The sequence below is a fragment of the Coregonus lavaretus genome (genome assembly GCF_964263955.1).
Source record: "Coregonus lavaretus genome assembly, chromosome: 27".
Lineage (NCBI taxonomy): Eukaryota > Metazoa > Chordata > Actinopteri > Salmoniformes > Salmonidae > Coregonus > Coregonus lavaretus.
This window is the reverse complement of record NC_140014.1, coordinates 30,264,983-30,335,759: the sequence shown is the minus strand read 5'-3', so window position 1 is coordinate 30,335,759 and position 70,777 is coordinate 30,264,983. Positions and strand designations below refer to the sequence as shown.

The window sequence follows — 70,777 nt, the reverse complement described above, 5'->3', positions numbered from 1 at the left end:
AATGAAACTCACCTGAGGCTCTCGGCTGTATAAAAATAGAACGCCATTAGAAGCCGTATGCAGAACCTGCCACGCGGGCGGGAGGCGCTCAGGAAAGAAAAACTGACGGCGCCACAGTCAGAACACCTTATCAGATGTTAACCTCAATACACTAGAGTCTCAGCTAGAGAAATATGGTGATGACTCAAAAAATTATGGTCACTTTCTTCGAGCAGCTGTGCTAATTTTCAGACCAAAAGGCGAAAGGCAGAAATAACAAAGTATAGGTATTATATCAAACACAATTTAAACTTTGAAACAAACAGAAAAAGTCTATATTCATGAGAGGTGCCATACTGTAAGAAAAACAATATAAAAGTTATGTAGAACTAACACTCACCTTGTAGCAATAAGATAACAGGGATTTGTTTGCCACTGACTGTTCTGATATGAGCAGGAAGTGTCTGATAGACTGCCAATAGACCAATAGCTGCTAAGAAAACCCTCCCATTCCTCAGAGGAGAGCTCAAAAACTTTATCTCTGGCCAACATTCCACAACAGCCCTCACCTCCACAGATTTAAATCCTCACAAAATAACCCTTTCCTCTCTCTACATTTAAAACATCTTGCCTCACTGAAGAGAAGCACCATATTTTTCACTTGAAAGCCTTAAACCCCTCAAATTAAGGTAATGTAACCTGGGGAGTATGGTTGCGTCCCAAATGGCACCCTATTCCCTATGGGCTCTGGTCAAAAGTAGTTCACTATATAGGGAATAGGGTGCCATTTGGACTCTTCATGCAGCCATCTGAGGATGCCTGACATGAGACAGGGACATGGTCACAGGATTCAGATTAGAACTGCACACATTGACAGTTCTCATCCTAATATTCATCGTGTAACTGGATGTGACACAGTACACGGTAGACCTGCAGTAGATTACCCAAGTGATCAACCCCCACTGCCACGACACATAATCCTCACCCAAAATTAGTTAAGGATCAAGAAACTTTTAAGAAAGCATTTAAAGAAAGCATTTAAAACTGGTAGATATTCTCTGTGACAAAACCCACAGACCCAACTAGACTTGATAAACTCTATTCCAAGGTGAAAAGAGCAATTGTTCTGGCAGCTCATCCTTTAACACGTTCTGTCTCTCCAGCTACATTTACATTTTAGTCATTTAGCAGACGCTCTTATCCAGAGTGACTTACAGTTAGTGAGTGCATACATTTTCAGCTACAGCATTGCGCACAGCGCAGCTGTCTCCATCACTCACTACAGGATATTCCTCTTTGGCTGATTATATAGATCCATCACACATTGTACATAGCCTAATGTATGGAATCATTTTGTTAATATTTGAAAAAACACAATGCAAACATGCAGATAGTGTTAAACATTTGTTGCTTTCCCAGTCCTCCTCATTTCACATTGAGCATAATTATTTACTTATTCATACAACTGTTATGTTTACACATGGTAATACCAATGCTTAACAATTGTGTCTAACTGCAAGAAAATAAAATGGTCATTGTTCTATGAAAAAGCTAGCAAATATGACATGGTCAACTAGAGCTGAAAAAAGCAGTGTAACAGCACAAAAGCACAAGTTTTTCATTCTGACATCCCTCCCTGATACTGTATATCAAACAGTGGCGGCTCCTGAAAAAATTCTCAGGAGGGGCAATTTTTCTGATGATTTAGGTGACCTACACACATTTTTAAAAAGATATGTCCAGCAACAACATGAAGACAGGGGCAGCATATAAGTCAATACCAGAAGCATTTATTGACTGATCTCAAAAGTGTTGGCTTACAAAAGCAAAATAAGTTATCACAGTAAAAATAATCAAGGGTGTTCTTTCACATTCCTCAACACTGCATAAACAATATGTATGGCTTTGTAAAAATGAACAACCATATTCTGGCCAATTGTATAGATTTGTAAATATGAACAACCATATTCTGGCCAATTGTATAGATTTGTAAAAATGAACATGAACAGATTTTTTATTTTTTTGAATGGCAGTACCTTTCAAACATGTCTGCTTGCAGTAAGGTAGCACTCACAAGGTGGCCAGAGAAAGAGAACCTTTCTTTGGTGTGATCCAGGATGGTGTTGCAGACCTCTTCAGACAGCCTCTGCTTCTCCTCTTCTCTCAAAGCTGTTCTGGGTCTTTTGGCTCCTGTTGCTTCTTGCAGCTGCTGTTGAGAGGAGTCCCTGAAGGCAAACAGACCAATGTGTTTGTTGGCTTTGTACAGTATTGTTGTCTATGTGATGCACAGGTATATGCAATGTATCCATGTATAGTACAAATACTTCAGTTCCACTTAAAATGGGCAGGGATGCATAAAGTCTTTAGTGTTTAAGTTAGCCTTTGTGTCTCACATAGCCTGGATGTTCAGCACAGTATACAGTGGTGCTCATAAGCTTATGATCCCATGCTAAAGTTGACTAAAAAGAGGAATAAAAAAGAAAAGAAAATTGGTGTCCTTAAAGGTTGGATTTTCCAACTTTTTTAATTAAGTCATTAAGATCAATTTCCAAAAGATGATTTTTTTATTTTTTTATTCCTCTTTTTAGTCAGCTTTAGAATGTGTTCATACACTTATGAGCACCACTGTACAGTACACATAGTATATAAAATAAGATAGATTACACCACTGGCCATATATAATGACAATAATGTAATTTCAAACACAAATGCAGTCTCCTTTCATGCATACATTTTCAAATAAAGCTCTGCTTTGAGAAAGATCGAATGATATTGTTTAATCTTTATCTTACCTTATGGCCTGCACACTGCTTGCGAAGCTGTCGAGGGCACGTTTGATAAAGACAGCATCGATGTCCTTATTCTGTAGCTTCTGGTACGGTGGGCTGGTCAAATGAACCCAATGAACCCGTCCGGATGGCTTCAAAACATTCTATGAGGTCGTCTCGATTCTCGTAGACAGTGTTCACGACTCTGCTGTTGCTAACCTCATCGTTGTGGCGGCGGACAGCTAGCCTGTATCCCTCATCCAGTTGAGTGGCAATATTCACTCTCACCAAAGCAGACAATCTCAAACAGCTATCAATGTGGGTCTTTGACAGCTCATTTTTCTTAATCTTTTCTGAAAGATGGTGCATGTCGGTTACACCAGTCGCTGTCCAAGCGTTGCTGTCTGCCGTTCATGGTTACGTTACGTTACGTATGACGAAAGCGCGTAAGTGCAAGCCCTCAGACACCCATAGAGAATGTATTGAAAGCTCAGAAATTTGAAAAAAAAATATTTTACATTAGAGGCTATGAGAGACTTCTGGGCGATTTTCAACCTGACTGAAATCGCCCCAAAACGGGCGGGGACATTTGACGACTTTAGCCTGATTGGACATTTAGTGGCTGGCAGATCAGACGTGAACACTGAACTACTGTTGCCATGATATAATTGATTAGAAAAAAAATCCCTTCCTTTTCCCGTTTGGCAGTGCGTCGCCCATATCGCCCTATTGAACACACCGCCCATGATATCAAATGGTAGCTCAGATTACCCCCACTTTGCTCTGCTATCCTACTGCTCACCCTTCCTGACTTGGTGTCTCAGCCCAAGTGGTCAGAGCAGAGGATAGGCTACAGTACCCCCGGATCCCATGGCTGAGCTACTGGCTTTGATTCCTATCCCACCCGACAGGCTCAGCCTCTGGGTTGTAGCAGTGTTTGTCTCCAAGCTGCTGGCTGCATGCGGGGGCCCGGCCAGGCCCAGGCTTTGTAGTGGGAACTGTCAGAAAGACAATGGGAACATGAGTAACTCCTACACTCTGCCTGGCTGGAGCTGCCCTTTGTGGAAGAGGGACAGTACTGCCAACCTACTTCAGCTGGCCAACACTACAAATGGAATTGGATATTCATGTCTCTCTTTCTCTCTCGGGTAATTGAAGGCCTGTGTGTATGCGTAATGCTAAGAGATAAGTAATAGACACAATTGAGAGTGGTGTGTGTGTGTGTGTGTGTTAGTGTGTGTGTGTGTGTGTGTATACACGCACGTGTTTCTGGATATAAGTTATGCATGGGGAAAATGCACACTTGGGAATGTTAATGGGTTATATAAATTCACTGCCAAAACAAGTGGGCCAGGAATCCATTTGACTAAACACAGATAGCTGCAGTGCTTCAATGCAGCACCACATGATGTGTGCACTTCACTGGAACGTTTGCTCAGTAAATAACATTATTTCTGGGGAACATTTTGATACTCACAGGCAACATAAGACCATAATAGCATTCCATACCTTACATCCACTAACATGTTGGTGCTGTAGCACTTTCCCGCTAACAGCTATAGGTGGAGCTGATCTGAGTGGCACGCAAGGGAAGGCGGTTGGGTACAGTAAGGATGGAAGATTATGGGTGGTACAAGTCGAGGAAATTCAACATACCGGTAGTCTTTCATAGTCACAATCCTGCTGTTGCCATGGCACTGTCTGCAGGTGATGTCTGCATCGTTCTGTAAGGACTCCAGGAGCGAGTAGTGCAAATCTGTTTTTATTCGTTTAACCAGGGAAGTCACATTGAGATTGATATATCCTTTTATGGTGAGCCCTAATTCGAAGTGTGACCTAACCCTATGGGCCCTGGTCAAAAGTAGCATGCTATAAAGGGAATAGGGTGCAATTTGGGACATAACAAAAATGAATGTGTGATGGATCCACCAATATCCCACCGGTCAGCATACAGTGGGGAAAAAAAGTATTTAGTCAGCCACCAATTGTGCAAGTTCTCCCACTTAAAAAGATGAGAGAGGCCTGTAATTTTCATCATAGGTACACGTCAACTATGACAGACAAAATGAGAAAAAAAATCCAGAAGATCACATTGTAGGATTTTTTAATGAATTTATTTGCAAATTATGGTGGAAAATAAGTATTTGGTCAATAACAAAAGTTTCTCAATACTTTGTTATATACCCTTTGTTGGCAATGACACAGGTCAAACGTTTTCTGTAAGTCTTCACAAGTTTTTCACACACTGTTGCTGGTATTTTGGCCCATTCCTCCATGCAGATCTCCTCTAGAGCAGTGATGGTCCTCTGTAGCTCAGCTGGTAGAGCACGGCGCTTGTAACGCCAAGGTAGTGGGTTCGATCCCCGGGACCACCCATACACAAAAATGTATGCACGCATGACTGTAAGTCGCTTTGGATAAAAGCGTCTGCTAAATGGCATATTATTATTATATAATGTTTTGGGGCTGTCGCTGGGCAACACAGACTTTCAACTCCCTCCAAAGATTTTCTATGGGCTTGAGATCTGGAGACTGGCTAGGCCACTCCAGGACCTTGAAATGCTTCTTACGAAGCCACTCCTTCGTTGCCCGGGCGGTGTGTTTGGGATCATTGTCATGCTGAAAGACCCAGACACGTTTCATCTTCAATGCCCTTGCTGATGGAAGGAGGTTTTCACTCAAAATCTCACGATACATGGCCCCATTCATTCTTTCCTTTACATGGATCAGTCGTCCTGGTCCCTTTGCAGAAAAACTGCCCCAAAGCATGATGTTTCCAACCCCATGCTTCACAGTAGGTATGGTGTTCTTTGGATGCAACTCAGCATTCTTTGTCCTCCAAACACGACGAGTTGAGTTTTTACCAAAAAGGTTATATTTTGGTTTCATCTGACCATATGACATTCTCCCAATCCTCTTCTGGATCATCCAAATGCACTCTAGCAAACTTCAGACGGGCCTGGACATGTACTGGCTTAAGCAGGGGGACACGTCTGGCACTGCAGGATTTGAGTCCCTGGCGGCGTAGTGTGTTATTGATGGTAGGCTTTGTTACTTTGGTCCCAGCTCTCTGCAGGTCATTCACTAGGTCCCGCCGTGTGGTTCTGGGATTTTTGCTCACCGTTCTTGTGATCATTTTGACCCCACGGGGTGAGATCTTGTGTGGAGCCCCAGATCGAGGGAGATTATCAGTGGTCTTGTATGTCTTCCATTTCCTAATAATTGCTCCCACAGTTGATTTCTTCAAACCAAGCTGCTTACCTATTGCAGATTCAGTCTTCCCAGCCTGGTGCAGATCTACAATTTTGTTTCTGGTGTCCTTTGACAGCTCTTTGGTCTTGGCCATAGTGGAGTTTGGAGTGTGACTGTTTGAGGTTGTGGACAGGTGTCTTTTATACTGATAACAAGTTCAAACAGGTGCCATTAATACAGGTAACGAGTGGAGGACAGAGGAGCCTCTTAAAGAAGTTGTTACAGGTCTGTGAGAGCCAGAAATCTTGCTTGTTTGTAGGTGACCAAATACTTATTTTCCACCATAATTTGCAAATAAATTCATTAAAAATCCTCCAATGTGATTTTCTGGAGAAAAAAAAATCTCAATTTGTCTGTCATAGTTGACGTGTACCTATGATGAAAATTACAGGCCTCTCTCATCTTTTTAAGTGGGAGAACTTGCACAATTGGTGGCTGACTAAATACTTTTTTTCCCCCACTGTATACAGTACCTCGCAAAAGTATTCATCCCCCTTGGCGTTTTTCTTATTTTGTTGCGTTACAACCTGTAATTTAAAATGATTTTGGACATGTAATGGACATGAAAAAAATAACTTGTTTAAAACAATTCTAAAAAATAAATAACGGAAAAGTGGTGCGTGCATATGCCCCTAAATAAGATCTGGTGCAACCAATTACCTTCAGAAGTCACATAATTTGTTAAATAAAGTCCACCTGTGTGCAATCTAAGTGTCACATGATCTCAGTATATATATACACCTGCAACACCACTAAGCAAGGGGTACCACCAAGCAAGCGGCACCATGAAGACCAAGGAGCTCTACAAACAGGTCAGGGACAACGTTGTGGAGAAGCACAGATCAGGGTTGGGTTATAAAAAAGTATCTGAAACTTTGAAAATCCCACGGAGCACCATTAAATCCATTATAAAAAAATTGAAAGAATATGGCACCACAACAAACCTGCCAAGAGAGGGCCGCCCACCAAAACTCACGGACCAGGCAAGGAGGGCATTAATCAGAGAGGCAACAGAGAGACCAAAGATAACCCTGAAGGAGCTGCAAAGCGGCAATTGGAGTATCGGTCCATAGGACCACTTTAAGCCGTACACTCCACAGAGCTGGGCTTTACAGAGGAGTGGCCAGAAAAAAAAACATTGCTTAAAGAAAAAAATAAGCAAACACGTTTGGAGTTCGCCAAAAGGCATGTGGGAGAGTCCCCAAACATATGGAAGAAGGTACTCAGATGAGACTAAAATTGAGCTTTTTGGCCATCAAGGAAAACACTACGTCTGGCGCAAACCCAACACCTCTCATCACCCCGAGCACACCATCCCCACAGTGAAGCATGGTGGTAGCAGCATCATGCTGTGGGGATGTTTTTCATCGGCAGGGACTGGGAAACTGGTCAGAATTGAAGGAATGATGGATGGCGCTAAATACAGGGAAATTCTTGAGGGAAACCTGTTTCAGTCTTCCAGAGACTGGGATGGAGGTTCACCTTCCAGTAGGACAATGACCCTAAGCATACTGCTAAAGCAACACTTGAGTGGTTTAAGAAGAAACATTTAAATGTCTTGGAATGGCCTAGTCAAAGCCCAGACCTCAATCCAATTGAGAATCTGTGGTATGACTTAAAGATTGCTGTACACCAGCGGAACCCATCCAACTTGAAGGAGCTGGAGCAGTTTTCCCTTGAAGAATGGGCAAAAATCCCAGTGGCTAGATGTGCCAAGCTTATAGAGACATACACCAAGAGACTTGCAGCTGTAATTGCTGCAAAAGGTGGCTCTACAAAGTATTGACTTTGGGGGGGTGAATAGTTATGCATGCTCAAGTTTTCAGTTTTTTTGTCTTATTTCTTGTTTGTTTCACAATAAAAAATATTTTGCATCTTCAAAGTGGTAGGCATGTTGTGTAAATCAAATGATACAAACCCCCCAAAAAATCTATTTTAATTCCAGGTTGTAAGGCAACAAAATAGGAAAAATGCCAAGGGGGGTGAATACTTTCGCAAGCCACTGTATAGCTAGCAGCATATCTAGTGTGTTCCAGCTTCTTTGGGTGGCTTTAAGGGACACACCTTCTAAAGAGCCCTGTGGTCTCATTAAGCCCAGCTCAACCCCCCTGGCTTTGAAGCTTGAAGGGAAGAATCTTGCTATTGATCTGAAAATCTGACCACTCTCCCTAGAACAGCGAAACCGCTGACCACTGAGAAAGTACTGCAGCAAAAATAACACCTGAGTGCAAGTCAGGAGGATTACATCATTCCGTTCCTCTGCATATGACGAAGGGCCAAGAAGAAAAGTATCATAACTTATTATTATTAACCCCTGAAATTACTGTTGACGTAATTTCTCCAATACGCAGTATACAGTCGTGATCAAAAGTTTTGAGAATGACACAAGTATTGGTCTTCACAAAGTTTGCTGCTTCAGTGTTTTTAGATATTTTTGTCAGATGTTACTATGGTATACTGAAGTATAATTACAAGCATTCCATAAGTGTCAAAGGCTTTTATTGACAATTACATAAAGTCTATGCAAAGAGTCAATATTTGCAGTGTTGACCCTTCTTTTTCAACATCTCTGCAATCCGCCCTGGCATGCTGTCAATTAACTTCTGGGCCACATCCTGACTGATGGCAGCCCATTCTTGCATAATCAATGCTTGGAGTTTGTCAGAATTTGTGGGTTTTTGTTTGTCCACCCGCCTCTTGAGGATTGACCACAAGTTCTCAATGGGATTAAGGTCTGGGGAGTTTCCTGGCCATGGACCCAAAATATTGATGTTTTGTTCCCCGAGCCACTTAGTTATTCCTTTTGCCTTATGGCAAGGTGCTCCATCATGCTGGGAAAGGCATTGTTCGTCACCAAACTGTTCTTGGATGGTTGGGAGAAGTTGCTCTCGGAGGATGTGTTGGTACCATTCTTTATTCATGGTTGTGTTCTTAGGCAAAATTGTGAGTGAGCCCACTCCCTTGGCTGAGAAGTAACCCCACACATGAATGGTCTCAGGATGCTTTACTGTTGGCATGACACAGGACTGATGGTAGCGCTCAACTTGTCTTCTCCGGACAAGCTTTTTTCCGGATGCCCCAAACAATCGGAAAGGGGATTCATCAGAGAAAATTTCTTTACCCCAGTCCTCAGCAGTCCAATCCCTGTACCAGAATGTCAGTCTGTCCCTGATGCTTTTCCTGGAGAGAAGTGGCTTCCTCGCTGCCCTTCTTGACACCAGGCCATCCTCCAAAAGTATTCGCCCCACTATACGTGTAGATGCACTCACACCTGCCTGCTGCCATTCCTGAGCAAGCTCTGCACTGGTGGTGCCCCGATCCCGCAGCTGAATCAACTTTAGGAGACGGGCCTGGCGCTTGCTGGACTTTCTTGGGTGCCCTGAAGCCTTCTTCACAACAATTGAACCTCTCTCCTTTAAGTTCTTGTTGATCCGATAAATGGTTGATTTAGGTGCAATCTTACTAGCAGCAATATCCTTGCCTGTGAAGCCCTTTTTGTGCAAAGCAATGATGACGGCATGTGTTTCTTTGCAGGTAAGCATGGTTAACAGAGGAAGAACAATGATTTCAAGCACCACCCTCCTTTTATAATAATAATATAATATATAATATGCCATTTTAAAGCTTCTAGTCTGTTATTCTAACTCAATCAGCATGACAGAGTGATCTCCAGCCTTGTCCTCGTCAACACTCTCACCTGTGTTAACGAGAGAATCACTGACATGATGTCAGCTGGTCCTTTTGTGGCAGGGCTGAAATGCAGTGGAAATGTTTTGAGGGGATTAAGTTCATTTTCATGGCAAAGAGGGACTTTGCAATTAATTGCAATTAATCTGATCACTCTTCATAACATTCTGGAGTATATGCAAATTGCGATCATAAAAACTGAGGCAGCAGACTTTGTGAAAATTAATATTTGTGTCATTCTCAAAACCTTTGACCACGACTGTAGTCCTTAGCTTACCTCTTTCACACAGTCACCTGAAGGTTTTGGCAAGTACTTGATTCTGTAGGAAGGCCGGGAACCAAATACATAAAGTTAGTCATCAAAAGAGTATGTCAAACATATACTGTATCTAATGTGGTAGAATGTATACATAGTTGGCATAAGTTGATGGTAACAGGCTGCTCCAGTCACTCACTGCCCCTAGTTTCAAACGCAGTGTACGCACATCCAATAACGTGCAGGTGCTTGGAACAAAAAACGATCACTGTCCCTCCCTCCCTTGCCCCAGCACCTCTCCGCCTCGATGGGCAGCCCTCCAAGAACTATCTGTAACCCACTCCTGTTTATCAGGATGGTCACTCACTGCTCCTCCCTCACCCAGCATTTCTCTGCCCCTCTTCCCCAACACCCATCTCCTCCAGTGGGCAGCGCTCCCAGAACAAACCCATCCCTTAGGCTACTCTACTCCTGTACTATTCAGACCTGGGTTCAACTACTACTTGAAATCTTTCAAAAACTTTGAGCGTTTGCTCTAGCCTGCCTGGAGTGGCGGGTGCAGTTATCTGACTATTCTATTGGTTCTATTGTGCCAGGCAAGCTCAATCAAGCTCAGATAAAGTATTTGAAACAATTTAAAAAAGTATTCTAACCCAGGTCTGGTAATGTTTATACAGCAGCTTTCCTCCCGTGGGTCAGTTGGTGGGCCGTTAGGTGGAGGGAGAGAGGGAGGATGAGGATCAATAAAAGGTCTTCCTCATCCGGCCTCATCATAGACGCAGGACGCTAATGAGCCGGGAGAAAGAACAGCTGACTACTCACTTTCCGTCCCATATACACCCCGGTCTGACCACAGGGGACTCGGACTTACACACACACACTGTACTGGGACAAAGTGAAAGCAGATTGCAGGGTGATATGCAAAGGAGTTGCTGCATGGCTCATTGACTCACATCAGGTCGGACCATGGAGGACGAACAAAAGACATCATGCAGCCACGTTCCTTTGTTTAACCTTTCACTACCCCACTTCACAATGTATAGCAGTAGCCTAGGAATACTATAAAGGTTTTAACACATTTAAAGGAACGAAGGCCTCTCAGTAAAATTAAAGTTATAAGACAGTGATAGTAAGAGTCTTGTTGAGATGCATTGTATTTTAGTCTCAACAGCCCAGCATATATGGTTTCAACAAGAACAGAGAACAGGGTTGGTTAAAGGGCAATATCTGCCTGACTACATGGGTTCAGGGGAGAGATCTTGAGGCCACATCGAGACCTCACTATCCACTAGTAGGCCCAGTAAACCACCTGTATCCTTGCACTGACCCCAAAGTATATTTATTTTCTATACTATTAAAGATAATGAACAATGTTGCAGTTGGTTATACAGTCTAGCCTATGAAAAATGTATGCACTCACTAACTGTAAGTCGCTCTGGATAAGAGTGTCTGCTAAATGTGTCTGCTAAATGACTAAAATGTAAATGATTCTAGCATCCACATTGTTTGTCCATGTGTGCTTCAGGAGCAACAGAAACACAGAGGGGGCTTTGGGTTTTTTACCCCTGGTGCACTACTGACACCAAGTGGACATTACAGCTAATGCACCTCTGGTATAATTAGAATGAAGGACTGCATTGAATCCTTAAACTCAACTCTGTTCCACTGCATTTTTTAATTGTTCCCCTCTAGTCAGGGGCTGATTTAGACCTGTGACACCAGGTCTGCAATTAATTATCAAGTAGAACAGAAAACCAACAGGCTCCGGACCTCATAGGTTAAGAGTTGAGTATCCCTGGCATAGAACGTCCATAAAATGTCTTTGCATTCTTGGATTTGACATAGGAGACACCCTGTGAACCCTTTCACATCCAATGTGATCAGTGATAAAGGTCAATTACTTTTGTATCCAGTCACTGTCAAACTGTCCTGTTTATATGCTTTATCAAGAGCTTCATTGTGAATCACCTGTATATTTAGTACCGGACTCATTCCAAGTCACTTGAGCTGAATAATATTATAATTAGCATTACCATTTGAGAAAGACATTGCTCTTAGCCTGCAGCATGTTCAAAACCTGACTACCTTCAATCAAGTCACTTTGCAGGACGCAGTATATGAGGGCTGGGAAGTATGGCAGTGAATGGGTCCTCAGATCCTCAAAAAATTATACAGCTGCACCATCGAGAGCATCCTGACTGGTTGCATCACCGCCTGGTATGGCAACTGCTTGGCCTCCGACCGCAAGGCACTACAGAGGGTAGTGCGTACGGCCCAGTACATCACTGGGGCCAAGCTTCCTGCCATCCAGGACCTCTATACCAGGCGGTGTCAGAGGAAGGCCCTCAAAATTGTCAAAGACTCCAGCCACCCTACTCATAGACTGTTCTCTCTGCTACCGCACGGCAAGCGGTACCGGAGTGCCAAGTCTAGGTCCAAAAGACTTCTCAACAGCTTCTACCCCCAAGCCATAAGACTCCTGAACAGCTAATCATGGCTACCCGGACTATTTGCACTGCCCCCTACCCCCACCCCCAGATTTTTACGCTGCTGCTACTCTGTTAATTATTTATGCATAGTCACTTTAACTCTACCCACATGTACATATTACTTCAACTACCTCAACTAGCCGGTGCCCCCGCACATTGACTCTGCACCGGTACCCCCCTGTATACAGTGAGGGATAAAAGTATTTGATCCCCTGCTGATTTTGTACGTTTGCCCACTGACAAAGAAATGATCTGTCTATAATTTTAACGGTAGGTTTACTTGAACAGTGAGACAGAATAACAACAAAAAATTCCAGAAAAACGCATGTCAAAGATTTTATAAATTGATTTCCATTTTAATGAGGGAAATAAGTATTTTACCCCCTCTCAATCAGAAAGATTTCTGGCTCCCAGGTGTCTTTTATACAGGTAACGAGCTGAGATTAGGAGCACACTCTTAAAGGGAGTGCTCCTAATCTCAGCTTGTTACTTGTATAAAAGACACCTGTCCACAGAAGCAATCAATCAATCCGATTCCAAACTCTCCACCATGGCCAAGACCAAAGAGCTCTCCAAGGATGTCAGGGACAAAATTGTAGACCTACACAAGGCTGGAATGGGCTACAAGACCATCACCAAGCAGCTTGGTGAGAAGGTGACAACAGTTGATGCGATTATTCGCAAATGGAAGAAACACAAAATAACTGTCAATCTCCCTCGGCCTGGGGCTCCATGCAAGATCTCACCTCGTGGAGTTGCAATGATCATGAGAACGGTGAGGAATCAGCCCAGAACTACACAGGAGGATCTTGTCAATGATCTCAAGGCAGCTGGGACCATAATCACCAAGAAAACAATTGGGAACACACTACACCGTGAAGAACTGAAATCCTGCAGCGCCTGCAAGGTCCCCCTGCTCAAGAAAGCACATATACAAGCCCGTCTGAAGTTTGCCAATGAACATCTGAATGATTGGGTGAAAGTGTTGTGGTCAGATGAGACCAAAATGGAGCTCTTTGGCATCAACTCAACTCGCCGTGTTTGGAGGAGGAATGCTGCCTATGACCCCAAGAACACCATCCCCACCGTCAAACATGGAGGTGGAAACATTATGCTTTGGGGGTGTTTTTCTGCTAAGGGGACAGGACAACTGCACCGCATCAAAGGGACGATGGACAGGGCCATGTACCGTCAAATCTTGGGTGAGAACCTCCTTCCCTCAGCCAGGGCATTGAAAAAGGGTCGTGGATGGGTATTCCAGCATGACAATGACCCAAAACACACGGCCAAGGCAACAAAGGAGTGTCTCAAGAAGAAGCACATTAAGGTCCTAGAGTGGCCTAGCCAGTCACCAGAGCTTAATCCCATAGAAAATCTGAGGGAGCTGAAGGTTCGAGTTGCCAAACGTCAGTCTCGAAACCTTAATGACTTGGAGAAGATCTGCAAAGAGGAGTGGAACAAAATCCCTCCTGAGATGTGTGCAAACCTGGTGGCCAACTACAAGAAACGTCTGACCTCTGTGATTGCCAACAAGGGTTTTGCCACCAAGTACTAAGTCATGTTTTGCAGAGGGGTCAAATACTTATTTCCCTCATTAAAATGCAAATCAATTTATAACATTTTTGACATGTGTTTTTCTGGATTTTGTTGTTGTTATTCTGTCTCTCACTGTTCAAATAAACCTACCATTAAAATTAGACTGATCATGTCTTTGTCATTGGGCAAATGTACAACATCAGCAGGGGATCAACTACTTTTTTCCCTCACTGTATATAGCCTCCCTAATGTTATTTTATTTGACTTCTGCTCTTTTTTTCCCCCCTCAACACTGTTTTATTTTACTTTTTTTATTAAAAAGAAATGCACTGTTGGTTAAGGGCTGTAAGTAAGCATTTCACTGTAATATCTGCACCTGTTGTATTCGGCACATGTGGCCAATAAAATTTGATTTGAATGATATATAACAGGTTGAACACATGTCTGGTGCATCATCCGTCACGTATCCATTCTAAAAAGGGAACTGGTCTGCCAGAAGGTCTATCCACCAATTATATAAAAACATGCTTTTAAATCAGTTATTCCTCTAAAGATCTCCTAAAGCAATATACATTGAATATGCATGTGGTTTCAGTAGTTCTGCATCCTAACTGGCAGGTAGCATTTAATGACCATCAGGCTGTAAGAAATGAATTCAAAAATAACTTGGAACATCATTAAGATATGAGCCATTAATGACAAGAAAATCACCTCCTGTTTTATTTTATTGAAGATGCTTAGATTTCATTTGAACAAAAAATAAATCAAAAAGTAATCATTACTTTCCAAAACCAGCTAAGGACTGTATACTGCGTAATGCAGAGCTAGACATTGTGCACAGTTAGACAGGCTTTGGATGAATAAAAAAGCTGTATGTTACAAGTCTTCAACATTACACTACTACCTTATACCTCAACACTAGATTCAGAGAACACACCAGTATGCAACACACCCTCTTCGCATTGCTCCTATGTTTTAGGAACAATTAAAATCCAAAACGCAGACAATATAAAAATCTAATACAACAAATCGAGGTAAAATAAGTCCAGAAACCGGCGCGGCAGGACTGTCAAAAATGACTGGGGACTAGAGAAAGAATCCTTTGATTATTAAAAACCCACATTGTTCCAAGAAATACACTAAGGCAGTTTAATTTCCCTATCCTGCGGAATTCCATTTAAGGAAATCCACAACATTTCAGTTATGAAAATGTATTTATCAAAAGGAGAAACAGAACTAAGCATGACATGACAGCAGAACCAACTTTTTTAACGTCTTTTTTCCTTCCTATCAGACTTGCGATCCCTGTCACCGCGAGAGGACCTCTTCCCTGACCGGCAGCCCTCAGAGGTGGTCCTCTTCCTGTCAGACTTAGAGCCCTTGTCTTTGGAACCTTTGGATTCACGACCACTGCACTTGGATGACTTATGGCTCTTCTCACCTCCTCCCTTCTTCCTCTCCCTCTCGGACGGCTTCCTCCTATGCTTCTTGTCCTTCCTCCCCCGGCTGCGGCTCCTGCTAGATGAGCTGGAAGAGGAGCTGCCGCTGGAGGAGCTGCTCCTGCTGGAGGAGCCAGTAGAGGAGCCGGAGCTCCCGCTGGACGAGGAGCCAGAGGAGCTGCTAGAGGAGCTACTGCTGTTCCTGCCGCCACCACCACCATCTCCCTTATTGTCCTTTGACTTTTCACATCCCCTGCTTCTTTCCTCGCACAGAGGCTCCAGCACCTTGGGGGCAGCATCATCCTGGGCAGCCTGGAGATCAGTAGTCTGCTTCATGGCGCCTTGATCAGCCTCTTGGCTCTGCTCTGTTGTGAGAGGCTCAGGCTCTGTTCCAGCCTCCAGCAGGGGGATCTGAACCTCAGGGGCTATAGATCCTCCATCAGAGACTTCCACACTAGGGTTGGGCTCTGAGTGCAGGGGTATGGACACTTCTGTATGTGGCTCATCTTCGGTTGGTTGCATTTCGACGCTTTTCTCCTGGTCGTCTGACACAGCTGTGGGGTCCTGATTCTGAAGGCGCTTCTTTTCCTTTTCTACCTTAACCTGTTGCTGCGGTTCTTCTACTCTCTTCTCATTACCTACCTCTCCCCCAGCCATCACTGGACTATCCTCCATCTTCTTACCCTGATCCCCGACCTGCCACTCAGCCTCCCTCACCACTGCAGTAACCTCCATCTGCTCTTCCACCTCTCTGAACTCTACTATTCTAGTGTCTTGACCATTTTCCTCACTCTCCTCCCTCTTGTCTGCCTTATTCTCCCCCTTCTTAGGCTCCTGCTCCCTGACTTTCTCTCCTGGCTTTTTCTTTCTGTCCTCCTTACGCATTACACCCTCATCCCCCTCTTCCTTCTCTAGTGTTGCCTCATCCTCCATCTCCACATCAAACCGGTTACCTGTCACTTTGACTACCTGACCCGTGGGCTTACCCTCCTCTCGATCTTCTTTCTTCAGGTCCTTAACCAGAGCGTTGTCCCTCTGAGACTGGCGTCGAGGGCGAGCCTCCATCTTATTCAGATACTCGGCAAATGCCTCGCGTCTCTCCTCAAACATAACTGGAAACAGGAATAAAACAAAACGATTCAGTGACACCGACTCAATGCACACCAAGGATGTGTATTATTCCTACTTGTCGAGTGCAGAAGAATTTGGCTAATTGCACAATTGCTTACTATTCATTTTTTTCTGCGACTCGTCCAAGAGCTTCTGAGTGGCTGAGCACATCCTCCCAGGCAGATAGAAGATGGGTGGCTTGGTCTTTGTGCGGATGAACTTGACCATTTTTGTATTGTGCACATTCCACTCCTCTTGCTAGAACACAACATTTTTAATGAGCATGGAAAACACACAAAGGTTTAGTTTCACCTTAGTACAATGTTACTACAGGTTTAACATTTCCTTTGTTTTTTAAGACTACACCATAACCAATACGTTTCAAGTAAGGTCCTTACCAAGTAAGCAAGCTCCACTTTCTGTTCCAACAGTCTCAGCTCTGTCTGCTTGGCACGCCTCTCATCAAAGAGCTCTCGTCTTTCGCCCTCTACTTTCTTGCGTTCTTGTTCTGCTTGAACTTCCAATTTTTGTTCAATCTCAATGCGTTTCTTTTGCTGAGACAAGAGATAAAACATTTACTACGGGAAATTAATTTACCATTGGGAAATACTCCAAACTACATCCTAAATGGCTGGAATCATTTTCACCAAGCGTAACGCTAAGGCCAATTTTCATGCATTTACTGTATTAGAACAGCAGTGTTTAGAGTTTTATTGATGCACATATTGGAGTAAAGTGATATCCCTACCCGATCTGTTGCCACATTAGATTCCTGCTTAAATTTCTGTAATGTTCCCATCAACAGGCCAAACATGCGTCGATTCCTATAGGGAAAAAGAACAGAGCAAAAGCAATGAATATAATAATATAATAATATGCCATTTAGCAGACGCTTTTATCCAAAGCGACTTACAGTCATGCGTGCATACATTTTTGTGTATGGGTGGTCCCGGGGATCGAACCAACTACCTTGGCGTTACAAGCGCCGTGCTCTACCAGCTGAGCTACAGAGGACCACAATAATAGTATGAATAACATTTACATGATTTCTTGGAAATATAATAGTTAAAATAATTTCGCATTTTAGTTATTTAGCACACGCTCTTACCCAGAGCAACTTAGAGGAATTAGGGTAAAATGCCTTGCTCAAGGGCACAGAGATTTTGCGCCTAGTCGGCTCAGGGATTCGAACGAGCGACCTTTCGCTTACCTGCCGCCCACTTATTCCTTACGCATGTATAATGTTGCATTACCTTTGTTTTCCCCTCTCATCCATGGTCTGATCCTGAATCAGGTCTCGACGCGTACGTTCCTTGGAGGTAGCTACTACTGATGACTGCAACGCTGGCTGTGTATGGACAAAAGCAAGTGGGGCATTAGACAAAACATTGAGGGAAAAGATTAATTAAGACATTCAGTGTAGAATGATGTTTACCTTTTTGACATCGTCATCATCCTCAGCGTCACTGTCATGGCGTGAATCTCTCCTCGCTCGCTGGTCACCGGCCAGCCTATAAAATAAAAGACACGCAAAAGGACGACAAATACGTGATTTACGGACGACAAATACGTGATTTACCGGCCACATCAAATAGAAACCCATTTGAATACCACCAGGTGTAGGGTAATGCCTTAGTGCCCACTGCCGATTCATTGACACCACATGGAAGTGACTGCAATAAATATGGAAGGAGGAATGGCAGCCTACCAAGTGAACGTTGGCTTCTTGCACAATGCACATCTCCCTCCGTCTATTTGGGCTCTGTCTCGGCTTATTTTTTCACTTGTCTGTGCATCCATCTCTGGAACAGTAGCTAACTGATTTGCACAGATTTTTCAAGCCAACTACTCGACCAGGCATTAAAGGGAGAGAAGTGAAAATGACTTCATCTAAATACTCCTCAGAGGACATCTGGAAATTCTCTTTTAGGGATATTAATCCAGCAAAACATCCTAAAATACCAAAACACTTCACCCATGCGCGCATACAGCTTATGCTGTCATGGAGTTAATGGCACGTGAAAGTTCACGAGCCAGAACCAATTGGGCAGCAGGTAGCCTAGTGGTTAAGAGCGTTGGGCCAGTCATTTACAAAATAGCTTCCAACACTCTACTCAGCAAATTGGATGTAGTCTATCACAGTGCCATCCGTTTTGTCACCAAAGCCCCATATACTACCCACCATTGTGACCTGTACGCTCCCGTTGGCTGGCCCTCACTACATATTAGTCGCCAAACCCACTGGCTCCAGGTCATCTATAAAATCACTTCTAGGCAAATCCCTGCCTTATCTTAAATCATTGGTCACCATAGCAACACCCGCCCGTAGTATGCGTTCCAGCAGGTATATCTCACTGGTCATCCCAAAAGCCAACACCTCCTTTGGCCGTCATTCCTTCCAGTTCTCTGCTGCAAATGACTGGAACGAACTGCAAAAACCTCTGAAGCTGGAGACACTTATCTCCCTCACTATCTTTAAGCATCAGTTGTCAGAGCAGCTTACCGATCACTGCACCTGTACACAGCCCATCTGTAATTAGCTCACCCAACTACCTCATCCCCATATTGTTATTTACATTGTTATTTATTTTGCTCATTTGCACCCCAGTATCTCTATTTGCACATCATCTTCTGCACATCTATCACTCCAGTGTTTATACTAAATTGTAATTATTTTGCACTATGGCCTATTTATTGCCTTACCTCCATAACTTACTACATTTGCACACACTGTATATAGATTTTCTATTGTGTTATTGACTGTACGTTTTGTTTATTCCATATGTAACTGTTGTTGTTTTTATCACACTGCTTTGCTTTATCTTGGCCAGGTCGCAGTTGTAAATGAGAACTTGTTCTCAACTGGCTTACCTGGTTAAATAAAAAAATAAAAAGTTGGGGGTGGGCCTTTCCGCTTTTGTTCTCTATTGTTCCCCAAGCAAGGGGGAGGCTGATGACATCCCAAATCCCCACCCAACTCCTTGAAGTTTGCAGTGGTCTAACAAAATTCACTTTTGTGCAAAACACATTTGTTTTACCCTTTAGTGTGTACTTTACTGTATTTATACTAGGGATATCGCATTTCAAAAGGAAAAGTTCAAAAATCTCTTGAGGAAGTCTTTAACCATTAGGCCATGAGTAAATTCCCTCATTGGGCAGAGGGCAACAATGATTTTGAAGTTGCAGGCAGAGCCATCACGAGAACGGAGTGAGTACGACTCATCTTTGTAACATCTACAGCAGTAAATGGGCCAGGTCTGTAGATTATTCTAACCTCAGGAGGGCCCCTTCAATATCCCTCTGTTTAGCTGGGGGTCCTCCAGGTCCACCGCCGATGTCGGAGAGTCCACGTCTGTAGACAAATATAATTGTTACATAAAGCTCACATACAGGTATCACACCAACTGATGGAGAGTAAGGCAAAGTGTTTACCTTAACAAGTTGATTCCTCGCCCCCTACCTCCTCCAACGCCTGGGATGGTTGGCCTTCTAGCTTGGCCAGGTCTGTAAGGAAAGTAGAGATAATAGATACGTCATAGTTGGACCAGAGCTAGCTGTTAACGTCATGGCTGGAGATTGCTTTTAGAAAACGTAGCTAGCTAACGTTACATAGGGGTGTGTTCATCCATTTGGAATGGGGATAGACGCAATATTAAATCAGTGTGGCATAGTTAACTACCGTTACTTCTATTGTAACGTTACTCCGATAGGTCTGGACATGAAACTGAACCGTGTCAACTAATAGTCTTGGAAGGATCCTGCTTGATTCTGTAAGTAGAATTGTTTTAACTTGTAAACTGTGTTGGTTCTGTCTGTCTGTCATAGTAAGCTACCCAGTCTGCTTACGAAGCGATTGCTACCCATTCACACTGGACGCAGGTCCAGCCACTTCTTTTGTTCTCTGCAGATTACTCAATAGGAGGGTGATATGATGTTTTTATGGTATAATGATGTCATAGTATCGTGGGGAACAGGTTAGTTACTAGATAAATGGTTAGGAGACAGAGTCTACATTCCATTATGTCAAAGGAGATTACTGATGTTTAGGATAGCATGAGTGATGGGCAGGATTCTGACTTGGGGTAAAGAGTGATGAATATCAAAGACAGGGAGTGCCCATGGAGATTTACCAGATGTATGCCAAGAAGAGGGTAACAGAAGGCATATAAGGTAGAGTGTCTTCTTTGTTCAAGTTAGTTCGTAACACCAAGGGCAAAGCTCTGGTCATTGTTGTAACGAACCCGGTACCGATCATTAAACATTTGCATTAACTGTCTACAAAGTGTCTAAGTATATCCTTGCATCCTTGATTCTTTGATACCGGAGAAACTCATAACAGATGGGGAGTGGCTACACTTGTGCTAGGCAATTAGCTTAGTGTTATTAGCACAACCTCTTTGTTCAGCGGCAGCTGTCTCAAAAACGAAGACTGTCCCTGAAACAAAGACAGTTCTGCCAAGTTGTTCTGCGGGAGTTAGTCGAGGGAGGCCCCGCTCTCTCGCTTCCCGAGATGTTTAGTTAATTTCATTCCGATCACTTTTGCATTATTGTAGCCTTTTCTGTAGCCTGTCAACTATCTGTATGTCTATCCCTGTTCTTGCCTCTCTGCACAGGCCATGCAAATGCTTCACACCGTGTGGCTGCTACCACTCTAATCTGGTGGTCCCTGCGCGAACGACCCACGTGGAGTTCCAGGTCTCAGGCAGCCTCTGGAACTGCCGTTCTGCGGCCAACAAGGCAGAGTTCATCTCAGCCTATGCTACCCTCCAGTCTAGACTTCTTGGCGCTGACGAAAACATGGATTACCACAGAAAACACTGCTACTCCTACTGCTCTTTCCTCGTCTGATCATGTGATCTCACCCCTCATAAAACCTACACTCGATCCCTCCGATGTCAACAACTACAGACCAGTATCCCTTCTTTCTTTTCTCTCCAAAACTCTTGAGCGTGCCGTCGCTAGCCAACTCTCCTGCTATCTCTCTCAGAATGACCTTCTTGATCCTAACCAGTCAGGTTTCAAGACTGGTCATTCAACTGGGACTGCTCTTCTCTGTGTCACGGAGGCTCTCCGCACTGCCAAAGCTAACTCTTCTCTGCTCTTATCCTTCTAGACCCATCTGCTGCCTTTGATGCTGTGAACCATCAGATCCTCCTCTCCACCCTCTCCGAGTTGGGCATCTCCGGCGCTGCTCACTCTTGGATTGTGTCCTACCTGACAGGTCGCTCCTACCAGGTGGCGTGGCAAGAATCTGTCTCCGCACCACGTGCTCTCACCACTGGTGTCCCCCAGGGCTTAGTTCTAGGCCCTCTCCTATTCTCGCTATACACCAAGTCACTTGGCTCTGTCATATCCTCACATGGTCTCTCCTATCATTGCTACGCAGACGACACAATTAATTTTCTCCTTTCCCCCTTTTGAATACCAGGTGGCGAATCGCATCTCTGGCAGACATATCAATGTGGATGTCGGATCACCACCTCAAGCTGAACCTCGGCAAGACGGAGCTGCGCTTCCTCCCGGGGAAGGACTGCCCGCTCCATGATCTCACCATCACGGTTGACAACTCCATTGTGTCTACCTCCCAGAGTGCAAAGAACCTTGGCGTGACCCGATCCTGCAGGTTCATGCTCTACAACATTCACAGAGTACGACCCTACATTACACAGATAGCGGCACAGGTCCTAATCCAGGCACTTGTCATCTCCCGTCTGGATTACTGCAACTCACTGTTGGCTGGGCTCCCTGCCTGTGCCATTCTCTCACGTCACCCCGCTCCTCCACACACGCCACTGGCTTCCAGTTGAAGCTTGCATCTACTACACAACCATGGCGCTTGCCTACGGAGCTGTGAGGGGAACAGCACCTCCATACCTTCAGGCTCTGATCAGACCCTACACCCAAACGAGGGCACTACGTTCATCCACCTCTGGCCTGCTAGCCCCCCTACCTCTACGGAAGCACAGTTCCCGCTCAGCACAGTCAAAGCTATTTGCTGTTCTGGCGGAACAAGCTCCCCCATGACGCCAGGACAGCGGCGTCACTGACCACCTTCTGGAGACACTTGAAACCCTACCTCTAAGGAATACCTGGAATAGTATAATTGTAATCATTCTACCCCCCTTTACTACCATTGTCTTTGGTCTAAACTAACACCTGACATTTCACCGGCTAGTACTGACTTGTTTAAAGAAATGTACTTATTGTGATCGAGATGTAGTTGTCCCTGATTGCACTGACTTTGCTCACAGCTACTTGTTTGAAGAAGTGTACTTACTGTGATCAAGATGTGGTTGTCCCACTGGCAATCCTAAATTGAATGCACCAATTTGTAAGTCGCTCTGGATAAGAGCGTCTGCTAAATGACTTAAATGTAAATGTAAACCGAAACTAGCCAACTCGTGGCTAGTAACGTTATTAATTAGCAAGCTAAGTTAGTTTGCGAATAAACGAGTCTGACAAACTGAGTAAATTAGCTTACTAACAGAAAAGTAATAATAACCTTACTAGCTCGCTAACGTTACTTCGCCAGGTCAACAATAATGAATGGGCAATGGCAAAACCACCCAGCTGCCACCTACCGGTAAGTAAAAACTCTAGTAAGCTATTTAAAGTATATGTACTTCCATTTAGCTAGCCAGCCTAGCACGACAAGGTCGATTCGATTATACAGCACGCACGCACCCAAGCGGCTAACTGGTTGTGCACGAGAATGGGAGATGCCATTTTTTTTCATGGGATAGGCGTATATTGCTAGCTAGCTAACGTTAGTTAGACGAATGAATGCTGACAAATAGAATACAGTGTTGCGTTTTAAAATAAAATTAGTGTCTTACCTCAATTCATTAGGATCCCGGCCAGTTAATTTACGAATATTATCGTCAACATTTTTCAAACTCTCTTTAGCTTTCTCAAGCTGGGCTTGCAAAGACCCCACTGCCACCGCCATCTTAGCTAACTAACCAGCTTTCCTCCCATGCAACCAGTATTGGTCGCTCACCGCAATGCATCATGGGGGGTTGATAAGCGTTTCACTGCCTTGATTGACAACTCAAATGCCCAATCGGCACCTTCATTAGCGTAGCTAAACGCACACGGCCATTAATTTTGGGTTAGTGCTATCCAGAATCCTTGGGACGTTCTTTACATAAAACCAAACCTTCCTTAAACCCTACCATAACCATTTTAAATTTCAACTTCAATGGGGTAGGGACGTCCCAAGGATTCCGGAAAGCAATGACCATAAATGTGAGCATTCTCCAATCACCACATGTCCAGTATTTTCTTGATGATAATCAATATAATGAATTATAATGATGTTCATTGGGCTGAATCGTTTTGCATGGCCCGGTGCCCCGGGTAGGCGGAGTTTGTACATTTTAGACCCTTCCATTGGTCCTTAAGTTAAATCTCAACCCGGGCACCGGGCCATGCAAAACGAACACGCCCATTGATGATGACTAGGTCCTGTGTTTTGTTTAATCATGTCACATGACCTTGATTTGAAGTTTTTCATCAAACTGTCCCGTTTTCTTTTTGTCAGCAGCACCATCCTCAGACAATTGCTTTTATTTTTGGTCTAATTCTCATTTCTGTAAAATACTTAAAATAAAGGCTATAATTCAGGTCATGTCACATGATTAACCAAAACACAGGGCCCTAATGATGACAAATAATAATAGTAATTTGGTTGTTTTGATCCTAAAGTTACACCACAGAAAAGTGGTGCTTAAAACATCTGGTTACTAAAACACTTTCAGAATAAAGGATTGATGTGTATGTCTGATGTCTTTATGGCATACAGTTTTTCTTTATGGTACATAGCAGTGGTGGGCTTGTAAAGATGAAAACACAACAATTGTGAAAGCAAACATTTTATTTAATTCCAGCAATAGCAGAAGTTGAAAACAACCTATAATAGAAAAAAAAAGAAAATTTCACCATTTATTGGGCACATTTTCTTCACAAGACTCAATGGTTGCTTAGTATGAAAAGGCTTCAAATTGCCACAGAGCAACTTTCCGTGGATCCCAAATCTGAGCATGGTGATGGGTTCATAGAGCTACAGTTCATGCTGTGACCAGTTTCAGTTTCACATTATCCCGTTTAGTCCTCCTTATCGGCCAAGTCGTTCTGATCAAAGTACCTATGTAAAAAAATATATATATATGTTTTATTAAGAATCAAACGACAATGTTTCCTGGCTGTGAGTGTTTGTGAAGTCAAATAACAAAGCTTACCTAGCAACAAGGCAGATCATCAAGTTTAGAGGAGACAACCTTTCATCTTCCTGGCTTTCCTGTAATGGGAAAGAAAGAAAAAAACAAAGAATGAATATCATACCCTGTTCATCATTATCAAATGTTTCAGAATCTAATATATTTTAAATTTTTTATTTTACCCATAAGGAAGTTGGTTTGCAACCTCATCTCAACATCCATTAATACCAGCCACTATATCACCCTACCAGATTGGCCCGCACTTCAGAACTCCGTCTGGCCAGCTGTCTTATTAGGGAATGTGCTTCAGGGAGAAGAGGTTTCTCAAGGCAAGCCAGCAGTGCATACAGCCATCTTCCCTAGAGATGTTGAACACATATTAGCCATGAAAGCATCGGGTTGGGGTCAATTCCATTTAAATTCCAGTCAATTTAGGAATTAAACTGAAATTCAAATTTCAATTCCAAATTCTCTTCAATGCTTTTTAATTAGGAAAATGTGGAATTGGGTTTACTTTCTGAATTGACTGGAATATAAATGAAATTGACCCCAACCCTGGAAAGCATAAAAAATGTCAAACTGTGTTGATGATGTTTAAGAAACTGAACTTACCAACTGTGGGACAAACTCTCTCTCTTCAAACCAGTTTATCAAGTACTCCAAAACTGCAGAGACTGTGGCCTAGTAGGGAAGATATAATTGAGTTTTGGCTATGATTATAGAAAAAAAGTGTGTCAAACAAGAGTACCGTTGTTGAGGTCATGAAAAAAAGCATCAATTGATGAGAGATGAGTGCAGTGAGTGTCATGCCAATGTTTTGCAAACACTCACCTGATTTAATCTGCTCACTATGCTAAGGAAAGGTGGAAAACCAACCTGGTGAAACAAGTGGGTAAACATCAGACACATGTTAATGGCAAAATCTTTATACAAAAATCTTACATGATGTATATTCTCTATGGTCAGATATTTCCTCTATAACAGGGGTTCTTAAAGGTTAACTCTCAACCCCAATTTCAGCCTTTGCCCAACCCCTTCAAAAAAAAAAATGCATTCAAGTGAGAAGTTGTGGGTGGGGGGGAATTGCTTGTATAAATTCATTTTTGGAGTGGGTAAACAGTTGTACCTGAGCGCAACACTTTCTCACTAAAGCATAATAATTACATTATGTGCATGCAGAATATAATGAATGGCTCTGGACAGTTAGTTTACAGCGTTAAGGCACTAAATTCCAGACATCTATTGCCACTTGTGGTGTAAGTTAAAATCCCCCAAGGGGTGGCAATTGTTTTTGTTGAAATGTGAACTCACATTTATTGCGGTATTGTGTTGGGAAGAAAAGTGCAATCATCACCTGAAAAATGAAAATGTGGGTCTCGATTCAATCCAACCAGCATTGCAGTAGATATTTTTCCAACAGTAAAATGAACTCCCAGATTGGTCTTGGGTACTGTATAAAAACCTACAACTACTACCAGGGCGACCCCTCTCACAGGTATGCTTTCACGTTTCTGAATTAGAAGTGTGTGTGTGTGTGTGGGAAAGGAATGAATATTGTAAATAAAGCATACGAAGAAAAAAAAGAAAAGATATCTGCCCCATGTGGGATTAGAACTCACAACTATTGAACTAAGAGCCAACTGTGTCATAGCAGACTGCACCACCAATCAGTCATCACCATTGTAGAAAAAAACTAATACTTTGACATGACCACCACGGTCATCTATTTCTTGTTACCATGGATGTAGTCACAAATATAAAATGTACAGTTGAAGTCGGAAGTTTACATACACCTTAGCCAAATACATTTAAACTCAGTTTTTCACAATTTCTGACATTTAATCATAGTAAAAATTCCCTGTCTTAGGTCAGTTAGGATCACCACTTTATTTTAAGAATGTGAAATGTCAGAATAATAGTTGAGAGAATGATTTATTTCAGCTTTTATTTCTTTCATCACATTCCCAGTGGGTCAGAAGTTTACATACACTCAATTAGTATTTGGTAACATTGCCTTTAAAATTGTTTAACTTGAGTCAAATGTTTCAGATAGCCTTCCACAATAAGTTGGGTGAATTTTGGCCCATTCCTCCTGACAGAGCTGGTGTAACTGAGTCAGGTTTGTAGGCCTCCTTGCTCGCACACGCTTTTTCAGTTCTGCCCACACATTTTCTATAGGATTGAGGTCAGGGCTTTATGGATGGCCACTCCAATACCTTGACTTTGTTGTCCTTAAGCCATTTTGCCACAACTTTGAAAGTATGCTTGGGGTCATTGTCCATTTGGAAGAGCCATTTGCGACCAAGCTTTAACTTCCTGACTGATGTCTTGAGATGTTGCTTCAATATATCCACATAATTTTCCTTCCTCATGATGCCATCTATTTTGTGAGGTGCACCAGTCCCTCCTGCAGCAAAGCACCCACACAGCATGATGCTGCCACCCCTGTGCTTCACGGTTGTGATGGTGTTCTCCGGCTTGCAAGCTCCCCCCTTTTCCTCCAGACTTAACGATGTTCATTATGGCCAAACAGTTATATTTTTGTTTCATCAGACCAGAGGACATTTCTCCAAAAAGTACGATCTTTGTCCCCATGTGCAGTTGCAAACTGTAGTCTGGCTTTTTTATGGCGGTTTTGGAGCAGTGGCTTCTTCCTTGCTGAGCGGCCTTTCAGGTTATGTCGATATAGGACTCGTTTTAGTGTGGATATAGATACATTTGTACCTGTTTCCTCCAGCATCTTCACAAGGTCCTTTTCTGTTGTTCTGGGATTGATTTGCACTTTTCGCACCAAAGTACGTTCATCTCTAGGAGACAGAACGCGTCTCCTTCCTGAGCGGTATGACGGCTGCGTGGTCCCATGGTGTTTATACTTGCGTACTATTGTTTGTACAGATGAACGTGGTACCTTCAGGCGTTTGGAAATTGCTCCCAAGGATGAACCAGACTTGTGGAGGTCTACAATGTCTTTTCTGAGGTCTTGGCTGATTTCTTTAGATTTTCCCATGATGTCAAGCAAAGAGGCATTGAGTTTGAAGGTAGGCCTTGAAATACATCCACAAGTACACCTCCAATTGACTCAAATGATGTCAATTAGCCTATCAGAAGCTTCTAAAGCCATGACATCATTTTCTGGAATTTTCCAAGCTGTTTAAAGGCACAGTCAACTTAGTGCATGTAAACTTCTGACCCACTGGAATTGTGAAACAGTGAATTATAAGTGAAATAATCTGTCTGTAATCAATTGTTGGAAAAATTATTTGTATCATGCACAAAGTAGATGTCCTAACCGACTTGCCAAAACAATAGTTTGTTAACAAGAAATTTGTGGAGTGGTTGAAAAACTAGTTTTAATGACTCCAACCTAAGTGTATGTAAACTTCCGACTTCAACTGTATAATCCTCATAGCCTAAATGTTTTTTTTTTCTTAGTAAAAGCACAGATGTGTATGAAACGATAAGCAAAAACGTTGAATTTGGTCATGTGCGGAAATGTGCCTTACTGCATTTTGAATTTTGTGTAAGGTCAGTGGTTTAGTCAAGGAAGTAGCATTCAAAATATATTGGCACAGTCCACTTAGCAAGACCATTGCCAAATAAGGTGAGCTGTCACCTACTTTTATAGTAAGCCTTGAGGTGGTACCACCCAGCACATCTAGAAGGGATTGTATTTCATACCGAACCCCTCCCTTGAGATGACGTAGAGGCACCTTGTCAAGGTGCCTCTACATCAAGATTTCAATGGTAGAGTTGAACCGCTAGGGGGAAAGAGCTAGATTTACTACTAAAATATCAAAATATATCACTTTTGCAACAAACTGTCAAAATGAAGACAATAAATGACAATTCACTATAACTAACCCTGAAACATCTGATTTTCGATTAAATAAATGTTTTTTCATTAAAGTTACTCTTTAAACTATTTCAGCTCGTGACCCAAATGAGAAATGTACCATCATCCCGTCACCCAGATTGTCCTCCAATGACCCAAATTAACTATAGATGTATTCTCATAACTCGCGACCCACTGCTCACATGCCCAGGGCCCGCTTAGGGTCCGGACCCATAGTTTAAGAAACCCTGGTCTATAAGGTTACCTTCACATAATCAAGGCCTCGATCTTCAGCACCAGGGTCAATTGGAGGGGAGTTCAGATAAACATTTTCACCCAGGCAGAACTTTTTCCATTGTTCCTCCGAGTCCTGTTTTGGCTGGAGATAGACAAAACACAGTTAGAGAGGGTATGTTGTATTTTACAATTCACTTTTACCAACAACAAAAAATCTCATACTTATGTGGGGATCTATTCTCTTACAACTAGATGTGATGCCTAGCTTAGAAATAATACATGAATGATTAAACATAATAGGTTTGTGCTGTACTGATATAGATTGTTTAACATAACAAGCTGTGATTAATGTGAGGAACCGTTAGGGGGGAGGCTGAGATAGACTGAGATACACACACACACACACACTGCCTCTTTGTTAAACTGCTCAAGGACATGTGTACTGCTACAATGAAGAAGTGCTGACTTTCTAGACAAGTTGCAGAAACAACTAACACCTGGCAACAGTGAAGCGCCAAGGGGCTGGGACCAGCCTGTGCGCCATCGATAGGTTGGGTAAGTTTAAACCACACCCAGCCTCTACTCTGACAGGCCCAGCCTGGAGCAGGAACTATCTCTGTCAGAGTATTAAAGAAGAACCTTGGGTTGAAAAAGTTAGTTCTCTGTCTGCCCTGCGTGGTGTTTCAGTGGGCCCGTATATACGAACATCATATTTACCATTCAAGTGCTTGCATTAATTAAAATACTAGTATATCTTAGAAGACGTGTATTGACCCCTTTTTGTTCCTATACCAGATTTGAATTGACTCAACTTGACACTTACCATTAACACATTGTCATCCAAAGCATGACCACTCCAGTGTTGTCTGTGTTTACTGATACTCTGCAAGTAGTAAAACATGATCAGAATAACTCACTTCAACCCAACATGACAAATAACTTGAAACGTATAGGGGATAATACAATCTATAGTTACCTGTCTTATTTCTGAGAAGTTGCTGACTTGCTGTCGCTGCCATTTTAAACTCGGTGAAAATCCTTGTGGAGCAGCTTGGCAACCTGTGAGCTACCAAATAGAAGAGTTGACAGGAAATGATACTTACATAGAGCCAGTCTCTGTCTACATGTTATTTGTGGCAGTGGCGTCTATGGTGAAACTTACCGACACGTTCACTGACTGTTTCTTTCTCAATTTCTTTGGATCAATCTTCGCCACCACAACATCTGGACAGAGAGACGCCTCTAATCTGAAAAAAGAGAAAGGCAGTGTATTTTTTACTTACATGAATGCGTGTTTCCTGTGCACATGCGTGAAAACTATGAAAAGACATAGAGCTATGAGAGACTTACTGAACCTGTCTCAAATACTCCTGGGGATTTCTTGGAGGCTCGTTTAGTTTGAAGTCTTCGCCAGTGTCGCATGTTTCCACAGGCAGAAGCCTGGGCATCAGTTCCTCCACGTCGGATTTCATGCTGAAGCTCCAAACTATATGATCAGTGTCGGACTAGTATAATGTTAGATTAACAGGCAACTAATGACACTTGCATTTACTACTGTACTTCTGTTATCACGTTGTAAAGGTTGTTTTGTTGGATAAGGACACAAGTCTCACATCAAAATAAATGTTGACGCCATCTTGTTTGAAGTGTGAATCATGACGCATTTAGAATGTTCCCGTTGCCATGGCAATTTAAAGATAACGCTACATGTGTATTTTGGCATTCCAAATGCCACAGGTCAAAGTCTACAATATAATTTTCCACGCGTTGCTTTCCAACATAATCACCAATAACACATTTTTTTCTAACACAAAATATACTATGGCATAATTACTGTTCAAATAATTCAAATCACTTTAAGGGAGATACTTCTCCAATAAACATTGATTTTTTGTATTGCTTATAGATCAGCCTTTGCCTTGGTAAATTAAATCGTTCTTGTTGCAAGCACTGTTGCCACGTTAATCATTACTCCTCAGTTACCTTGTATCTTGATTCCCTCCTCATTTAGCCATTGAAACATGTGTACTTGTTGACATGTGACAGCAACAACTTGAAGGCAATGTCCATTTGGCACAATGGAATTCAATGCAACATGACTGTTCAGCTTGGAGCACTGTTTTACCAAATATTTTTTTAACTACCCGGTTTCACTGTGGACCATTCTACATGACTGGACTTTCCAACATCAATATGGCTACTTCACAGATATACATTTGGACATTTACTATTTTCATTTTTCCAACTATAACTTGGGGATTGCTGTCTGACTTCAAAATTTGTGGAGACTCTGAGTGTGAAAGTAAGTAGACAACAAGAAAATAAATAAATGGTTAGGCTATGTGCAGCACATATTACACATTCATTATTACTATCCTGTCCTCTAAAGTTTGAGTTCCTACGATGACCTTATGTGGCTTTTGTGTGTATAGGCTTGCTGAGTCGGGTCAGGGCCACAAGAGATCACCAGGGAAAGGATTGTAGATTCCTGAACTTCAAAAAAGGGGATGTGATATTTGTTTACCACAAACTCTCTGGCAAAAGAGATGATCTATGGGCAGGAAGTGTAAGTGTTTTTTTTTGTAACTGAAATTACATTGAATAACATATTTTGTTGTATGTTTGTTATGCAATAATGTTTTGTGCCCTATGCTGTATTCCAGATTGACAGACGATTTGGTTATTTCCCAAAAGATGCTGTGAAAGTTGATGAAATTCATGCAAAAACAGAGAAAGAAGTGGCCACACAGGTAACCTTTCCACTTTATTACTCTATGAATTTCAGTTTTAGGCCTACTGAATGTATGGTTATACATGTGTATTGAATGGTAAATAAGCAGTGCTTTAAATATCTTTGCTAAACACATTCTGTTCATTAAAGCTACTCTTATGTTCCTTTTAGAAACATGACTTCTTCTGCATAGATGAGTATGGCTCATTAATTGATCATGACTCCAGTGAGTGGGACAATGAAGAAAATCTAGTTTCAGAATTTCAAGAAATCGCCACCAATGATGCTCAGGATTCTAAAACTTCCAAAGATGCCTTTCTGTCCCAAAGTTTCGCACAGAGCAGTGATGAAACCGGAAACAAAGATGCCAATCAGGCCGGAATGGAAGACTTCTCTGACAATACCAAACCTGCCCCTAGCGAACAAGGTGGGTCTCAGTGGATTGGCTCTACAGTAACTGGATGGCTTAGTTTAGGTGGTGAAAACCCTGATGATAATCCCAAAGAAGACAACCCAGAACAAGAGTCTTTCAGGAGCAGGAAACTTGCTTTGGACATTGATGGGAACCAGTTGGAAAAAGAGACGAAAAAGACTGACAATTCTGGCTGGTTTGGAGATGGACTGACTAGCGCCTTCGGTTTTGGTCAAAAAGCTCCAGAGGAGGAGAAGCCCATTGAAAAGGAAGTGGAAGAGCAACCCCCACCCTCTAACTCCTGGTTGAATATTGGCATTAGAGATGTCTTACATTTTGGTCAATCTAATCAGGATAAAGTTGAAGAGAGAGTAGAAGCAGCAGGCAGAGATGAAACGACAGGCACAACAGACCCACAGGACCTTGACTCAAGTCAGTCTCATCATGATGCCACATTGGAGCAAATAAAAGAAACAGAGCACCAGAGAGATGATAACACTGGTAAGGAGGCAGAGAGAACAGATACACACCCCTCAAAACCTATTGATGATTATAACCACGGCCAAGAGGACCGTCATAGTCAGGAAGAAGATGGTGAGTTAAGAAAAGAGGAAGATGCAGGGTGGTATGGCAGCATCTATCACAATATTGCAGGCCTTTATGGGGAACAGGGTGGTGATGAGGAGGACGAGGATATACTTATAGCTGAGGATAGAGAGGATAAAGATATCAGCCTTCAGTCAGAAACAGAGTCACAGTCTGTATTCTCATCCATGTTTGACACTCTAGCATCACAGTTTCAGGCCGATAACCCTAACGATTATAAAAACGCCCAAACTGATGAGCTAACAGATATAAAACCGGCAGATGCAGATACAGAGATCTCCCTTACTTCTCAGATGGTTATCCCATATGATTCTACTGAGGTTTCTGTAGGTAGGAAGGATGATAATGATGGTAATGACAGCAATGAGGCTCCACATCCCCCTCCATTAGATGTGGATACGGTTCAGAGTGCTAATGAAATACTGGAGGCATTCAAACAGCCACTTCAAACTAGCAAGTATATGTCTTTGTCCCACGACCCTCAATTACAGGACACAACCGGAATAGTGAATCTTGAAGTTGGTCCTGAAAAAACTATAGCTGAGATGGAAGTTGTTGATCAAGAGGAATTTCCCTCCTCTGATCATTCCAAGGAGTGGCACGTTGAGACCGATCCTATAGATAACATAGGTTTGATAAACATTATCCTTGACCCGGTGTTAGACTCAACTATACTAAATGCTGACACTACAAGTAACAATCTTCTATCTGATAAAGGTAATGATGGGGAAAGTAATATCGTGGACAAAGCATCTGTGGTAGAGGAAGCAGATTCAACTAAAGAAGTTACTGAGACAGAGTGGATAGAACCAGGGAAAATAATTAAAGTTGAGAGAGACCATGGGGATCAAGCTACTCTCTCTACACATGTCTTTGAAAATACACAGAGCAGTTCCGGACCTGATGCTAAAATCGAAATGTATCCTGACAGCTCAGATCTAGTTCCCCCTGAGATAGTAACAGGAAATGAACAAAGACAGACAGAAATCCTTGAGGAGGCAGACACAGAAAACATGTCAGTGGAAGATTTCATTCATGTCCACAAGGAGTCCCATGAATCTCAAAAAGACAGTGATGAGAAACACATCCTGAATGATAGATCTGGGATGATGGATGACCAGAAGACAGCAATTGAGGACAATAATCTGCCGCTAGATGACAGAAATCAGACAGATGACAGTAATGAAATACTGGAGGCATTCAAACAGCTACTTCAAACTAGCAAGTATATGTCTTTGTCCCACGACCCTCAATTACAGGACACAACCAGAATAGTGAATCTTGAAGTTGATCCTGAAAAAACTATAGCTGAGATCAGGGAAAATGATGAGCACGATTCTGCAGGTAGATTAAAGCTAGATGATATCACTACTAATGAACCTGTCAGTTCCCACGGAGATGTAGAGCCAAACCAATTAGTGTCGGACCCCAAACCAGACAATGAGGAGGACGTACAAATATCAACTGTGCTCCCCGATGGGCTTTTGCATGCTAATGATGAGGATGCCCTTAATCACCATCAAGAGAGTCCTGCTGCTGACCTTGCTGAAAATAGCCTGGATGATGTTGAGACTGTTCATTCAGTTGGTCGGGATGTTTTAGAAGGCTCAGGGATTCCAAATCTCTCTGATTCGATTCCTATTCAGACAAAAGCAGAAACACTGACAGAGGAGCTACCTGATGTATCGGAGGATACGTCTGTAATGCATACTGAGGTGGAGGACAATGATATTGTCACTACAGGTATTGAAGTGGTATCCTCCAATCAGAAAGGAGACGACAGTATTCAAGTGCCTCAGAGCCCAGCAGAAAAGGACAGTGGGGACAGAGTAGGGATGCTAAATGGTCAGACAAGCATGCCAGGTACAGAGGATGCTTCAGTGCTGGAGGAGGTCACACAGACACCTGACCCCCATCTGCATGATGCTCAGGAGCCTCACATAGCTGAACCTATCCTGAACCTATCGCTAGTTGAACCTGTCATAGTTGATCCAGTCATTGAAAATGTATCAGGGGTGGAGGGACATAATTTGATTACCACAAGTGAGGATGGGGAAAGTAAGGACAAGAATGAGAATACATTAGAGGTACCAGATAAGAATGTTCATGTTGGAGACATAGATTCAGTTTTGCTGAAAGACTCGTTATCTTCTAACTATGAGGAAAGTAATTCCAATGTAATGGAAGTTGTTGATCAAGAGGAATTTCCCTCCTCTGATCATTCCAAGGAGTGGCACGTTGAGGCCGATCCTATAGAGAACATAGGTTTGATAAACATTACCCTTGACCCAGTGTTAGCCTCAACTATACTAAATGCTGACACTACAAGTAACACTCTTCTATCTGATAAAGGTAATGATGGGGAAAGTAATATCGTGGACAAAGCATCTGAGGTAGAGGAAGCAGATTCAACTAATGAAGTTACTGAGACAGAGGGGATAGAACCAGGGAAAATAGTTGAAGTTGAGAGAGACCATGGGGATCAAGCTACTCTCCCTACACATGTTTTTGAAAATACACAGAGCAGTTCCGGACCTGATGCTAAAATCGAAATGTATCCTGACAGCTCAGAGCTAGTTCCCCCTGAGACAGTAATAAGAAATGAACAACGACAGACAGAAATCCTTGAGGATGCAGACACAGAAAACATGTCAGTGGAAGATGTCATTCATGTCCACAGGGAGTCCCATGAATCTCAAAAAGACAGTGATGAGAAACACATCCTGAATGATAGATCTGGGATGACGCGTGACCAGACGAAAGCAATTGAGGACAATAATCTTCCGCTAGATGACAGGAATCACATCTCATCAGTCAGTAGCCAGGAAGTACATTCAAAAGGGACCAAAGGATTGTATAATGAGATCACTCTAGAAAACGAGAGAGCACAGGAATTAGGCCTACAGGATAGTGAAACCAATGATGGACGAAATTGCTTTGATCAGTTGCATGCAGTTAGTCAGCTTTCCCCCACTGATGAAGCTTATAATGTCATTACTCAGTCAGAGAGAACAGTAGACCATGATACATTGTATTCAGGTGAGAATTTCCTCTCAGACAGTCGGTCTAATTATCAAGAAGCAACAGATGTAAAGAGCACAATTAGAGATGAAGATAGGCAGCAGGATTTTGAAAACGTGGACGTGATTGAGAAGGATGATTTTGAGAAAATCTATAATCGGGATAATGAATCTATTCACAATGTTGAAAGAGAGGGTGAGACTTCAACTTCTCACAGTGAACCCCCTGAAAGTCAAGACATGCCCTCTGACCAGTATTCAGTAGAGCCCCCTCAAGAGGAAATCACAGACACATCAGTCAACAAGGGTGCTAGGAGTTTCTTTGAAAATGCTATGGACTTTTTGATCCCAAGCACTGTCTCCAAAGACTTAGAAGACCCAGAACCAAAGGGGAAAGAAGAGGAGGAACAAGAACCCCCACCTGATCTTCCTGACCTGGACCTCCATGAACCAGAACCACAGTCTCAGTCAACCTCAGTAGCAGACTCGCTGAAAGCTACAGCGTTTTTGAAAGACTACAAGAATATCCAAAAGCACATCAGTGCAGATGAAATAACTACTTTGTTGGACTTGTTTGGGAAGCACAAATTCCTGTGGCTTGACTACAGCCTAGGAAGCTCAGAGACTTTGACTGATGGCCAAGATGGTGATAATGACCTAGCTATTCTATCAGACTTTGAAAGGCTCCTGCAGTATCACATTGATGAGACAAAAACTCCATCTGGTGGAGTTCTGGAGGATGAAGACCAATCCAGAAAATTTGTGTCATTACGAAAACTAGAAATATTCTTGTCAAACATAAAAAACAGATTCACCCCAGTGAAAGCACCTGTCAGTATAAAAGACAATCAAGGTACTACTCATGTAGTATGAGAAACATTTATTGATTTTGGTTGCATGTCTCTTGCATGTCTCTTGCATGTCAATATTGAAAAGGTTAGCAGTTGTCAAAGTGTTAAATCTGACAACTGTTTATTGACAAGGTCATACATGTTTTTAAAATGATTTGGTGTCATAATGTCTATATGTTATCCAGCAGAAACAGACAGGACAAACTGCATCAATGATGATTGTTTCACTCGCAATGAAAACGAAGACCTAACCAACCTGAAAGGAGAACAGATTTCTGGGGAGGGAGACATCCAAACCCCAACACTAACAGACAAATGTAATGCATTTATGCCCATTCTTAAAAATAACATACTAATTATATAAATGAAAATGGTTCCATCTGAGGCTGGCAAAAATGTATGATCAATTATTATGACATTCACTATTGTGTTATTTATACCTTTTAAATATATTTGACAGATAAACCTGAGCCTGCAGTGATGGAATATCTTTTCTCTTCTGCACGTCAAGTCACTGGTGATGCTGTTGCTCAAATACTGACTGTTAAGGCTCTTTTAAAATGGCTCACTGTACAGGTAAGAAAGTTATATGACTACTACATCCTCCTTGAAATCTATTGAGATTAAATTAGCTAAGCAGCCCATACATTTAAAAGGATTGGACTGCACTATGGATGTGTCAATGGACTGCACTATGGATGCCTCCTTCATCCTCAATAGAATAGAATATAATATAATATTTTTCGAAGAGACGGAAGTTCGGTTGTGGTATTGGACTAAGACAAATACACTGCTCAAAAAAATAAAGGGAACACTTAAACAACACAATGTAACTCCAAGTCAATCACAATTCTGTGAAATCAAACTGTCCACTTAGGAAGCAACACTGATTGACAATACATTTCACATGCTGTTGTGCAAATGGAATAGACAACAGGTGGAAATTATAGGCAATTAGCAAGACACCCCCAATAAAGGACTGGTTTTGCAGGTGGTGACCACAGACCACTTCTCAGTTCCTATGCTTCCTGGCTGATGTTTTGGTCACTTTTGAATGCTGGCGGTGCTTTCACTCTAGTGGTAGCATCAGACGGAGTCTACAACCCACACAAGCGGCTCAGGTAGTGCAGCTCATCCAGGATGGCACATCAATGCGAGCTGTGGCAAGAAGGTTTGCTGTGTCTGTCAGCGTAGTGTCCAGAGCATGGAGGCGCTACCAGGAGACAGGCCAGTACATCAGGAGACGTGGAGGAGGCTGTAGGAGGGCAACAACCCAGCAGCAGGACTGCTACCTCCGCCTTTGTGCAAGGAGGAGCAGGAGGAGCACTGCCAGAGCCCTGCAAAATGACCTCCAGCAGGCCACAAATGTGCATGTGTCTGCTCAAACGGTCAGAAACAGACTCCATGAGGGTGGTATGAGGGCCCGACGTCCACAGGTGGGGGTTGTGCTTACAGCTCAACACCGTGCAGAACGTTTGGCATTTGCCAGAGAACACCAAGATTGGCAAATTCGCCACTGGCGCCCTGTGCTCTTCACAGATGAAAGCAGGTTCACACTGAGCACATGTGACAGACGTGACAGAGTCTGGAGACGCCGTGGAGAACGTTCTGCTGCCTGCAACATCCTCCAGCATGACCGGTTTGGCGGTGGGTCAGTCATGGTGTGGGGTGGCATTTCTTTGGGGGACCGCACAGCCCTCCATGTGCTCGCCAGAGGTAGCCTGACTGCCATTAGGTACCGAGATGAGATCCTCAGACCCCTTGTGAGACCATATGCTGGTGCGGTTGGCCCTGGCTTCCTCCTAATGCAAGACAATGCTAGACCTCATGTGGCTGGAGTGTGTCAGCAGTTCCTGCAAGAGGAAGGCATTGATGCTATGGACTGGCCCGCCCGTTCCCCAGACCTGAATCCAATTGAGCACATCTGGGACATCATGTCTCGCTCCATCCACCAACGCCACGTTGCACCACAGACTGTCCAGGAGTTGGCAGATGCTTTAGTCCAGGTCTGGGAGGAGATCCCTCAGGAGACCATCCGCCACCTCATCAGGAGCATGCCCAGGCGTTGTAGGGAGGTCATACAGGCATGTGGAGGCCACACACACTACTGAGCCTCATTTTGACTTGTTTTAAGGACATTACATCAAAGTTGGATCAGCCTGTAGTGTGGTTTTCCACTTTAATTTTGAGGGTGACTCCAAATCCAGACCTCCATGGGTTGATACATTTGATTTCCATTGATAATTTTTGTGTGATTTTGTTGTCAGCACATTCAACTATGTAAAGAAAAAAGTATTTAATAAGATTATTTCATTCATTCAGATCTAGGATGTGTTATTTTAGTGTTCCCTTTATTTTTTTGAGCAGTGTACATAACAGCACAGTACACACATGACAATAATCATTGACTAGATAGCTGAAAAAGCTGGTCCTTTAAAACCTCTGGTATGTGTCTCTGGTATGCAACATGTCATCTGCACTGCCCCTATGCGTCATCCAACACTTTGAGGAGTTGTAGTTGGCTCTGGCTTCGGTGACAAGGCTATTCCCTGCACTGTGGTAGTGCAATAACATGAGGACTTTAAATTGAGAATACAGATGGAGGTTCAGGTTCAGGATGTTGACCAGGTAAGTTAAATGTAGTGTTTTGGACACTGGGGAAAGCACTGAAAGGCTAGATGAAAGGTCAACACCAAACCAACAACAACAACTGGGCCTACTCTGTTATGGCAAGGCAGTTGACAGCAGAGGGACTTTGGTGACAATCTGTCTCAGCTAGAGGAAAGGGCACTTTTTCCTTGTTTATAGACTATTTGAGAATAGGGATCGAGGTTGAATAATAAGTATCGTTTTCAAAAAAAATTGTAGGGTAGCACAATTTGCATGTTTCATCAGCTTCAGTGTCACTTTAAATACGCCTCAGTCTGCGGGTGTGGCGTACTACGATTGGTTACGTTGAAAATATACCAACTCAACATTAGGCAGGAAGTGGGAGTGTTGTAACATTTACCAATACCTATTTTGTCTGAAAAGTCAGATAACATATATTATTGTGTAGGATTACAATGATGTAAATCAATAAAATTTCGTCTTAGAAAAATATAAACGAAAGTGCATAAAATAGCAACAACCTCCCCCGTACGTTTCAGCGTCATGACGTGACCAACTCGTTATCTTCATGTTATGAGTATAGCCGCTACCGCTGTCAGGTGCAAGTAACAGCTGGGAATTCGTTTTTTCAATGTTAGATAACATAATCCTGAAAATAATATTTAAATGAAGTATTCGACGAATGGAAGATGAGACAGTCGCTACAGAAGCGACTGATTTCAAAATGACAGCAAGGACCTATTACACGCTTGCCGTGGAGAAAGTTAAAGATGTGAGTCACGTGTCATTCTAGCCAATTTACTCCCGCCTCCAGTAGTTGATCTAGACGTGTTGGAGAGACTACAGAAAGATAGGGAGGGTGTTGATCCATCTGGTTTCTTTAAGAGACGTCTGGATACTGTGTATCAGGATTTTGTGTCCATTTACACTGATGGTTCAAAAGATCCAAGGACAGAACGTACTGGGTCAGCATTTGTAGTGCAGGAATGTGGGGTGGAAGTCAGGAAACGTATTACAGGTCATCTGGCTGTATATACGGCAGAGCTGATGGCCATACTGTTGGCCTTGCAGTGGGTGGAGGAAGTCAAACAAGACAGAATAGTTATTTGCTCTGATTCATGTGGAGTGTTAATGAGTCTCCAGTCCTTTAGCTCACGTAGCAGACAATACCTGCTTTATGAGGTGCTACAAACCTATGGCAGGATTAAACAGATGGGTATTCAGATAAGATTTACTTGGGTCCCAGCCCATGTGGGGGTGGAGGGGAATGAGGCAGTAGATGAACAGGCTAAACAAGCACTTAGTAGTGGGGATGTTGATGTTGAAGTTTCAATGAGCAAGGCAGAGGCAAAAATACTTATATATACAGTGATGGTGCAGAGATGGCAGGAGCAATGGAATAGAGATAATAAAGGAAGGCATTTATTTCAAGTACAGAGGAAAGTCTTGGAGGGGAGGACGGCAGGAAGGGACAGAAGAGAGGAGGCTATTTTTACAAGATTAAGGGTGGGACACAGCCAGTTGAATAAGACATTAAATGTGATAGGAAAGCATCCAACAGGAAAGTGTGATTTATTGTCAGGAAACAGAGACCTTGGAGAATGTATTGCTACAGTGTGGGCAGTATCAGAGGGAAAGAGAGAGGATGAGATCTAGTATGAGGGAGAAGGGGATACAGGAAATTAGTTTAAAGAGCATATTGAGTAGAACGTCATTAGAAACAGTCTATTTTTTGTTATCTTTTTTTAAGAGCAACGGGGTTGGCAGGTAGGATTTAGTTTATCCCTGTCTCTGGCCCACACTCCAGTACAGTAGGTGGCGGTAATGCACCACAACGTTGGATGGCAACCGCCGATAAACCCCACTGAAGAAGAATTCTAGCCATCTAACGTTAGCTTGGACTCATCACTGCTAAAAACATAAACTGGTGTTAGCAAGCAAGCTAGCCAACTACTACATAATTCAATTTGTAGGGTTGTCAGATATATCACGAAGTTGGGGGGAAAAGGGGGCAAAAATTAAATAACAAGTAGTTAGGTAGCTGGTTAGGTAGTTAGCTTGTTGTGGCTTCTTGTAGCAATGACAATCACTTTACTTCTCAGTCACTCACAACAACTTGTGTCTGTGTTTAGAGGAAGTTGGACGTTTGCACTTTGACTGTCATGTATCCACAATCCAGGTCCTGAAACAAAAATCTACAGCAGATCTATGATGATTGTAAGTAATTTCTCTGATTTTCTACCCAGGTCGTGTCATCCCTTCCTGATGACATAAGGCCAGGTCCTGATCTGTATGGACTGCCATGGGAAGCTGTCATCATCACTGCCTTACTGGGGTTGGGCACCCTCCTATTGTTCAGCTGCAGGTTCTACCAATGTGTAAGTTGTCTTTCTGATATTATTATCAGCATGCACGTATAGGGATGAACAACAGCATTCTTTATTTTGATTGGGGAGTGACCAAGCTCACAAAATTGTTCCATTGTTTCCACAGATAAAGAGCAGACTGTATTCAGGCAAAGAGAGGCGGATGGGCCTGAAGGTGGCTGAACTATTAGATGAGAAGTGCAAAGTCCTTGAGATTTTGAGTGAGGTTCAACAAAAGGTGAGGCCTATGTCAAATAATCCTGTGTTATTGTACTGTGTGTGTGTGACTGACTGGATTAGCAAATTATTCAATGCAATGCCCTTTGAAATTACATGTTTTGTATGGACCTGTGTGTTAGGAATGCTTTTGCTACTGTTTGTTTATGTTTATTTATGTACCTTTTTAGTATGAAAAACTGGAAACTGCCCTGCAGAATAGTGGCATTTTGGCTCACGCCGCAGAGAGAGAGAATCTGGAGGTAAGACAGACAAACTAAACGGTATGATTGTTATCAATACTGAAGAAACATTCCCATATAACACCTCTAAATAACACTGCCAAGTGGTATAAAAGGACTTGGTATGCATGTGACTTTCAAGTCCCAGGAAATCTATAATGGTGTCCTCCTCAGGTGATGTCCCAGAGGCTGAAACAGTCAAATAAACAGCTTGGAGATGATATAGAAAAGTTAAAGAAGGACCTGAATATCCAGAGAGCGAGGAGGTTGCAGCAGGAGGATACAGTGAGTTTGACTTTGTACATTTTTCTCATCACCTTTTCCAGTGTGTTGATGTTTATGCGTTGACATCTTTCAACTATTGTTATTATTTTCAGTTTCACTCTTTGCTCTAAAATTTCACTGTTTATTTATTTTTGAGATGTGGTGTTGTGTGCAATTCTCCAGATTGCAGATATGCAGGAAACCTTGAAAACCTTAGAAGAAGAAACCAGGGACCTCAAGTCCCAGACAGAACAGGTAAAGTCTGAAAACATGTTAATTGTAATTCCTTCCCGTAATGCATGTTAATCATGTTGACACAGTCAAAGCCAGGTTAGATGTAACTCATTCTGTTCTCTTTTCAGGCACAGACAACCCTGAAAATATATGACATGAACAGTGAGAGGAATCAGAATAATCTGGAGGCAGCAAAAGAGGAGAAGGCCTTGCTCCAGGAGAAACATGCCCAAGTATGTAACCTGACATCTAATATGTCAATTTTCATCTATATATAGGCCTACCAAACTAATCAGAGCCATAGATACAGTATCTATATGTATGGCTCTGTTACTAATAGTGGTGTATACTCCAGTTCCATATCAGCCTTTGTTGCTTTAATGCTAAACGAAGCATTTGAAGTTTCTTGTTACACATTACAAGAACCTGCATGGGTTGTCCTGACAAGAAAGCAGAAAGAGTCCTATAGTCTGGTGGGGTCCTCACCCTTTCCGCCTCTTCCCACAGCTGGTCCAGGAGGCAGAGGGCTGGGGGGAGCGGATGAGTGAGCTGGAGGAGGAGATGAGGATGTGTGAGAGCTCCTACACTGGAATGCTGCAGGATGCTACCAACAAAGACGAGCGCATCAAGGTTTGCATTCATATTACTGCACTGTCTAAAACAAATATTTGCGTACCTTGCCCTGCACTGGAAAAACCAGTCAACACCCACTATGAAGATTACTTGGGGTTTCAACTGACCATAAGTTAGTTGACACCCTAAATGGCTCAACCTATTTGAGGCTATGATAATCTTCATAATGGTAATCCTTTATTGCCTGTTATTTAATTATAAATTGTATGTACTTTGTTTTGTTGTATGTACACTATATATACAAAAGTATGTGGACACCCCTTCAAATTAGTGGATTCGGCTATTTCAGCAACACCCGTTGCTGACGGGTGTATAAAATCGAGCACACAGCCATGCAATCTCCATAGACAAAGATTGGCAGTAGAATGGCCTTACTGAAGAGCTCAGTGACTTTCAACGTGGCACCGTCATAGGATGCCACCTTTCCAAAAGTCAGTTTGTCAAGTTTCAGCCCTGCTAGAGCTACCCCAGTCAACTGTAAGTGCTGTTATTGTGAAGTGGAAACGTCTAGGAGCAACAACGGCTCAGCCGCGAAGTGGTAGGCCACACAAGCTCACAGAACGGGACCGCAGAGTGCTGAAGCGTGTAAAAATTGTCTGTCCTTGGTTGCAACACCCATTACCGAGTTCCAAACTGCCTCTGGAAGCGACGTCAGCGAATCTGGGTTTGGCGGATGCCAGGAGAACACTACCTGCCCCAATGCATAGTGCCAACTGTAAAGTTTGGTGGAGGAGGAATAATGGTCTGGGGATGTTTTTGATGGTTCGGGGAAGGCCCCTTATTTCCAGTGAAGGAAAATCTTAACGCAACAGCATACAATGACATTGTAGATGATTCTGTGCTTCCAACTTTGTGGCAACAGTTTCAGGAAGGTCCTTTCCTGTTTCAGCGTAATGCCCCTGTGCACAAAGCGAGGTCCATACAGAAATGGTTTGTCGAGATCTGTGTGGAAGAACTTGACTGGCCTGCACAGAGCCCTGACCTCAATGCCATCGAACACCTTTGGGAGGAATTGGAACACCGACTGCGAGCCAGGCCTAATCGCCAAACATCAGTGCCCGACCTCACTAATGCTCTTGTGGCTGAATGGAAGCAAGTCCCTGAAGCAATGTTCCAACATCTAGTGGAAAGCCTTCCTAGAAGAGTGTATGCTGTTATAGCAGCAAAGGGGGGACCAACTCCATGATTTTGGAATGAGATGTTCGACGAGCAGGTGTCCACATACTTTTGGACATGTAGTGTATGTATGTGTTTTGCTGCATGAATACAACACAAGAAGTTCACTAGGGTAAAATAAAATTTGCATTTTAATGTTAAAGCCTTCTCTCTCCATCAGTCCTTGACAGACTGCCTGTTGAAGATGAAAGACTGGGACTCAGTGCTGGAGGACAAAGCCAACGGAGAGGAGAGGAACGGGACACAAGGGACGGGGAATGGAGAAGGACAAGGTGAGGTTCTGTCTGGTGTATACAAGGCTATGACTGCTAGTAAGGCATGGTCAACTGGCTTTTGCTCACCATCTCTTGGATCGTTATGCACGGCCATCATTAGAGATATATATATATATATTTTTTTAAAGGAGTCAGGATATTGACTGAGGGAGTGGGCGATCTGTGTATGTGTCTTCCCAGATTTAACTTATTTGTTTGTTCTTTTTTGTCCACAGATAACCATCAACGACAAAGAATACAGAAACTAATTCATGCAGCCAAGGTATGTCTTCTCTTCAACTGAAATGATGGCTTAAAAACAACTCTAATCAGTGATAAATATAAGATATGTGACTCTTTAAAAAAAAAAAAAAAAAATGTTGTCTTCTCTTTAGATGAATGCAGACTTGAAGTCGGTGGATGAAGACAAGGACAGGGTGTTTGCTAAGCTAACAGATGAAGTCAAGGCCAAGGAGGATCTCCAAGGTAAGCAGAGTAGTGTGCTGTTCAATAGTAATTCCTCTGATCACGGTGGATAACAAAACAACGTTTGTTTTATAATGTACATAGAATTTAGCAGATGCTGTTATCCAAGGGTGTTTTGGGAATAATCAAGATGCAAAGACAAATGGTCGGTTTCCCAGACACAAATTAAAGGGATACTTAGCATTGCTAGTAGATACCCATAGACTTCCAGTCATTGCACTAAAGCTAGTTAGCATTGGCTCGCAAAACTACCTCTAACTTCCTTCATACTGGACACAGATGCATAAAAATGGTATCCACAAGTTAATCTGACTCTGGGGAAGTCGATAAAGGGCCTCATTACCAACATCCCCAAGTATCCCTTTAAGCCTAGACCTGGACTAAAAAGCTTGACTGTTGTGTTGCAGAGGGGATTAAGAAACTGAAGAATGAGAAGGCCTCTCTGCAGACAGACAGTGAGAAGTACACGGGCCAGGTGCAGAAACTCCAGCAGAAACTGCAGATCATGACGGAGATGTACCAGGAGAATGAGCTCAAACTACACAGGTACTGTACAGGAGCCACACCAACGCTGACCCAAATGCACAGCTTCATCTATGAACATTCAAAGCTATACAGGCTAATCATTAAAAGATACATACGCTAATATAGGATTTGTAAGGATTTAAAAGCAAATGTATAAAAGCGTTTATAATGGCTTATTCATTAAAGTTATTATGAAGTGTAACCAAAGTTTCTCCAATTAGAGTGGGGCTATTGAACTGTACTATGCCTGGTAATGTATGTTAATAGACTTCTCCCCTGTGATATGTCTATGTTAATGGTTCTTCTCCCCTGGTGTCAGGATGTTGACTGTGGAGGAGAGGGAGCGTCTGCAGAAGGACGAGAAGCTGACCAAGGCTGACAAGAGCATCACCCTGGCCGTAGAGGAGCGCAACAGCTACAGGTCAGCTACTGCAGGGTTACCCAAACTCAACCCCCCCCCGGGTGCACGTTTTGGTTTTTGCCTTAGCACTAAACTGCTGATTCCAATAACCATCTCATCATCAAGCTTTGATTATTTGAATCAGCTGTGTAGTGCTAGGGCAAAAACGTAAATGTGCACCCAGGGGGGCCCAAACCCTGAGCTACCGGACATCCCTGACTCCAGATATCATTATGTCCAAAAACCTACCAACCAACACTTTTCTATTTCTTGGTTAGGTTTTTCCATAACCCTAACCCTAAAATGTATACTTTCAGTAAACCTCCTGTCAATCAAATAGATCCAATGTGTTTTATGAGACACCACTAAAGGAGCAAGGAGTTGCACATGTCCAAAATATTCACGGGGTGTTTGTGTTGAGTGCTTGTCTCAGGGTGCAGTTTTGTTTTCACACATACAGGCAAAGAGCACAAGACCTGGAGGATGAGCTGGAGAAGACTAACCAGGCCTACAAAACCCAGGTGGGCGATCTGACAGTCTGTTCTATCATAAGAGACTGGGAGAGGAGAAAAACATTCACCACATGCAATGATGCTATGGCCAATACCACATTTAATTCGCTCTCCATCTTTCAGATAACTTCTCAGGAAAAGAAGGCACACAAGAACTGGGTAAGTACATAGTTGCATCATACATACACTATGGAGCACAACTCAGCTCATAGTCATGTTAAATGGGATTTCCTCAGCCTGGCAACCTGTCTGTAATCTCTTGTCTGCATTGTAGCTAGCAGCACGAGGTGCTGACCGTGACTTGGCTGAAGTTAAAAGAGAGAATGCACACCTCAGGCAGAAGTAAGTACTAAAGAATACTTTTTTTATTGAAGTCAGTTTCACCAGACATGATGGGAGGTGTTGCTACAAAATAGTATTTCCATGTAGTGTGATAAGTATTCTCCAGCTGTGGTATGTCTCCATGCAGATTGACTGATACTCAGTTCAAGCTGGATGTGGTGGAGAAAGACCCCTATACTCTGGACAACATGGACAGACCTCTGTTCAGAGGTGAGTCTCTGATAAACTAGCTGTAATGATATCTTCTGCTAAATCCCAACTCGCCCCCTACATTTACATTTACATTTTAGTAATTTAGCAGACGCTCTTATCCAGAGTGACTTAGTTAGTGAGTGCATACATTTTCATACTGGCCCCCCGTGGAAAACGAACCCACAACCCTGGCGTTGCAAGCGCCATGCTCTACCAACTGGGCTACAGGGGACTACACCCTAACCACTACGCCATACATTGAGAGGATTGGATAGGGGGAAGCAATATGTTAACAGAACTGCTTATAGCTTAGAACTGCTTATGGGCGACATGTAGCCTAGCGGTTAGGTCAGTTGGGCCGACTAGGTGAAAAATGTTGAGCAAGGCACTTCATCCTAATTTCTCCAGGGTCACTGTCAATAATGGCTGATCCCTGGCTCTGACCCCGAGGGGTGTCTCAGGGGGATTGGGATATGCAAAAAACACATTTCCAATTCACACTTGCACTTGTACATGTGTGAATGGGGCAGATGTAAACACCCACCCACCTAATTATTATTATTATTATTTATTATTTTATATCCATCCTCTCAGATCTACAGGAGTGCATCAAATCAAATGTTATTTATCACATACTTCTTAAACAACAGGTGTAGACCAACAGTGAAATGCTTACTTATGGGCCATTCCCAACAATGCAGAGAGAGAAATAATAACACAAGGAATAAATACACGAGTAACGATAATTTGGCTATGTACATGGGTTACCAGAAAAATAATAACATGAGGAATAAATACACAAGGAGTAACGATAACTTGGCTATAATTTAAAATCTAAATACACGGGTACCAGTACCGAGTCAATGTGCAGGGGTATGAGGTACAGTAATTGGGGTAGATATGTACACTACATTTGGAAAGTATTCAGACCCCTTGAAATTTTCCACATTTTGTTACGTTACAGCCTTAATATATATATTTTTTTCAATCTACACACAATACCCCATAATAACAAAGCAAAAACAGGTTTTTAGAAATCTTTGCAAATTTAATATAAAAAATAAACTGATATCACATTTTATTTTACCTTTTTATTTAACTAGGCAAGTCAGTTAAGAACAAATTCTTATTTACAATTACGGCCTACACCGGCCAAACCCGGACGACGATGGGCCAATTGTGCGCCGCCCTATGGGACTCCCAATCATGGCGGTTTGTGATACAGCCTGGAATCGAACCAGGGGGTCTGTAGTGACGCCTTAAGCACTGAGATGCAGTGCCTTAGACCGCTGCGCCACTCGGGAGCCCTTTTACATAAGTATTCAGACCCTTTACTCAGTACTTTGTTGAAGCACCTTTGGCAGCGATTATAGCCCCAAGTCTTTTTGGGTATGACGCTACAAGTTTGGCACACCTGTATGTAGGGTGTTTCTCCCATTCTTCTCTGCAGATCCTCTCAAGCTCTGTCAGGTTGGATGGGGAGCGTTGATGCACAGCTATTTTCAGGTCTCTCCAGAAATGTTTGATTGGGTTCAAGTCCGGGCTCTGGCTTGGCCGCTCAAGGACATTCAGAGACTTGTCCCGAAGCCACTCCTGCGTTGTCTTGGCTGTGTGCTCAGGGTTGTTGTCCTGTTGGAAGGTGAACATTCGCCCCAGTCTGAGGACCTGAGCGCTCTGGAGCAGGTTTTCATCAAGGATCTCTCTGTACTTTGCTCCGTTCATCTTTCCCTCGATCCTGACTAGTCTCCCAGTCCCTGCCGCTGAAAAACATCCCTACAGCATGATGCTGCCAACACCATGCTTCACCGTAGGGTTGGTGCCAGGTTTCCTCCAGACATGACGCTTGGCATTCAGGCCAAAGAGTTAAAGCTTGGTTTCATCAGACCAGAGAGTCTTGTTTCTCATGGTCTGAGGGTCTTTAGGTGCCTTTTGGCCAACTCCAAGCAGTCTGTCATGTGCCTTTTACTGAGGAGTGGCTTCCGTCTGGCCACTCTACCCCATAAAGGCCTGATTGGTGGAGTGCTGCAGAGATGGTTGTCCTTCTGGAAGGTTCTCCCATCTCCACAGAGGAACTCTGGAGCTTTGTCAGGGTGACCATCAGGTTCTTGGTCACCTCCCTGACCAAGGCCCTTCTCCCCCGATTGCTCAGGTTGGCCGGGCGACCAGCTCTAGGAAGAGTCTTGATGGTTCCAAAAATGATGGATGCCACTGTGTTCTTGGGGACCTTCAATGCTGCAGAAATTTTTTGGTACCCCTCCCCAGATGTTTGCCTCGATACAATCCTGTCTCTGAGCTCTACGGACAATTCCTTCGACCTCTTGGCTTGGGTTTTGCTCTGACATGCACTGTCAACTGTGGGACCTTATATAGACAGCTGTGTGCCTTTCCAAATCATGTCCAATCAATTGAATTTACCACAGGTGGACTCCAATCAAGTTGTAGAAACATCTCAAGGATAATCAATGGAAACAGGATGCACCGGATCTCAATTTCGAGTCTCATAGCAAAGGGTCTGAATACTTATGTAAATAAGGTATTTCAGTTTTACATTTTTTATAAATGTGAAAAAAAATCTAAACCGGTTTTCGCTTTATCATTATGTGGTATTGTGTGTAGATTTTTTTTATTTTATTTTTTAAATCTATTTTAGGATAAGGCTGCAACTTAACAAAATGTGGAAAAAGTCAAGGGGTCTGAATAATTCCCGACTGGACTGTACATGTAGGTAGGGGTAAAGTGACTAGGCAACAGGATAAATAATAGACAGTAGCAGTCAAAAGTTAGTGCAAAAAGGGTCAATGCAGATAGTTAGTCTGGGTAGTTAATGGTTAACTATTTTGAAGTCTTATGGCTTGCCTATCGTGTACTAGGTTCTAGATGTTGATTTGTAATTTAGAATTTCTCTGTCATTATACCGAGCATTGAACCATCTGTTCCTCCCTGTCCTGCAGGTGAAAGGTCACCGTATGGCCCCTCCCCCTTGGGTCGCCCCACCTCTGAGAACAGAGCCTTCCTGTCTCCGCCAACCCTGATGGACGGCCCGCCCCGCCTCTCTCCAAACTTCCCCCCCATGGGACCGGGAGGCAGAGGTGACCCCTCCAGTCCACACCCCTCATCAGTGCACTGCAGGCCACTGCTATACCATAACACCACAGCTGAATTTACATGGCTTGTGACGTGTGCCCTTTTAGCATGACAGAGAATCATGTTATACTCGTTGGCAGGGCATGTCATGAGTTTATATTTAGCATTAAATATTTGTACGTTTGTATTTAGTACTAATTTCCTATGTGCCATGACCTTGTGAAAATGCCATTAAGAAAAATTATCTGCAGGATAAATTGATTATTATTTAAACTCCTGTTAATTAATTAAATGAAATTAGAGTTTTGATTTATAGTCTTCTTATTCACTAAAACAATGCTGAAAACCTGTTCTTAAGCACCTAATACAAATGCATACTAAATCTTGATTGGCTGGAAGGTTGGCACAACATCTGTTACAGAGATGCTTATCTTTTATAGTGTAAATTGCCTTGGCGGCGAGCATGCACCAGAAAGATAGGGAATGCTATGCTGCTGCAGTATATCACCTACAGAGAGAGGAGCGTCGTCTTTGCACATGATGTATTGTTTTGGTCTTGTCATCCATGCTTCATGAACTCATTGACATTATGCTGTCTCTCTCTTTCTCACTCACCTACCACTCCCACATATCTCTCCCTTTCTCTCCTCTCTCCCTTTCTCCCCCCTCTCTCTCGCGCTCTCTCTCTTTCTGCCCTCCCTCTTTCTCCATCTCTCTCCATCTCTCTCTCTCTCTCTCTCTCTCTCTCTCTCTCTCTCTCTCTCTCTCTCTCTCTCTCTCCCTTTCTCTCCTCTCTCCCTTTCTCCCCCCTCTCTCTCGCGCTCTCTCTCTTTCTGCCCTCCCTCTTTCTCCATCTCTCTCCATCTCTCTCCATCTCTCTCCATCTCTCTCCATCTCTCTCCATCTCTCTCTCTCTCTCTCTCTCTCTCTCTCTCTCTCTCTCTCTCTCTCTCTCTCTCTCTCTCTCTCTGTCTCTCTCTCTCTCTGTCTCTCTCTCTCTCTCTCTCTCTCTCTCTCTCTCTCTCTCCCTCCCCCCATAACCAGTATCCCGAGGCCTGTTAGATCCCCTTGGTGGGGTGGACTCTGATCGGAGTGGTGGTCCTCACTCTGACAGCGGCTCGATATCTCCCACCTGGGAGAGGGATCGCAGGGGCCCAGCTATACCCCCTCCAGGTACGGTGATAACCACCCGCTATCGCCCCCCTATGATCTCAGGCAGCAGCCGCTCCAATCACTACAGACAGAAGTTATTCTATCCTTTGTGTAGGCCGTCATTGTAAATAAGAATTTGTTCTTAACTGACTTGCCTAGTTAAATAAACAAACACATCTGCTGTTCTAGTCCTCTAGTGTACTCTGTGTGACACACATTCATTTGTTTATAGTGTCAGCCCTAAAGGATGTGTGTACTTTATTTACTTCAGTATGTTTTACCATCTTTCTACGTAAAGAGGCCCTGACTTTCTTTTGGGTTGTAGATAATTAGTAATAGGGTGAGTGAGTTATATTTGTTAACCAACTGTCAGAGATTTGTTCACAGCAAAATAATTCCCCTCAGTTGGGTTACTATTTTCATTTCACGGTAAAGTCTACATCTGTTGTATTTGGCGCATGTGACAAATACATTTTATTGTATTTTATTATGGTCAGCCGGCCCTGTGAGAGGTTTGAGATTCTCTCTTTTGGTTCAAAACACTCTATTGTTGTCAGTCTGTGAGGTACAGGTCAGTGAGTGTATGACTACTATTTGTCCAGTGCTGATGTGGTCGGTTGTCGTAGTTCCAGCCTCACCTCTGTCTGAGTCACGCGGCAGGGCCACAGAGACGGGCAGAGTCAGCAGGTTGAGCCCACTGACTGCAGACCACCGCATTGAGGAGTCAGAGCCTTAGCCTCCACTGGTTTGTTCCAGAGTTTTCCCCACCCTCACTTTGGCCTTTGTGTCACCTGGGCCCCTGCGCTACTCTAACCCAAGTCTGGTCTCGAATTCACTGGATCTAGGAACTATTAACTATTTAGTTGTTATCATGGGGGAGCAATTAGCATGTGGCATCACTGTATTTTGATTATACATCGACAATTCCATCATCCCCACCCTGCCTACTACTGTCACTGTTTTGTTGTGTACTAACTAAATGCATCATGATTTAAATGTGTGCTTGTTTTTTGTTTCGTGATATGATGAAGATGCTTCTGCTTTTCGCTCCAGTCCCCTTTGGACCAGTGGAGGCTGCTGAGGGGAGGACGGCTCATAATAATTTCTGGAACGGAGCAAATGGAATGGCATCAAACACATGGAAACCATGAGTTTGATGTATTTGATACAATTCCATTCCAGCCATTACCACGAGCCTGTCCTCCCCAATTAAGGTGCCACCAACCTCCTGTGCTTTGGACACTTCTGATCTCCTTCAGCTCAGCTGGTCTGAATACAGCTGATGAAACTGTCTTCTCTCTCTCTGCTCATAAAGGGTGTATGTATCCAGACCCAGGCCTTCCCTACAGGAGACCCCCGCCCGGAGCCCTTCCCCTGGGCCCCCTCCCACCCAGGGGCCTTGGTCCTGCTGAGCCCCACAGCTTTGGGCACCACCCTGGAGATCAACCTGGTGAGAACCCTCCTTTCAAACCTGTAATTAAAGCACCATAGATTTAGTTTAAAAAAGTCTGATTTCTATTTTTGCACTATAGCCACTCTGTCAAATTAATTTCAAAAGGGTGTTTAGTGCTTGGAGTATGTAACTGAAGTGATAAAGTACATTTCAAGACAGGATCTTTAATGCTGACCTGATTCAGACCGATCTCCTTCGTCAGCAGTGAATAGTAGGAGTGTAGATGATTAGTATACCCCTGAAGAACAGTCCAATGTTAGAAAATGGGCAGGATATTGTGCCTAATCTGGAAACTCCCTTGGTTTAATAGAGTTAAGCTAATAGCATTATCGAGGTATGAATGAGCCCTCTTTTCATCAAATGAACCCACCAAAGACAGAAGTGGATCTAGCTAGGTTCTTACTGTGGTTTTCCTCTTGTGTTCTTGCAGACTCATCATTTATGGGAAACAGTATGGGTCCTGGTGAAAATGAAAGAGATGTAAGTATTCTCACCCTTCTTCTAACAATAGTGGTCCATTCCATTCATGCACTCTCTCTGTCTCTCTGTGTCTCTGTCTCTGTGTGTGCAAACATGTATATTTTGCTGCAAAACTAATTTCCCCTTGGGGATAATGGTGTTCTACAGCTACCACGATGCCCTCCATAGTTATTGGGACAGTAATGCATTTTGTTCTTCTTTTGGCTCTATATTCCACAAGTTTGGATTTGAAATCAAACAATGACTGAGGTTTAAGTGCAGGCTGTCAGCTTTAATTTTAGGGTATTTTCATCCATATCGGGTGAACCTTCGTCAGAGTTTACGTGAGTGTTTTTAATTTGCACCCTTATGTAAACATTGCTCCACCCACATCCATTCAATGCATCGAATGGGGTTGGAGTCAAGGAATTCTTATTTACAATCAGTTATTCCAAAATTACACAATACTTTATTTACCATTAATTTCTATTGGGCACAAAATAATCTGAAATGCAACCAAAACAAACAGAAAATGCATCCAAGAAGTTTGTTGTAGTCATTGCATGCTATGAATACCAAATACTTCACTTTTTACTACTTTAATACACATAGAAGTGAATTTGTCCCAATACTTTAGTTCCCTAAAATTGGGGAACTAAACTGAACAGAAATGTAAACGCAACATGTAAAGTGTTGGTCCCTTGTTTCCTGAGCTGAAAAAAAAAATCCCCGAAATTTTCCATAAGCACAAAAAGTTTATTTATCTCAAAGTTTGTGCACAAGTTTGTTTACAAAACTGTTTGTGAGCATTTCTCCTTTGCCAAGATAATCCATCCACCTGACAGGTGTGGCATATCAAGAAGCTGATTAATCAGCATGATCATTACACAGGTGCCCCTTGTGCAGGGGACAAGAAAAGGCCACTTTAAAATGTGCAGTTTTGTCACACAACACAATGCCACAGATGTCTCCAGGCAATTGGCATGCTGACTGCAGGAATGTGTAATAAAGCCCTTTTGTGGGGGGAAAACTCATTCTGATTGGCTGGGCTAACTCCCCAGTGGTTGGGCCTGGCTGCCCAGTCATGTGAAATCCATAGATTAGGGCCTAATGAATTTATTTCAATTGACTGATTTCCTTATATGAACTGTAACTCAGTAAAATCTTTGACATGGTTGCATTTTTATATTTTTTTGTTCAGTATATGTACCAAAAGTGCTGTAATTATTCAACGGTTCACCCGATTATGGATGAAAATGCCCTCAAATGAAAGCTGACAGTCTGCACTTTAACCTCATAGTCATTGTTTGATTTCAAATCCAAACCTTTGGAGTATAGTCAAAAGAAGAAAAAATGCTTCACTGTCCCAATAATTACGGCGGGCACTGTATATGGATTTCAGAGTACACATGGATGATATATCAGTTAAATCTCTGTCTAAATGTGTATTTGGAATGTGTTCCCTCAGTCCCACCTGTCAGCATCTGGAGATCTGAGAGACATGACAATGCCCCCTGATGCAGACATGAGGATGGGACCTCCTCTCTTAGGACCCCCTGGTACGGGTCCCCTCCCACCCATGGACCACAGGGACCCTTACTTTGCACGCAGAGGCCCCCAAGGCCCTTACGGACCTCCAGACTTCTTCCCCCCACGAGGTCCAGCGGGGCCCCCCATGGGCAGTATGTATTCTCTTTTCCCTACATAATAAAGGCTCATATGTGCTTTTAAGTTATAACGCATTTTAACTGCAGGTTTTAAGTAGCATTGCAAAATGTTTTAATGTAATCATTTGGTTCTATTAACATAAGCTTTGGGTGGGAGATAAGCTTTGGGTGAGGATTGTCATTCCATACATAATTTTCTACATCTTGCAGGTTAAATTACTCAGCTTCATACTGTTAGACTGACTAAATGTAATCCTTTCCCCCTTGTTTCCCTTGTAGTGCGAGGGCCACCTCCCCCGGGAATGTTTGGGCGATTTCCACCGCCACAGCATATGGGCTACCCTCCCATGAGGCCCCACCCAGACAGTTTCCCCCCTGGACCCCCTCCAAGGCCCTCCCCACCAGGCAGCGAACAGTCTCCCGACCAGTCCCCCTCTCCACATGATGTCATCTGAGCCAGCTCTCTCTTTCCCTCTCTCTCTGTGCGGGAGAAACTCTCTCTCGGCCCGCTTCCTGTGTGAAACTTCACTTCCTGTTGTTGTGATAGTAGTGAGCGACTGAGCGTGTTCAGGGACTGTTTCCTGAAGTGTAACCTCGACATTCATGTGACCATCTCCCTTTTTTAGAGGCTGGGAGTGGAATTGTTTCCCCACAGTCTGTCGCACACACAAACATAGATCACTGTGTCTTAGGACTTATTTGAGAACAGCACAGTACCACCAGGAGTTTTACACAACTGGAAGTACTGAGCGATCATCTATGTAACACAGTTTGGTACTGTAGCTATGTGTGTTTTTATGGTGTTGAATGCAGTCTTTTTGAAGAGGTTCCATAGAGTACCACAGTATGAGTCATAATACCCATAAAACCTAGCAGTCAAACAGAGAAATGGTTCCAATTGTTTTTCCACCATTTTTCCCATAAGGGATTTTAGAAACACGTCAAATAAGGGCTGGGTTTCGTGTAGGCTTACCCTGGCGTGACGTTTTGATAACCATGTAAATCTCTCTAGGACAAGGTGACTTTTATCAATATATTCGCTAATATAGCTGCTAATGTGGCTATCATAAAGAACTACAAATGCCATGATGATCTGGAAAGGACTGCCGAATCGAGGCAAAGTTAAGAATCTCTGTATTAACTATCTAATTTTAGCTAAATGTATACTGAACAAAAATATAAACGGAACATGAAAGAATTTCAAAGATTTTACTGACAGTTCATATGAGGAAATCAGTCAATTGAAATAAATTCATTAGGCCGTAATCTATGGATTTCACGACTGGGAATACAGATATGCATCTGTTGGTCACAGATACCTTAAAAGAAAAGGGCCTCACAATGCGCCTCATGGTCTCGTCACGGTATTTATGTGCATTCAAATTTCCATAGATAAAATGCAATTGTGTTCGTTGTCTGTAGCGTATGCCTCCCAATACCATAACCTCACCGCCACCATGGGGCACTCTGTTCACAATGTTGACAACAGCAAACCGCTCACACACGACACCATACACGTGGTCTGCGGTTGTGAGACCGATTGGACGTACTGCCAAATTGTCTAAAACTACGTTGGAGGCGGCTTATGGGAGAGAAATGAACATTTAATTGTCTGGCAACAGCTTTGGTGGGCATTCCATAGGTCAGCATGCCAATTGCATGCTCCCTCAACTGGAGACATCTGTGGCTTGTGTGACAAAACATTCTAGAGTGGCCTTTTATTGTCCCCAGCACAAGGGGCACGTGTAATGATAATGCTGTTTAATTAGCTTCTTGATATGCCACACCTGTCAGGTGGATGGATTATCTTGGCAAAGGAGAAATGCTCACAAACAGGGATGTAAACAAATTTCTGCAAAAAAATTGAGAAATACGATTTTTGTGCGTATGGAGAATCTCTGGGGGTCTTATTTCAGCTCATGAAACATGGGACCAACACTACATGTTGCTTTTATATTTTTGTTCAGTATAGTAATGAATAAATTGGCTACATTTCTTTAAATTGACAATTCTGTAAACTGTCTTGAGCAACTTTTACATTTACACAATACCTATTAGCAAAGGTGTCACCTAGAGATGACGTGCAGGAGCTTGCATGGATTTGTAGTTTTGCATTATGTCTACTTGGATGCTAATTAGCATTTTTGAATCAGAGTAAATAGAGACAAATATATTTATAAAAGTCATCTTGTCCAAGAGAGATTTACATGGTTATCAAAACGTCACGCCGGGGTAAGCCTACACGAAACACAGCCCTTATTTTAAATGTTTCTAAAATCCCTATGGAGAACAATGAATGGTGGAAAAATGATTGGAACCATTTCCCTGTTTGACTGCTAGGTTTTATGGGTATGATGACTCATACCGTGGTACTCTATAGCTATGTGAATCTGCCTTGTTCTGAGTGGCGACTTGGACTAACTTGAGAAGGGTGCGTTTGCTTGTAACGTCAAAGGCATTTTAAATACATCTTATGTCCTTTGCATTCTTGACGTGTGTATATATTAGAGAAGTTGTGTCAATAGTGAAGGTAATGTATATACCAGCATTAGTCCAGTCACATTTCCTGTCTAAATTGAGCTGAAAGATGTTAACGTTTTTAGCTGTGAGGTCTTGACAGTCCATAGTTTGATCATTAAAGGACATGGAATGACGGTTTGCCTTGAGGGAATATGAAAAAGTGATTTAATGTAAAAGTGTAAAATGTTATGCTCAAGTGTTTACAAATAGTTGCTGTCGTAAATGTTCATACAGTATCAAATGATTTGAACAATCAGAAGCTGTTTCGTTAAAAATGGCATGTTGGTCCTCTTCAGGTATAGCTGTAACCTCATGATCCGAACCATATAAGCTGTGCCAAGTCAAATGTCAAAACAATGTCTAGCACTGACATGTTCCTGTACCACTGGGTCATGTAAGGTACAATTACACCTGATTAATATTGTTAAGGGTGAGATGTTGCACAAGATTAAGCACTGCAATAAAACTAGGATCAGCAAAAGATTTCCAAATACAAAACTCAAACCATGAATAATACAAAAGAGACCATGTTTGTCTTTATAATGCTTTTATTCACTGATTAAAAGAAGAAGCATTCATTCAACATTGATTCAAATCAACATTCGGCTGGTTTACCCAATATCTGTCAGTTAGGTTTTTGTGGGATTTTCCTTCTTTAGCTATCTTGGAACCTTGGATCACTTTTCTAATCAATAAAATGCTCTCCACACCTGGCATTTTCACACATGCGCCAGTGGATTTCCCGTTTGCAGATGTACATATAAAATCCAATGCTATGTGCTCACTTGACAGAACACACTTGTCCAAATATTTAAACATTTAAGATGGTAAAACCGCTTACAAACTTTATGTTCATAAATAGAACCCAGACATCTTGCATAAGAGTATATGTATTGGTATATACAAATATGCAATGCGAGTTATTTTCTTACCCAAAAGTTTCTAAGGACGCAGCCCAGGTGTTCGCACTGCTCGTGCCCTCGTGGTTGCCACTTGTAATGTATGACTTATTTTATTGCAAACTGTCCTGATTTTAAACAAATGCACGACATTCGTACCACTTAACTGGGGCCTGCTGGCCAGTCTCATAGAGACCATGTCTGTAACCCACGGTCGCCTTTGAAACGGAGTTTGGCTTCCGAAGAATCAAGATCTTAAAACAATAAATCATAATAATAAGGCCAAGTATCGTAGCAAGTTAAGTTACTTCCATTTGTAAGTGACAAAAAAAAGAAAAAGAGCCACTGGATTATATGCATTCCACTTGCATAGTTTCTGACTTTACTGTAATGCAAGCCAGCCATTAAGAGATGTGGCTTGTTTCAAGCTCGCCTCCCTCCTGACCCCCACAACAGTAGACCTGTGGTATTACAGTGGTTCAGGTTTTTAATAATGGAATAAAACCAAAGACAGTATCAATTCTCCTCACTCAGGTCTCTTAACTCCAAGCATTTACACTCTTAATAAGGCTGGCATGAGTTAATTTAGCTGTAAGTTACTGTAGCTTTCTGGGCGCAATAAGCTTCTACAGGCAACAGTTAGTTAAACACTGAGATGGACCTGCCCTACAAGCAGCACACTGTAGCTACACAGCTTCCTCCTATTCAACAAGATAGATTTGGATTGCAAATGCATATAAAGTGTCCAGAAATAATAAAACAATATCAAATAAAAAAAAGGGGATCCAACCTTACAGTTGTAACCTACAATAACCCAACTGGTCTTCTTTTTGTCCAGAGTAACAAAATATCCCCAGTCTGCTCTGCCTGTTTAACATGCAGAGTGAGACTGGGCTACACAACCACCTCTATATGACTCCACACTGCAAACAATTATTTTCATAAAAAGACCAGTTGTGACCTATCTACTGGATCCCGTTACCCCTCAAAACAATAAAATAGTAAAAAATATAAGTCATCTCATGCAGACATTTGGCCATTTTCTGTTTGTTTTTAACTCCCCAGTGGAATGTTCCTTACATGTTTCATAGCAGCGTACTGGTCTGATAGAATCAACCAACCTTGATTTTATCTATACTTAAATTACATTCACTCTTCACAGTGAAACAGGTGCATTTGTAAAGAGAGAGAGCTCTACGGTTGTTGACCAAGCCACAGCTCAGCTGTGCACCACATGTGGTCCAACTTCACCCCCTATTCAGTAAGTAGATCATATTTCTAGAAGTATAGTAGTAGTTGTAAAGGAGTAGTCGTAGTAGTACATCATTGCTGATCAGCCATGGGCCCTGCCCTCTGCCAGCATGTGGGCACTTTTTGAGAGTTGTTTCACACCGTGATCTTTGGCAGCTGACACAGACGCGCTGACAGGACGTTTTTAAAATCCAGTGACTTGTTGGAAAAAATATGAATCCTAACTTTCATTATGATGTTGAGGCCTGAGCGATGGAACTCATTTTCTCCTCTACCTCAACTGACAGTAACCCTGAGAAAGGCTGTTTCCTGCTCACTGGTGAAAAAGTGGTACACCACGTTTAACTTCAAAACACACCATACACCCCCTTCTCTGATGTATGCACTTTTGAAACTTTACACAAACGCACAAAAAACCCACACAAAAACAAAACACTGATGCGTAAATGAGCTATGCTTCTGTAACGGTAGTCAAATGCGGTACTAGACAATGAACGGTGAACTGGAAACGAATGCAGAACAAACAGAACAAGGTTTGAAATGAAAGCTCCTCTGGATTTAGGCACAGCATGAATGCAACATTAGGATGTTTTACACATTGTAACAATTGACTGTCATCCTCTTCCACTAACAAGGTCTTACCCTACCCCTGTTCAGCACAAACAAAACAAGTTAACTCCAAATATAGAATAATATTATCTATATCCTTTTTGGTGTGGTACTAAAAATAGAGACTGGACTTTTAAATAAACACTTTTAGAATCCCTCTGTTAACATGCATATAGTTTCAATATTACTTTTCCCCCATATTGATGCTTCTCATGCTTAAACCGTAGATAGACTAAGTTTACCCCGAGTGGAACCTTGCATGCAGGCTCATATCTGACTGCAACAGCTAAACAGATTAGTAGTGGATTCCACAGACTGATTGTGACATTGTTTGAAACATGGATCACACACACTTCTTGCCATCTGATGCCAGATGTTTCTATGCAATAATTTTTTCCTCGATTTCCAGTACTTTGCATCTCTTCTTTAGCTGAAATGGCTGGCTTTGGTAGTACCAATGAAAGTCATGGGCACGGAGGAACGCAACAAGAAGCAATAGCCGACCGACGGCTTCATAACCACTCAAGGTCAAGAGACGTAGCCTACTCTCGTCTTCTCCGGAATGTTACAACATCTCAGCAGCACAGAACAAGCAGAGGCCTACCACACTATTCCAGCCCACACACACACACTCTACTGTCTTATAAGTCAAGACTGGTTCCCTAAGCTTTACAAGCAAGGATAAAGAAGAAGATATTCGTACGTAGGGGGAATTCTGGATAGCAGACAACTTTACACATTAAAAAAAGGTTGTTAGCTTCACATTTACATTCTACCACTGAGTAATCAACCTCAGATTCCCTCTACTACTCTGAGCTCTAAAACAGCAAGTACACAACAATAGAAAACGTCATTAAAAGTCTTTTCACAGACGCACATCACGGATCTTAACCTTCTTAAAAGTTAAATCGAGGGAACGAGGAGGCGGGGCTAGAAAAATAAAACCAACAACCTCTGGTATGCGTTGTGTTGGAAGAGCTCTTTCCCCAGTATTAGTATCCAGTATTCAGTCCCACCAACACGCACACTGGCCCTCAGAACAACAGACAGCTTTGCATTAAAATAAAGCCTTCATTGGAAAAAAGTACAGAAAGTGCAAAAATCCTGAGATATGGAACAAGCAAACATATGTCTCCCTCCATCCAACGCTCAGCAGGTGAAACACTGTGGCCCTGGAGTCAGTCAACACAGCATGCACTTTGCCCTAAAACTGTGAACAAGAGAAATACGGGCAAGGAGTAGTTTTTTTGCCATTCTTTAAACTCTTTCAACACCTTAATCTTAAAACAAATGTACGACTAAGTTTGTTTACCCCGTGGTACAAGGGGCAGATTTGATGGCAAAAACGATTGAATCCAGAAAACAAGGGGGTTTCCAAGGCAACTGTGACTCAAGAAAAACTGGATTAAACTGACAGACTAGCTGATTGTTTCATAGTATACATCATCATCACCACCATCTTCATCGTCATGTTTTGCCTACCTGAGACAGACAGAGAGGATTTTTCTGAGAGCAAACTACAGCGTATGACTGGCAATGCTGACCCCTGACTAAAGGACTGCAGCTGTACGCAGGCAGCTCACAGGGTCTCAGCATGAGTGTGTCAGTGTGGAAACCTTAGCAATTGGTTTCACCAGCAGAACTGTATCACATCCCACCTCTGGGTTGAGAAGAACCAGCAGGATCTTAGTCCCGTAACATAGCAATCATATTATCTCCAAAACACAAAAGTAAAGAGCAGACAGGGAAGAAGGGGGGGGGGGGCTAACCACAGTCCACCAGCACTGTCCCTCCCTCTGCTGGAAGACCACTGGACTAATCTCCCCTTAAAAAGGTGAACAAACAAGTACACAGGATTCCGTCATTGCAAAAAGCCAAGGTGGATGAACCGATAGTTAGTTTACGGTAACTCAGCACTCGCTAAGAGAAAAACAACAAACAGACAAAACCAAAAAGAAAACTTGCAATACAACTAACTAAGCTAGCTGTGTAAAAAAGCCCCCTCCCTACAACAATCGCTCAATTAGCTACTAATCAAATACCCGACTATACTCTCCTATTCATAAGCAGGATATATATAGATAGATATAAATAGAGCTAATACTGATTAAACACAGCACATATAAAGGATTAGTTCCTTCTACAAAGAAAGAAAATATAAACTAAAAATAAAGTATGCAAATGAGATAGGACCCATAAGGTTTAGATTATATCATCAAGACAAGCACTGAGCATGTGCAGCAGGCCAGACCAGGGTTGTGTTCTTTAGGGCACGCAACGGAAAACGTTTCAAAACGTTTTACAACAGAAAACAGAAGATCAGCGTTTTTTTATTGGACAAGTCCAGGTAGTCCCTCCCTGTTTAGGTCTTGTTTTCTTCCGTTTGGTGCCTAATGAACACGACCCAGACGGAGGCCCGGCCTGGCGGCTGTAGCTCTAGCCTACATGCCCAGGCTGAAGCTCTGCATCTCCCTGTGGAAGTGCTGGGTGGGCTCACTGAGGACCAAGTTGGAGTCCATGGAGGGGTGCCAGATGCGCCCCAGGCCCTGGGAAACCTCCTTCACCAGGTTGTGGACGGGGTCACCCTCCATGAAGACCCCCTGGTCCGGGTCGAAGTCGATACTCTCCTCGGACACGGCCAGGACCTTAAGGCTGGAGCCACGCAGACGGGAGATGGCCACCAGGTTGTGGGACCACACAGTGTAGCCTGTGGTGTTCAGACAGAGGAGAATCACATTGAACACCACTGTAGAAAGAACATACTGCATACTGAATATAAACAAACTCCAATTGCTCTGTGCTATACAAATCAACATGCTGCCAATATGACCTCTACACACACACTAGACATAACATTACTCCTAGAAAATAACCAGTTATACATCTTTCTTTCTATCAGAGCAACTTGTAGAACCCATGATATTGGAAATCAAAATCACTCCCATTAAAATGTTAGGCTACACTAAAAGTGTTCAGCTATGTAATACTAGCTTTTGACCCAGGCTGACTCACCGTGGATGACCAGGACAGAGAGGTGTACGCAGCGCCAGGCCAGCAGGACCAGCGGGTCCTCGTTGCGGTTGACGCTGAGGTCAGGGAAGCCGGTGTCATCCCTCATCAGGACGAAGTGGCTCAGGGTCTTGTTGTACTGCTGGGCGATGAGCTCCAGGGTGCCGTCTGTGACCAGGGTGGAGTAGCTGTCCAGGTGGATCCTCTCCAGGGGCAGGCTGGGCTTGAGCACCCTCAGCAGGTCCTGGCTGGACACATCCAGGGCCATCATGTAGACCCGCAGGTTAGCGCAGCGGCGGACCAGGGCCTTCCAGTCGTCCTCACTGGCGGTGCCATCGAGGGGCTTGGCCTCCAGAGCAGCGCCATTCACCATCAGGGAGAGGCGGTGTAGTGGAGCACGGTCTCCTCCTGCCAGTAAGCAGCACATCTCAGAGGTGAAGTCACAGAAGTCGAGGGCCAGGGAACGCAGGTGGACAAGCCGTTCCAGCTCCACAGGGGAGGCCAGGCAGGGCAGCTGGTTGTCCAGCAGGCTGAGGTGCTCCAGGGAGGCAGCGCTGGGGTTGGACAAAGAGGCCAGGGAGCAGGGGGTTACCACACCCAGCATGAAGGCTGAGGACAGCCACTTCATCTGCCTGCTGTTAGACAAAACTTCTACTAACAGCTGCTGGATCCTACTCCAGGCCAGAGGAATACACACAGAGACAGAGGGAGAGAAAGTTACAATCTTTGTAACGTCTGACTCTCTTCCATATCTGCAAATAAAAGCCTACTCACAATGAAAATGAATACAGAACAAAAACTAGGCAGAACATAGATCCTATTATATTACCTAGTTATGTGTTCTATATGTAATTCTATGAGGCAGAATTTCAACTGAGGACAGTTTGTACTGTGATTGTGACCCCTATATGCCCTTTTGTCGCCTTGGGCAAGATATAGCCTAGCCTTAAAGCCACTCACTCTTTGATTTTCATTCCTCCTTGGTCAACCTGGTTGAGATAGGCACTGTCCAGAATGCCCTCATCCTGAAGAATGCAGGTATCCCCATACAGACTCAGCTTCTGGAGATTTCTAGAGCGAGAAAGAAGTTTGAGCTTTAGACAAAACCGGACACAATCAGCCATAGTGGAGGTCAGTGACAGTATGTTCTAATTGTACTCTGCAACAAACATGACTGCAAACAAGCTCAAACGGTATGCATGTCCTCACCAATTTGCCAGAAGGCCTGTGACAATCAGCACCTTTCAACATCACTGGTGTGCACCACAAACCCAGCATTCCTCATATGACTGTACAACCAACATCTCTAGAGCTCTCTTTCACAAGTGTGCTGTTATTGAATAAGCACTGGAATTAACTACCAACAACGAAATGCCTCAAGACAGCTTTAGTCTCCCTATGAGGCAGTGCATCTGGAACTTTTCATGACAGAATGCGTCCAAAAGATATTGGCATATTGCTAGTACAGGTTTGAGAAGCCAGACTTGCATATGAAAGCATGCTGCCAATGTCGTTGCTGACCTCAGGGGTTCACTTTATAGATTACCTGACCATGACTACCACTGCTGCTGCAATGTAGTTCAAATTATAAACATGCCCTAGCAACATTCTTTGCATAACAGGCAGAAAAACAGACTGACATGTCCTATATACCAAGTAGCTAGATTATAGCTTGAATAGGCAAAAAAACTACACGTCAATCAAGCAGTATACGCAGAAATCCGTAGAGAACGACATAACCCGATTACGTAATGACATGGGCTTGTTTATAGTTAGGCTAGCTAAAGGTTAGCTCGCTGACTACGCAGACCCAACAAACACTCAAATTGACGAGTATGGCGTTGCTGACGCACTTTGCATTAAACATTATGTTGAATCATTGATGTATCCAACTACCTGTTGTTTCGAATACATCCGAGGACACACAACACCTGGTCCAAATAGGTGATAATTGCGTCTTTCCAGCGGCCAGGGAACTGAGGGTCGCTTTCGACAGATTCCATCCTGCCCTCCACTCCGTTCAGTGGCCTTAGATATCCTTCAACAGGGGCAAACTCGAGCTGTAGCTCGCGCACGAAGGAGCCAAACTTCCTCATGAGAAATTCTAATCTTGGGGTCTGTTCGGAGCCATAGCCTCCCCCGTTCGAGCCACCTCCGACACGCAACTTGAGCTCCGTCCAAAGCGATGGGTAAAACAGACACTCCCTCCAGCGAGAGCACACGGACGAGGCCCGAAGCTTGTCACGGTCGGACAAGAATGAAAATATGTGGACGATAAGCTCGCTAGGTAAAGCCATGGCTCCAACACCCCCGCACAGAGCCATGGCACAGGCCACTGAACTATTATTCGCGGACAGAAAGTGTAAATATAACCGTTTTAAGATTGTGCGACAACCGTTCTGTTCCGCTACTTGCTCTCTGTGAAAACAAACAACATTCAGCAGCTTTGCGTTCAATACTATTGGATCATACCACTTCTATGGCTACGTGGGGATGACAACAATACTCTGCAAAATCCCACTTTTGAAACAGGCCGAAATAGTTTGTTTTTCTTATATACTTTCAGTTTCTCTATATGTTGTCCATTTAGTTGTACTGACGACATCTACAAATGTAGTATTATTTTAATCAAACCATTTGCAGCAATGGTTTGACCCAAGTGCTGTTATTTTTTGCCATACCTCTCAAGTGCGCAAGGTGGAGTACTTTCATTGCAGTTGAGCCCCCCACTATTCTACTGGATCTCTAAGAATAAAAGAGTAAAAGGGTCATTTTATTGAATTCTCTGCCCACGCCAAGACAACCTCGTTCTCTCTTTGCACACTATCTCTTTACCGTTATAAATGTAATAGTGTAGATACCATTTTATTAACCTTCTAGCATAGCCTTTTCCAATATTGTAACGTTAGACTTCTAAATGCAATTATTTTTTCACAGATAATCTATCCAATATCAGATACCGATCATCACATTTAGGGGTATTTGATTGAATGCCATTTGTTGCATTCCACTATTTCACAAAATCCACAATTCTGATATATATATATATATATATATATATATATATTTTTTTTTTAAAGCCGCAAACTGATGGGATGGGAAAGAAGAATCAAACCCATAGAATTATGATTTAGAATAGTAGAATGGTTTTGAACCTTCTTATGATGGTCCAAAGGTCAGCCATGTTGGTCAGGGAGTTGGTCAACCATGGTTTACCAGTGCTGTGATAAGATATTGTGTGAAACAAGGAATGTGAATAATTTATGTGCACTGTATGTGTATTAGATAGCTAGCCAGACAGTTTTAGAGAAATGATTCCATAAATTTTTCCAAATTAACTGCCAATATGCCAACATTCCATTCAAATGATGCAGTCAAACCACAGCGATACACTGGCTCAAATCAGTTGATGATAGTACATAGACAAGTTGTAAATGCAACAATTACTGATATTGTATCATATAATAGCACTCACAGCTTTCCAAGAAAAAACAATCTGAGACATTTATGGTCTACATATATTTTAGAGGCTATTTATACATTAAATTGGTATAAAACCTGTATAAACAGTATTTATAATTATATGACACTATTTTAGGTTGACTATAATTACATTACACAATTTCTGATACATCATATGCCTTACTTTTATTTTCCTGCATAAGTAAAAGCAGGAAATGCATCAGCTATGCCTCTACTGCCATTCATTCCAATTAGACAGTTTTGGGATTTCTCCCTGACCAAGATGGCTGCCATTTTGTCCCATTCTCGAACTTTGAGGGTTTATAACATTTCCCCTCTAGTAATTTAATAGGATCTTTATGACCAAACCCCTATCTACGTCATTTCCGAAATTTGAGAGAGGAGACAGAAGTGAGATGGCAGAGCTGTCACTGTATCTTACTAATGTCAACATCTCTTTGGGGAAAGCTATGGACGCTGAAAAGGTGCGATTATTACCATTTTAGACCTGTTCTCATGAGTTTAACAAACAAAAAAACGATTGTGTGTTGTGTTTGTTTTAGCTAGCGATCTAACGTTACTTCCTTGTAGCATCAGCAGCTAGCTATATATCTAGCTATCTATCTCGAACGTGAATAAATATGTGCATGCTGTAGGCAATTTTTTCACAATTATACCACATACATAGTTAGCTACCATAGTTGCATAGACAGCTACGAAGCAATCACTCACAGAAACTGCTTGAAAAACCTTTTGGATTTTTTTCATTCAAATGGTGATTTACTAACCTCATAATAATGTGAGACAAATGTCAAAAGCCCTATAATGTAGCTGCTACGTTTTCTATTGGTAACATGGTAGTAAAATCCTGTTTCTACCAGCTGTAACCAAACACGTCTTGAGAATAGACTGTTTTTGTTGTTGTTGTTGTTGATTATGATGATTGACAGAGCTCCAATATGGTGAAGGAGTTTGAGAGTGTGGAGCTGGGAGACATAGGGATGAAGAAGCAGAAGGTGCCCCGTAGAACGATTTACTTTGCCAGTGGAGAGACCATGGAGGAATACAGTACAGATGAAGAAGAAGAGGAGGAAGTGCAAGCTTCTATAGCTGTTAAGACCTCAGCTGACCCTGTTGGTTTTTATGCCCTTATAAATTAAAATGTGACTTTACTCCATTACATGAGCTTGAATAGAATGAAACATTCCTGCATTTCGTTAACTTTGTTTTCTTCTTGTGTCATATTTTTGTTACAGTCCAGGTTGACTTGGGGTCCATATTTTTTGTTTCACATGTGGAGAGTGGCAACCTCCACTATTTCAGGTAAATGTGGTATTACGTATACTAGACTCTAAATATACACACATATGATGAGTGTCAAAATATAGCCTATATAAATGTAATGCTCTGTGTCTTGGAAATACTGTGCCTCTGCCTTGTGCTTTTCACTTTCAGTTTGTGACTATCTTGGGGAGAGAATGGCCTCATTGTTTGGTATTACCTCACCCAAGTACCAGTATGCTATTGACGAGTACTACAGAATGAAAAAGGAGGTACGTTGTCTTGTGTATGGGGAAGCATCTACTGACAGACCTTGGAATGCTTCATTACTACTAATGTGTTACTACTATTTTGTCACTACTCCTTGTTACTACTCCAAGGTGCAGTTTAATGTTCATGTTGTGACTGACAGGAGGATGAGGAGGAGGAGGAGAACCGGCTGTCTGAGGAGGCAGAGCGTCGTTTTAAGGAGGAGCGCGACCAGGAGATCCAGCAGCCAGCCATGGAGCAGCCGGAGGGCAAAGCCTCCTTCGTCAACGTCACCTTCGAGCTGGATCAAGATGCCACACCTGATTCCAACAGATTCCCTGCCCCCATCCCCACCGAACAGTTCAATTAAATTGACATCTTCACATTTCACAATGTAGCCTCCTCAGCATTTTTGCTATAGTGTAGTTCTTATTTTTGTATCATATTGATCATGTTCTATTAGTACTGCAAGTCAGACATGAGACAAAATACATATTTTTTAGTTGCTGCGTTGTCGATATGCTTTAACTTTTGTGTGCAATGAACATTGCTGTGCTGTGTGTCAGTGAATGAGCACACAAATTATAGATATGATGCTGATTTTAACTATTTGCGGGTTTAAGAGATTTCTCTGATACATTTTTTCAGGTACTTAATAACATTGTTATACAATAAGTTAGCAGCGAGATAAGTGACCTTTCTAAAACCATTCCATTGGTGCACAATGTTATTTGAATAGTTGATTTATTTCAGTTGGAAATTGCTTTTTATATTCATTGTCAACCATGACAATTTTCACCTTAAAATACCCACAAATATCCTATTGTTTTACTATGATTAGTTCTGCAGTTCTTTTCAGAAAGTTCATCAAAATGATGTTTTGAACTGTCCTCCAGGCCTTTAACAAAACTTCACTCGTTGCTTGTTGGCATCTGTGCTCACACTTCAGTCATTACTATTGTCCAGAACCATATATTTAGAAATAGCCCTGCTAAAGCTGACCTTATCTGCCATGGTCCCTTCTGAGTGTATAACGCTTCAGAACGAAGCCCAAGGTAAAGCGAAACATGGTAAAAAAAAGATCTGCTGCTTTCCTTTTGAACAGCAGTATTGTCAAGATAACTACTTTTCACAGTCCCCAAATAATATGAAATGCCACTTTATTAGGGCTGGTTGTATAAGGAAAACATTTATTTTCCCATCCTACGGTATTCACACTACACACTCCTTTACCCAAGGAAAGAAAAACTACAACTGTTTGATTTGTAGGCTTTTTATAATAATTTTTTGAGTAAAATACATAGTATTTTCATTTTCTATACTATGTACACTACATTAATAAACATTTAAACAGGTCATACAACTGTTATATTTAGAAGTCTTGGCAAGTTATTTTTTTAAACAACTGAGTTCCAGTTGTAGAATCTTCACCGTAACATTTATCCTCTTCTTGCTGAGTCTAGTAGTCCTTCCCAGTTTGACTGAAGATTCATGTATCGTCAAGGTCAGCTGTGTTGCTGTCGTTGTCGTTAGCAACCAGAACTTCCCTGTTTTCATAAGTCCAGAATCCGTTGAGATCAATGAGGATGCTGGTTACTGTGTCTCCTTGGCTGCTGTTCACTAGATCCTGCAACGTGATCTTGTAGGGATCCTTTGGCTTCACCATGTCAAAGATCTCATCCTGAAGGCACAACATTGCAACTTTTTTCAAAACGACTTATTAAAATCATTGAGTGAATTATTGAAATCATTATTAAAGATGGAATCCACAGTGGGGTAAACAGCGCCACTGTCCGCCCCATGGCCATTGTTAGTGTTTTTGTTTTGTTGAAGCAGAGCTGGGGAGTGTCACGCATCATGGTAAAAGAAATGTCAGTACATATGCTGCTGTTCTATCACGCATGCAATGATGTCTGAGGGAAAAAACTGTTCTTTGTTTGCAGTAACTTCTTGTTGTAATATCGCAAATGGACGTGGCAGTTTCACCATTAAAGATTCCAGTTTTAAAAACAAAATCCCTACTAGTACAAATGAGAATGGAGTTTGAGACTGTAAAAAGCGGTCAGGGAACTTAGATTTTATGGCATGACAAATTTGAATCAATGTAACATTTGTATCAACAAACTCAGAATAGAGCTTGGGGAAACAAGGGCAGCAGCACTGAACACCTACTGAGCACTATACCTTCTGGTTAACTCCATAGAAATGCTTGACACCCACACTCTAACCCCACAATATTTCTGGATGAAATGGATACTTCAAGCTGATTTTACAGTAACCAGTAGTATACTTCAGAGTTACTTCCTCCATGGTGAATACGGTAACGGGACAAAGTCTATTTACCTTGACATCCTGGAAGGATACTGACTCCTGGCCATGGATTTTCATCTGCTCCTGAATGGCCTGGTGGAAAATACATGATGCAATGTTACAACAGTTTTCAGATGTAGATCAATTATTATTATTCTCATTGATTGTTTTGATAAAGTGACTTAATAAAAAACAATTGTTCACAAAAAAAGTAGATGTAAATGTAATCCCTTTTTCTCCCCAATTTCGTGGTATCCAATTGGTAGTTACAGTCTTGTCTCATCGTTGCAACTCCCCTATGGACTCGGGAGAGGCGAAGGTCGAGAGCCATGCGTCCTTCGAAACACGACCCTGCCAAGCCGCACTGCTTCTTGACACACAGCTCGCTTAACCCAGAAGCCAGCCGCACCAATGTGTCGGAGGAAACACCGTCCAACTGACGACCGAAGTCAGCCTGCAGGCGCCCGGCCCGCCGCAAGGAGTCGCTAGAGCATGA

General features: G+C 42.7%; 6 protein-coding genes across 7 annotated transcripts in view; 2 read left to right on the top strand and 4 right to left on the bottom strand.

Moving 5' to 3' along the window:
• Window positions 1-14,644: 14,644 nt before the first annotated feature.
• On the bottom strand, window positions 14,645-23,510 carry LOC311102501 (uncharacterized protein). Its single transcript, XM_084143862.1, has 9 exons — window positions 23,353-23,510; window positions 19,949-20,020; window positions 19,791-19,868; window positions 17,952-18,027; window positions 17,770-17,864; window positions 17,265-17,340; window positions 16,915-17,070; window positions 16,636-16,774; window positions 14,645-16,518 (listed from the first exon to the last, which is right to left on the bottom strand). The coding sequence occupies exons 1-9, from the start codon at window positions 23,463-23,465 to the stop codon at window positions 15,236-15,238; spliced, it is 2,088 nt and encodes a 695-aa protein (XP_083999988.1). The 5' UTR covers window positions 23,466-23,510; the 3' UTR covers window positions 14,645-15,235.
• Window positions 23,511-24,374: 864 nt separating this feature from the next.
• Window positions 24,375-30,466, bottom strand: LOC311103089 (gem-associated protein 2-like). Its single transcript, XM_084144625.1, has 10 exons — window positions 30,155-30,466; window positions 29,967-30,051; window positions 29,781-29,870; window positions 29,628-29,687; window positions 28,833-28,946; window positions 25,567-25,611; window positions 25,348-25,416; window positions 24,984-25,094; window positions 24,757-24,815; window positions 24,375-24,662 (listed from the first exon to the last, which is right to left on the bottom strand). The coding sequence occupies exons 1-10, from the start codon at window positions 30,274-30,276 to the stop codon at window positions 24,623-24,625; spliced, it is 795 nt and encodes a 264-aa protein (XP_084000751.1). The 5' UTR covers window positions 30,277-30,466; the 3' UTR covers window positions 24,375-24,622.
• Window positions 30,467-30,822: 356 nt separating this feature from the next.
• LOC311103086 (uncharacterized protein) lies at window positions 30,823-57,925 on the top strand. Its single transcript, XM_084144621.1, is given in 29 exon segments — window positions 30,823-30,929; window positions 30,932-31,106; window positions 31,237-31,370; window positions 31,468-31,554; window positions 31,707-36,426; window positions 36,610-36,741; window positions 36,885-37,000; window positions 41,281-41,412; window positions 41,528-41,638; window positions 41,808-41,879; window positions 42,033-42,143; window positions 42,306-42,377; window positions 42,485-42,589; window positions 42,864-42,986; window positions 44,326-44,437; window positions 44,656-44,702; window positions 44,815-44,905; window positions 45,313-45,451; window positions 45,750-45,851; window positions 46,291-46,351; window positions 46,466-46,501; window positions 46,617-46,684; window positions 46,812-46,894; window positions 49,828-49,965; window positions 51,005-51,133; window positions 52,428-52,562; window positions 52,996-53,045; window positions 54,493-54,706; window positions 54,971-57,925. Coding segments are annotated over 29 exon segments (7,734 nt in total). The 5' UTR covers window positions 30,823-30,866; the 3' UTR covers window positions 55,147-57,925.
• Window positions 57,926-60,445: 2,520 nt separating this feature from the next.
• Window positions 60,446-65,401, bottom strand: LOC311103087 (F-box only protein 33-like). The gene is made up of 4 exons (XM_084144622.1): window positions 64,876-65,401; window positions 63,940-64,050; window positions 62,983-63,650; window positions 60,446-62,677 (listed from the first exon to the last, which is right to left on the bottom strand). The coding sequence occupies exons 1-4, from the start codon at window positions 65,301-65,303 to the stop codon at window positions 62,412-62,414; spliced, it is 1,473 nt and encodes a 490-aa protein (XP_084000748.1). The 5' UTR covers window positions 65,304-65,401; the 3' UTR covers window positions 60,446-62,411.
• A 1,428-nt stretch (window positions 65,402-66,829) lies between these two features.
• LOC311102876 (protein FAM177A1-like) lies at window positions 66,830-69,156 on the top strand. Of its 2 annotated transcripts, none has more exons than XM_084144329.1 (5): window positions 66,830-66,926; window positions 67,392-67,574; window positions 67,698-67,764; window positions 67,897-67,994; window positions 68,135-69,156. In XM_084144329.1, the coding sequence occupies exons 1-5, from the start codon at window positions 66,858-66,860 to the stop codon at window positions 68,339-68,341; spliced, it is 624 nt and encodes a 207-aa protein (XP_084000455.1). In that variant the 5' UTR covers window positions 66,830-66,857; the 3' UTR covers window positions 68,342-69,156. The 2 variants fall into 2 exon arrangements, with proteins under 2 accessions (XP_084000455.1, XP_084000456.1); XM_084144330.1 differs by having other exon boundaries at window positions 66,831-66,926; window positions 67,410-67,574.
• A 304-nt stretch (window positions 69,157-69,460) lies between these two features.
• Window positions 69,461-70,777, bottom strand: part of LOC311102875 (serine/threonine-protein phosphatase 2A regulatory subunit B'' subunit gamma) — a gene marked incomplete at its 3' end in the record, with an annotated part of 10,556 nt that continues 9,239 nt past the window's right edge. Inside the window, exons 11-12 of the mRNA XM_084144328.1 lie at window positions 70,315-70,374; window positions 69,461-69,652 (exon numbers count right to left, since the gene is read on the bottom strand). Coding sequence (XP_084000454.1) covers window positions 69,461-69,652; window positions 70,315-70,374 — 252 coding nt within the window. The remainder of the gene's footprint in view (window positions 69,653-70,314; window positions 70,375-70,777) is intronic.

Bases quoted from the DNA above. Each gene is read 5' to 3' on its own strand.
- LOC311102501 (XM_084143862.1), bottom strand. From the start codon at position 23,465: ATGGCGGTGGCAGTGGGGTCTTTGCAAGCCCAGCTTGAGAAAGCTAAA. The intron at 19,869-19,948 runs GTAAACACTTTG...ATTTGTCTACAG, and splicing joins CGAGGAATCAACTTGTTAAG to ACGTGGACTCTCCGACATCG. The intron at 16,775-16,914 runs GTAAGGACCTTA...GTTGTGTTCTAG, and splicing joins AAGTGGAGCTTGCTTACTTG to CAAGAGGAGTGGAATGTGCA.
- LOC311103089 (XM_084144625.1), bottom strand. From the start codon at position 30,276: ATGAAATCCGACGTGGAGGAACTGATGCCCAGGCTTCTGCCTGTGGAA. The intron at 28,947-29,627 runs GTAAGTGTCAAG...GTCTATCTCCAG, and splicing joins TGGATGACAATGTGTTAATG to CCAAAACAGGACTCGGAGGA. The intron at 24,663-24,756 runs GTAAGCTTTGTT...TTTTTTACATAG, and splicing joins ATGATCTGCCTTGTTGCTAG to GTACTTTGATCAGAACGACT.
- LOC311103087 (XM_084144622.1), bottom strand. From the start codon at position 65,303: ATGGCTCTGTGCGGGGGTGTTGGAGCCATGGCTTTACCTAGCGAGCTT. The intron at 63,651-63,939 runs GTGAGTGGCTTT...GGCCTGGAGTAG, and splicing joins GGAGGAATGAAAATCAAAGA to GATCCAGCAGCTGTTAGTAG. The intron at 62,678-62,982 runs GTGAGTCAGCCT...TGAACACCACAG, and splicing joins CTCTGTCCTGGTCATCCACG to GCTACACTGTGTGGTCCCAC.
- LOC311102876 (XM_084144329.1), top strand. From the start codon at position 66,858: ATGGCAGAGCTGTCACTGTATCTTACTAATGTCAACATCTCTTTGGGG. The intron at 67,765-67,896 runs GTAAATGTGGTA...TTTCACTTTCAG, and splicing joins GGCAACCTCCACTATTTCAG to TTTGTGACTATCTTGGGGAG. The intron at 67,995-68,134 runs GTACGTTGTCTT...TGTGACTGACAG, and splicing joins ACTACAGAATGAAAAAGGAG to GAGGATGAGGAGGAGGAGGA.